This window comes from Dermacentor andersoni, chromosome 7 (genome assembly GCF_023375885.2).
Source record: "Dermacentor andersoni chromosome 7, qqDerAnde1_hic_scaffold, whole genome shotgun sequence".
Taxonomy (NCBI): domain Eukaryota; kingdom Metazoa; phylum Arthropoda; class Arachnida; order Ixodida; family Ixodidae; genus Dermacentor; species Dermacentor andersoni.
Window position 1 is genome coordinate 107,665,117 of NC_092820.1, and position 72,089 is coordinate 107,737,205.

General features: G+C 45.9%; 1 protein-coding gene across 4 annotated transcripts; it reads right to left on the bottom strand.

The window, feature by feature from the left end:
* Nucleotides 1-40,430: 40,430 nt before the first annotated feature.
* Nucleotides 40,431-49,814, bottom strand: LOC126534927 (uncharacterized). Of its 4 annotated transcripts, none has more exons than XR_008613148.2 (6): nt 49,478-49,811; nt 47,074-47,216; nt 46,040-46,108; nt 45,428-45,485; nt 44,905-44,985; nt 40,431-42,572 (listed from the first exon to the last, which is right to left on the bottom strand). XR_008613148.2 is itself a non-coding variant. In XM_055072549.2 (6 exons), exons 2-6 carry the CDS (start codon nt 47,120-47,122, stop codon nt 42,495-42,497), a joined length of 339 nt encoding a protein of 112 aa, XP_054928524.1. In that variant the 5' UTR covers nt 47,123-47,216; nt 49,478-49,803; the 3' UTR covers nt 40,431-42,494. The 4 variants fall into 4 exon arrangements, 2 of the variants coding, with proteins under 2 accessions (XP_054928524.1, XP_072145393.1); XM_055072549.2 differs by having other exon boundaries at nt 47,070-47,216; nt 49,478-49,803; XM_072289292.1 differs by lacking the exon at nt 45,428-45,485 and having other exon boundaries at nt 49,478-49,627.
* Nucleotides 49,815-72,089: the final 22,275 nt, after the last annotated feature.

Sequence of the window (72,089 nt, forward strand, 5' to 3'; positions counted from 1 at the left end):
AAGTCAAAACAAAATACACTATACTGATGAGCGACTTCAATGCCACGGTTGGCAAGAAGCAGGCTGGAGAGAAGTCAATGGGGGAATATGACATAGGCTCTAGGAATAGCAGGGGAGAGTTATTAGTAGAGTTTGCAGAATAGAATGATATGCGGATATGAATACCTTCTTCCGCAAGCGGGATAGCCGAAAGTGGACGTGGAGGAGCCCGAGTGGCGAGACTAGAATAGAAATGAAATAGACTTTATACCCTGCGCTAACCCTGGCATCACACAAGATGTGGACGTGCTCGGCAAGGTGCGCTGCAGTGACCATAGGATGGTAACAACTTGAATTAACCTAGACGTGAGGAGGGAATGAAAGAAACTGGTACATAAGAAGCCGATCAATGAGTTAGCGGTTATATATGAGGTATAATATATGTATATATGTATATATATATATATATATATATGTGTGTGTGTGTGTGTGTGTGTGTGTGTGTGTGTGTGTGTGTGTGTGTGTGTGTGTGTGTGTGTGTGTGTGTGTGTGTGTGTGTGTGTGTGTGTGTGTGTGTGAAAGAATGAGTTGTATGAGGTCACAGCAGTGATGCATGGCTGGCGTCAGCTGGTATTATCACAACCTAGTAGCGTCCCTTTGATGGGCTCGGGGGTGGGTGGCTACACCATCGCCGCCGAAATTTTCAGGGTTTACATGGCAAACGCTTCCCCTCATCGAATATCACCCAAAGAAAGAGGGCTGCCGAAGCAACATTTCTGTTCCATTTAAAACTGAACCAAGACACCTTCCCAAAGTACTTTCCTTCACAGTGAAGGCAACACAAGCGTCAGAAAACTGTCATCTTTCTCATATCAAAATTCCTATCAAACGCACTCGGACCAGGCTACAAAGCATTGAAGATGGCAAGTGAAGACCTCCTCCTCGAACTGACAAAAAAAGACCAAGTTGGAAAGATAGCTCAACTAACAATTATCGGTGACCTTTGTGTGACAATCTCTCCACATCCCTCACTCAAAACAAGCAAAAGAGTAATATCGGAAGAGGATTTCTTGAACCTCAGCGACGAAGACCTCCTTTAGGGATTCCAGTAGCAAAACGTCATCAATGTACAAAGAATAAGACTTCGATGAAATGACCAACAAATCCGCACAAAACAGTTAATACTGTTTTGATGTTCCGCGCCTGTCTTGTGTGTTCCTTCCTTGTCCCTTGTTTTTCAGTGCGGTTACATGATGCATTCCATTAATACTCACATTTGGTTCTAGTGCTGTGCCCAGTTCACTCGCCGCAGGATACCTGAAAATCAAGGTTCGACCATAGATGCAGGCGCTGCTTGAAGTACCAGAGGTTCGGGTATGCATCACAATCACGCAGACTACAAAAAAAAGAGAAAAACGCGCAAAGTGTAGTGCCAAAGACCATCCATCTGACAACTGCAATGCTTCTGTACAATGGGTCAATACAATGGGCCGAAACTCCAACCGCCCCTTGGTGGCTGCAGCTAGTGTTGCTCCATCATCATCGAACAGTGGCCCGGCAGATCGCAATACCGCAGGGGCCGAAGCTGAACCGACCTCCACGGCCCGAGACGGACGCCTGGCTCTCGATCCTCCTGCGTCTCGGCGTAGGCGATGGAGGCCGACCCGAAAACCCCGGCGCCATTGACGGCAAAAGATCCGCGCTCCTTGCAGCACGCCTAGAAGGAGAGAGTTCCTGTAACTGCGCCGAAAAGGGGACAGGTTACCTGAACGGTTCCCGGCCTAATTTATGTTGCCTACAACTTGTAAGCTCACGCACATAAGGCTAATTCGTAATCTAGGTGACATCAAGTACATTATAAATAAGTTATCACCAATCGCATTCTGCCTTCAAGAAACGAACTTAGGCCCGAGAAATACACATTTTCTTAGAGGATTTACGGTGGTATACGAAAGGGTCGCGAGCACTCCAGCCGTCTATTAGCAGGTGTCGCTATTGTTCAAGGCACCATCTCCCCACGGAACGTTCTATTAAATATTCCATACGACGCTGTAGTATTCGCCGTTCGATCATTTATGACTTTCACCATCGGTTCACTGTACATTCCTCCCCATACCCAATTCACTACTCGAGAGCTGGAAACGCTCCTTGACCAGTTGCCGGAGCCCTTTGTTTAAGTTCAAGATTTTATTGCCATTGCACTCTTCGGAGCTGCGATAAGAATGGCCAAAGAGGAAAACGTATCGATGATTTTATTTTAACAAACAACATCTATCTTTTGAACTCAGGTGCGCCAACATATTTTTCACCGAGTTAACGCACATTCAGCTGCCTTCATTTAGCATTTTGCTCACCGGATGTTTTTACAGATATTAAGTGGGAAGTACTGGAGACTTCATATGGCAGTGATCATTTACCTGCTATAATCAACCTGACATCAACGCTACCTATTATATCTCATAAACCGCGCCGTCGGAAAGAGAGAGAGATAATTTATTTGAATGAAGGCAGAGAGGTCGGCCCGAGCTAACGCGCTCTAGCCTGCTACTCTGCACATGAGGAGGGGGATCAGGGACCTAAAGGTGTGACGAGGGATGTTGATGACATAGAAAGAGTGATGCGCAACGGTGAAAGCAAGTTCAACATTCTGATGACAAACATTCAGAAAGCTCATTCATGAAGTCACTATCTCGTTCCGTATCTAGTCAGTAGTCACCAATTCGAGCGAACTTAAAGGCGCTAAGATGAAGCTGGTGAGCGGGCCTCCCCTGCGTGAGCAGCACAAGCGCCAAACAAATGCTTTACAGCATGTAAAGACCTGCGATAAGCGGCTCCAGCACGGCCAGCACATGCACGGCACTTTTAGCGGCCCGATTCTGGACACCACCGAGAATCACGCGCATTGACCCCACCAGGTGCTTCAGCATTTCCTGTACGCTCTCCTTCTCATTATTTCCATCGCCGTGCTTGCCCGTAGTGCCACCGGTTTCGTGGCACTACGGGCAATCCTAGGCTTCGTGGCACAGAGGACCACTAGCGTCCACTGGCATGGCGGTGGGCCTAGAGTGCCGCAGAGGCCATTCCGTGGATGTATCAGCCGGTGGAGGTGAATGTTTGCCGCATGCTGTCATCAATCTTGAGTTAGCAGTATGCGCCGTTACCGTCCACGATGCACGCACAGGCAGAGGTGGTCGTGGCGCCTGTGTCCCGCTATGTAGTTCTCCTGAAATGGCTCTATGGCGCTTCTTTCGCGAGCGTTGGTCACTTTGCCGAACAGATTGAGCAGCCTCTTTTAAGTGAAGATTAGTCTCTTGCCATTTTTCGAAGAATAGGAACTTCTTGTTTCATCTTTGGGCATTCCTTCGAAGTCACTTCGTGATAGCCAGTACAGTTGGGATATTTAAATGAAGACGCATCGCAGTCGGCGGTATCATGCTCTCCACCGCAATGCGAGCAGGTGGCTTTAATTCTACAAACAGCGCTTACGTGTCCTATCTTAGAAATTTTCGGCACTGAACAGGCCTCAGAACGAATGGTCGTACACGGTGTATCACGTAGCCCACTTTGACAGACGCTGGTAATGTTGAAGAAGCAAATAATAACTTCATACATCGGGAGTTCTCCAAGCGGTGAATCTCAAGAATGCGCACCGATGACCTCAAAAGACTTTTGAGGTGCGCATGCTTGATGTCAAGCTCCACGTTGGAAATCACACCAGTCGTTGTCTCCATCCCGTAAATAATGAAGGAGCGGACGGGGATTGCGCTAAACTGTGGAATGGTCTTCAATTTCTCCAGTATTGCGGAATTTTTCACATCTAATGTCAGAATGTTCTTGCGAGCGTTGATCCTGATCTCGTTGATTTGCCCAGGAGCCACACTTTCAAAATATTCGGTTAGAAACTGCCTGCTGAGGGAGTTCATGTTGTGTGACGTCGAGAGCGGCCTGTAAGAAACTGTGAAGGATTCCTGTTCACTCTGATTCGATGAAGCCGTCTTAAGCTGGAACCGCATGGCGCGTTTTCCGTGATCGAAAATCGTGAGGCGCGGCGAACGCCCACGTTGCCGCCGACGCGCGAGCACCCGCACGAAAAAAGGGAGCGGCGCTTTCACGTAGCGTTTTCTGGGTTGCCAGACAACATAACTCCCAACGACATGAATTGTCTCTGTTACCGCATATATAATATGCCCTTAAACTCATAGAACACTGTAATAAAAATATTTTTAGTGTAATTAGACAGCGACATTTTTCTCCGAAGTGTATTTATCAAGCTTAGTTTGAAGCAGCAAGATTATGTGCGAAACTGTGACTATGTACCTTCCGCATGCTGAGAGACCGCTGCTTGTTTACAACTTCACATAGAAAATAGAGTGTCGGCAGCTTACTACCGAGCAGAAGAGGCGATTGCTACTATTAAGGGGAATGCTGAGGGCATCTGTTATACCGTCTAAGCTAAGGGTATCTGCTATAGCTAGCCAAGCCTGGTCACGTTTGATGTTCTTCTGTAACTGCGGTCGCGTGCGTCCCACAGGACGCGACGCTTCTCCGCTTCAGTTATTAGGGCTTCGTTCAAGGTTGCTTTGTCCATTTTAGGTGAACACGATGTGTGAACGAAATCACGGTAGCACGTGCTTCCTTTGACACACGCACCAGTTCAGCCGAGAAAAAAAAATTGCGCCAGAGAGGTTCCGCCGAGATGCACAGAGAGCAGGGCCACCTGGTGGCGAAACCAAAAAACCAACTTCCCACGTGACCGAATGCCACGTGACTTACCTGAACTCTGATTGGCGGACGCGTCGCGCGACGCGTTTTTTTTTTTTTCTACTCCGAGCAGCAGCACGCGGCAGCGCGATATCCTGGCGGGTCATGCTGGACACGCGTCAAAATGACGCGCGCGTCCCACCATCTGCGCCTCAATGGGGCTCTTGCATCACCCAGGGTGAAAGCGCCCTCTGTCCTGAACTGGGTAGTACCAAGCTCGGTCGTCTGCTTCGGAAAGCGCGTTTACAATATGAGCCCGCCACTTTCGGTTTTGTTGTACCACGGCTTGCAGCGAATATCGTACGCAGAAAATTTTTTCGGGAGTGGCACGCTGCGCAAAGGCAATAAATTACGCAACGCCGAATACGTGTATGCCATTCAAGAAATCACCGACGAAGTTTTAGCGCGGTGGCACTCGTAAGTGAAGCGAGTCGCGTACGAAGTTGAACTTCAGGTAAGGGTTGCACTCTGCTAGATTCAGGCGCACAAACGCGAGGAAATGCTTGCTATAAATGAATTCACAGCAGCGATAAGCAGACAGCATGTGTACGGAAATGCTCGAGCGCACGACGGTACGCACCGCGACAGTAGCGGTCTTTCGACATGCCGCGATGTACGAACTGTTCGAGCGCACGATCGCACACGCCGCGACGGCAGCGGTCTTTCGACATGCCGTGAAACGGCAGGCCTCCTGCAATATTTGTTGACTGCATGCCGCTAGACAAGTAGTTATGCCTGCACTGCAGTAGCGGCCATCTGTCCCTTTAGCAAATGATAAATAACTGATGCTATGCATATGAGCTACCAGTAACGTACGTGTAAATCGCGCAGCAGCGCGAGCTCGTGCGCTGCTCGCTTGATGTAGCTTTTAATGACAGCGCTCGAACATCCATGTAATGCAATCAATACTACCTTGCCGCGCTGCCTCAGCATGCTGGCTTGAGATCAAGGATGGGCGCGTTTAGCTCTCTGAACCTGTGCTGCTCGTGTGGAGTAGTGAATTGTCATTGAATGAGCCTGACCATTTGTGCTCATTTGCACATACCTGGTCACTTCATCACTTCGTACTGGTCGAATTGTTAATTGTCGCTGTAGCCGGGTCTCGAATCGTGAATCGCCAGCCATGCCTGCTGGTATGTCGGTCTGCCGTCGGGACTGTAAGTGCAAAACACCGAATTTTAGAAAGCAGAAAATCAAGCAAGCTTCAAGACAGGCGGAACATTCAGCATGGCGCGAAGTTTCGCTTACCCAGCGCGACGAACTGTAGCTATCCAGCTCGCCCGACGCCTCGCATCGTGAGGACTTGAAGGAAAACGGTAGAATCTGATGTTGGGATTCAGGCCTTCTTGTTTATGGCAGCCCACGACGCAGAAGTAACGACGGTGACGCTTTTTCGAGGCTGAGCTAGGTCTCTTCGGATCGGCGTCGCCGATTCCTTCTGCTTCCAGCATTACGTCTCAGGCAGAGTCTGTTTTCGTTAAACTATAGGCTGCGGCGAGATCGCAGCGGGGTCGGCGTGGTCTCTGAGAAGTGACGAGCTTTTTCGCACTCGCATCAGGGCACAAAAAAGCGCGAATCGACGCAAAACTCGGCCTAGAAACGTGCTTCCCCATAGCCAGGGCTCAATATTACCAAAGCCGGTACTACCCAGATAACGTTTCGCGCGCCGCCACCAGGTGCCGCTACTATACCTCAAACTCCAGCGCAAGACGCCCATCGCACCTGAAATCGCGCATTGCGGTTTCGCCTTTAGTTGACATACGGCGCATCTTCTTAATATGCCTGCCCATGACTATGGTGTACTCGCTGCCAGAGTGCATGGCTTCTGGAGTTGAGCTATCCCAGGAATCGGGCTGGTCCGAGCTTCCAAAGGCACGTCGTACAAAAGTGAGTGATGAAGCAGACGACTGACCTTGTTCAAGTGGTCGTGGGAACATCTTCTTGCTCATCTTTCATAAAGGGACTCTCCAGAAAATGGCAAAAACATAGAATATTGCATAACAGCGAGAGGTCCAGAACAGCAGTGAGCTCCGGGTACTTCTTCCTCTTCCTTTCCGCCGTTGGAAACTACAAATGGACGAATGGTCTGCTTTCACAGAAAGTGCCTGGCTGGAGCAGCTTATTCTGACAGACCTAAGCATTCGTGAACTGAATGAAAAACTTAATAATTGTATAATTGCCACAGTTGAAAAGGTAATTCCCTAATTTTGTAGCAGTGTTCGGAAAAATCTGTATACTTGGTGGACATATGAATGCAGCGAAGCAAAAAAGCCGCAAAATAAGGCTTGGGTAACCTTGCGTACATACCCAACAAATAGCAACTTTCTGAATTTCAATCAAGTGAAAGCAAACGGAGGATATATTCAGAGACAAGCCTAAAAATTTTCATGGCAGAAATACATATCTACAAATATTCGCACCGTCACATCCAAAAGCATGTGGGAACAGGTCAGGAAGTTTAGGGGGGACTACTCATCTTACACGATACCCTTAATTACACCTTCAAGCACTGAGGAAATACTAGAACAAGCGAATATGCTGGGGAGCATTTCTGTAAGGTCTCTAGCTCAGCCAACTATTCAAACACGTTCTTAGTATACAAACTGTCGGCAGAAAACGAGAAATTATCAACTGCTTGTACGTCCAAGGAAGAATACAATGCTCCATTCACTTTACAGGAACTTAAGGGTGCTCTGTGTCGGCAAAAAAAAAAAAAAAAAACCTGCACTAGGTCCTTAGCGGATCCATTACTCCATGATTGCATAGCTGTCCCAAGCATCCGTAGATGCTCTCCTAAATTTTTCAATAAAGTATTTGAATCTGGAATCATGCCAGAAGACTGGATAAACACAATAATTGCTTGTGCTTTTTTTTTTAACAGCAGGTAAATCTCCCATATCTCAAGGTAGCTTACAACCCGTTGCCCTGAGAAGCTCTCGGGCTAAATCGTGCTAAAGTATCGTAAATGCAAAATTAACATTCACTCTTGAAATACGGAACTTAATTGATTTTCATCAGTGCGGTTATAAAAAAGGCTCTTCAACGACTGACCACCTCGTCCGAATTAATCATGAAATACCTGACACATTCTCACACAAACAGCCCTCCGTGACAGTGTTGTACGACCTAGAAAAAGCGTATGAAATCACTTGGAGATTTTGAATCTTACCTGACCTCGCTGCCTTGGGAATCTGTGGCAAAATGCTAAACTGTTTCGCTGATTTTATGTCCAGCAAAACATTCCGAATGCGTTTAGGCACTGTACTTTGGCGCAAATTTATCCTGAAAAACGACGTTCCACAAGGTTTCATAGTTCGCACAACATTCTTTATAGTAAAAATGATCTCTTTTAGCAAAGTCTCTCTGTTATGCCCGCAACACATATGCTAGAACAGCATCACACAATGCAACTCACGCTTACAATATACAAATAAACCGAACATGATTAGGCCACTTGTCCTGTGATATGAAGAATATTGTCGCGATGGTGACCACAACGATTTCCTCCGTGGTACGATTTGACACGGTTGTGTGACTGGACAATAACAGATCTAAAGAAAAAAGACACCCACACAAACACATCCTACAAGAATTCCGCGCTCTTCGGTACAAATATAAATATTGGATGTTTTTTACACTGACGGCTGTAAAACAAAAGAACACAGGGGTGCTGCGGCCGTAAAGTAAAAATGGGAAACAAGTATTCGATTACCAAAACATACCTCTGTTCCCAATGCTGAAATTTATGCTATACGGAGTGTAGTTAAAAAGATTATCACTGACAACCACAAAAATGGTCATAGACACTCATTCCTTAAGTGAATTAAAGGCATTACATCTGAAATCTTAGAGTGAACCCCTGATAGGGAGCATTTTAAACATGGTAGCGCATAGCAAATACGCGAAATCAATTCGCTTCTGCTGGGTTCCCAGTCATGTTGGGATACCGGGTTACGAAGTACCTGATAGATGTGCATCGATAGCAGCGTACAAGGGCGTAACAAGCACAACATTTCCATATAAAGGTAGTCTACGCGCAATTAGGAATGCCTCAACGTCAAAATGGCAACAGGAATGGGAACGTTGTGGAGACAACAAGCTACATGTTTCTAAACCCCTACTTGGTGGGTGGAAGTCATGTAACCATCGAGATAGGTTCTCCGAAGTAGTTTTATGTCGACTACGCACTGGGCACACACACCTCACGCTCAATTTTTTAGATTTATGAAAGAAGACGCACCGACATGCGAGAAATGCAAAGAACCACTAACAGTTATGCATATATTACTGACATGCACACATATCGAAGTACACATACGAAACCTCTTGCTCAATTACTATAAACTACATACACCTTTATATCCTGCTTTAATTTTACGAAATCATCGGATAGTATTACCTGACGTGCGCAAATTTCTAGCTGAACCTCACCTTTCACATAAAATATTGATCAACGCAGTCTTTTTCATATTAAATTGGATTTTAAAACCCCTGTTGATTGGCGCAGCATAGGCTTAGCCGCTTTTGCGCCATTAAACCGCATATGTATGTAAAATGTAATGAATATGTAATGAAATGAAATGAAATATGAAATGAAATGAATATGTAAAGAAATGATGCATTCATTATTATACCATAATGTTTTGCTGTCGTCAAACGGGCACTGAATACAGCCACTAATCATTTGTCACTGGTCGTTATGACATTCATACTGATTTCCTTCTGCAGGAATAACCAAAGAGCCGATGGAGGAGGCAGCAGCTATGGAGCACGATGCAGCTTTACCCAGAGTGGCCGTCTGGGCAACCAAAACATGCGCACACCTTTCGCTAATAACTATAATGCCACAAATTATAACTAATTTGCACAGCGAAAGTGCTTGTTCGTTTTGTATAAAAATGAAAATTAATATGTCTTGAAAACATATTTTAAAATTTAAATTTTAAGAACAAGCAATTTCTGTTGCCGCCATTATGAAGAATGTCACCCGTATTAACATGCATGCACATAATATGCCTGGGCCAAACCTTTATTTGTTTATCTTCCTCTAGAAGCAGTACTGAAAAATAAAGCAATAGAGGAGGCCTGAACTGCAGAGCGCTATCAAACTGCAGAACCAGTGCAGTCCGGGCTATAGAAAGGTAAAGACACTTGTTTATAATTTATCTCTCAAAAATAAGAACTAATCTGGAAAGAGAAACAGCGAACTCATTTGCTGGGAAAAGTGCGAACGTCGCCTTTATGTAGAAATGCTTTAAAAGATTTTTTTCTTAAATGATGAAATCTTACAGGCAAACATTTTAAACACTACAAATTATGTGGCATTACGACAGGCGGAGTAAACCTTGAGCGTTTGCACATTCTTGCAGCCGCCTCATCTTCTTTTTCTCCTCAAAATGACCATCACGTGGCTGTTGTGACGTTGTCTCCTGGTTTACGGAGTCAAGCTATAGCAAGTGCGTTCTGAAATGCACTTTGATCAAATTTGTTTAAGTGCACCGTCGAAGGCTTGTTTCAAGTAGCTAATTCACAGCATAGTTTCCTCGTAGTACAACAAATATTTTGCATACTTATGCAATGGTTCAGTGTCTTCATCAAGATGCAGAGTACGCACAGCGCTGACAAGTTATTTTTTTGGTAAAGGCATGCGAAGGCTACCCATACACTACCTCGAATTACGTCGTTTTTCCATTCCTCGCCATGTGGATAGGGACAAAACATGGAAGGGGGGATGTGCAATTATGTCGGTTGGTCGTTAGCGCTGAAAGGGTCATTTGTAACTTCTACAATATGCATGATTTGAGTTAACTTCTGTTTCAATTTCCGATTGTCTTTTTCTACAGAAAGTTAAGTGATGCATGTACATGTGTCTTTGCAGACTGAACCCACTACGCCGGGGCCGAAAAATGTGTGCCAAGTACGGAGGCAACGGAGAATTCTGCGCAGGTGAAAAGAGGATGCGCAGACGTGCAGGAAGGCGCTGTTTAACAAAAGACCGCTCAAAAAATGGCGGAAGCATTTGGATGAGGGCGAAATGCAAAAACACCTGTGTCAGAGTTAGGTGCATGTTAAAGAACCACAGGTGGTCCAAATTTCCCGAGTCCCCCACTAAGGCATGCTTCGTAACAGGTCGTTGTTTTAGCGAGTAAAACACCATAATTTAATTTTAATTTATTAAAAATGAAATTAAAGTTGGCGTTTCCTTTTCAGTATCTGGTAGGCTGAGTGAATAACACGCAAAAGCCAGCGCTCCACGTAGCAATAACCGTGCGATGAGGCTGAGCGTTCACGTCAGGCAGCGTTCGAGCAGCCGGCAAAGCGAAGATGAGGATAGGAGCTTCCATGAAAAAGCAAGGCGCAACCGGCAGGGAAAAGGAGGGCTCGAGCGCTACGTCACCGCTACTTTTTTGTGATTGTTACATATTGCTTACGTCCAAAACCATAAGGGAAATTGGCGCTGAGAGTAGGCCTCATATATTTGTGTGATGCGGCTTGAGACAGCCACTAGGCGCTTGTACAGAGCTTCTGCCTCCTGGTTGCACGCTCACCCTGTGTGTGTGTGTCTGTGTCTGTGCACGTGTGCCCGTGCACGTGTGTACGTGCGTGATTACGTGCGTGCCTTAAGCGTTCGAGTGTCACCTCTTCAGACACCACAGCAACGCAAGCAAGCAGCCTACGGATGGTTATTTTTATTGTGCCCTATGCCGTCTAATATGGTACATGAGACTACGCGCACTAGGGGCCGTATAACGTAAAACTATTCCAATATGTTTCTATTCCAATCTCCTGAAGTCAAATTTGCGTAACCACCGACGCAAGCACCGGGCGGTCACCCTCAGGGTTGTCTGAACAGACCAATCAAACGCTCTCCTCGTTCATAGGAGGTCAATTTTGTTTGCTTGAAAAACGAATAACATTGCCTACACTGAGCGGCTTGTCGTATCTAATTGGCTGACAAGAGGCGAGGAGAACGCTCAAGTGGAGAAGTATTCACTAGGGCAGAGCCAGTGCACTGAAAATCGATAACCGGATGAAGAGGGTGGTGCCGGCGTCTGCGATTGGTCGTCTTTCCCTTACTTAGCTTGTGGTGGCTGGTCGAAAATCACGGCGGCATGCAACGGAAGCTTAAGAATGACGCTAAAACGGACCCTCAGCAAGGAAGAGTTGGCAGAATGAGGTGGTAAACGTGCCGAAAGGGCTCGAAAACGTTACACGGCCACGCAAGAACTTTTATTATACACAAATACACCCATGCTCTCCGGCAGGTGCGAGTAGCCAGCGTCTCAGCGATCGGCGGCAGCGATCTTTTATTCCTTTCGGAACGGGGCAGCCTGCGGCTATTCCGAAGAAAATTCAGTTTTGTTCGGCATATTAATGCATCTTTATCGCGTACACGTCACTTTGACGCGGTGAGTTTGTGCGGTTTTGTGACGTCTCGTTACAGGCAGGTGAATTGGGTGCAGCCCGAAAACTTTTTACCAATAGCCGAGGGCTAATGGCGAAAAGGGGTCAAATCAGAAATAACTGTTTTTCTTTTTTTTGTCAAATCATGCATAATCAGTGTGTACACATCATATCAGATAGGGAGGTATCGCAGTTTTCGTGACGTCGCGTGACAGACAGGTGAAGTGGGCGTGGTCGAAAAAAGTTTTTGACCAATCGTGGAGGGCTGATAGCAGAATTGGAATAGAAAAGTTTGGAATAGTTTTACGTTATAGCGCCCTAGGTTAGTCACATATTGAGGATCGCATAGCCAAGAGAACGAATGTCTGCTGCCCACTCATAGGCAGTGAAAAAATAGGTAATTCTTCCGCTGTCTTTAGAGCACATGTCTGCCGATATCCGAAGGCAACGACAGATAGATCGCTCTGCCCACAGTTGTCACATGTGCCAATTGCTCATGTGGAAGCTCAGGTCGAGGCTACCATGAAACATTGTTAGGGCGAGCATCTAAAGTGTTCTCCTTGATATCCGTGACATGAAGAAAGCACTGACGACACTGATACCAATGATAGTCATTGCAGAGGACGCTTCGCTTTTTCTCCTTGGGCGAGATTCTAAATAACATGCACCAGCAGGTGCAGTACCGTAAATACTGAAAGAGGTGAGGAGAAATTACAGCTTAAGTCAACCCATTGTATTGCAGGCGGTTCCAAAGGTTTTCTCACCATTATGTATAATTTTCCAAGCCATTATATGTTTCCATAGCGATACCGTTCTACGCAGGCATGGAGATATGATCAGTGTCGCGGGAAGCTACATACTTCGCGTCGTATGCGCGGAGACACCCAAATAGCAAAATGCTTTGGATATTTAGACAACTCTAGCGGAGCTTCTTGTTATTCTTTTTAATTCGCCTGAGGCAGTTAGCACAGTTCTAGCCCTTCAGCTGTTGCAAAGTACTTTCACGAGAAATTCAATTGTGTATCCGACTCATTAAACAAATTCGCGAACTAAATTTTAGCTAATAATTTCATGGCAACCATTGCAATTTGCAGGTTCTAGCCGGTGAGACGTCAAGGCATGCCCACTTTAACAAACTTGACACGATCTTTCAGATATGCGCCATCAATCTTGGCGTAAGAATGCACTCTCGGTCCACTTACGTCTTTAACAAAACACTGTTTTATGCAATGAAGCTCAAAAGTAACTAGACAGCAATGTTTTGCTTTCCAACGTTTGGAAATTATAATTTCGAAACTGATGTGATCCAGTGAAATTGTTTCAACTGGATGCGCACTGTCCTGCTACAATAAACTAATTGCAATATGCTTCCTTGGGTAAATAGCTGAACCCTAATTATTACTTATCTTAACTATTCAATTATGTTCTTGCGTTTTTTGTACCAACAATGACCACTCTATAAGCCTTCGAGCACAAGGATTAGAATTGACCTATTTACCACAGGTGATTATTAAAACTAGGTTAATGTCGTCGCAGAAACAACAGGCATAGTGCATTGCAAACAATTGAACCTAGTGTTTCTTAATTTGCTTTAAACATAATGTTATCATGTCTGCTGCATGTGTAATAATTATGAGGTAACCATCTAGCAAATACAAACTAATACCTGCTCAACAGAGCCAAAAATACTGTACGCTCGTACAAATTCGCATCCTCAACACGACCGCCTCCAACCAGCAATCAGGAAACATTTAGTGATTATGAAGCATAGTTTGTGTGTAGTGGGTGAAACCAGATAACCGGAAATTTAGGCCTACACACAAGGCCTGGTCGTTTCGCGCCCGCTTCAAGCTCCTGAAGCCGAGGAAACACCTTCTGGGAGCCCAGGCATGAAACGACGTGTCGTACATCAGCCATTGTATTTAATTGTACAATGCGATACATAAGAAAAATATCACGAACAGGCCCGAGCAATGCATCGCGCACTGAATGCATTACTTCTTGTAGTGCATTCTTTCCTACATCGACTGAAAGTCAAGTATCGCAGAACCCTACGAAGCACATTCGTATACATTTAGTAGTGCCAAATATTAGCTTAAAGATTTCTGCCTTTAGCTAGAGGAACAGCAAATCTATCAGTGCCACTCGTGAACAAAAAGCACACTAGCATGATCTACAGCAGGACACACGGCACACGTAGGAAAGTTACAGCAGATGACACACAATACAAACTTCATTTCACTTCGATACATCTAGGACCACTTGATAGGAGCATCATATAAGAGGTGGGAACATAAGAGGAATAACATCCGGGGACACGTATGCAATGAAGCCAGCACTCATCAGCAATGTTCATCGCCAGTGAAATAATCGCTCTTAATACACACGTTGCACTGCGACTCCGCTACGTGCAGTCTTTACCCACCGTTTGGTGTTTAATGCGAATATACACAGGTTCCACAAAATAGACCTAGTGAAAATACGATTAGCTACAGACAGTAGGAACAAGCGTGCCCCGCCTGTATTTGGCTCCAATAGAGCGGTTGGTGCTTCCAAAATGACATGCTATAGTCTTTGCTGTGCGTTGTTTCTGATGGCTTGGTAGCTTCCTCCTGCGTCATTCCTACACTTCCACTGGTCAAACTGAGCTAGAAGTCAACTACAACACACGTGAGTTTGTGCTTAAATTATTGAGTGTTTGTTCATCCTCATTGCGAGTCCTGTACTCATGTGTCCGTGCGCAACATACAGACTATGGAAAACAGCAATACGCTTCTCTCGCATATTATGGCCATGAGGTTAAACACAGCGAATATAAAGTAAATTCAGAATGCTAAAGGGATACCGCAAGAAAAATTATATGAAAGGGTGGGTCCAACAGAACCGTCTTGTTAAATATTCAACCTAAACTCATACGTCTATGCGCTAAAAGTGCGCTGTCAAGTTGCCTTCGCTTGGTGTGATGGTTTCTGTAGCTATGTGTTTAAAAGGCGAAAGGTTCAATGGTGCGGGGTCATGAGAAGAGAACTGCTGAACGAGCTATGTGTTTCCTAGGCGAGCCTAAAACAGGCTGTTCATTTAGGATTGCAACTTCAAGAGCCAGTGGACACGTTCTGACTTCACAGAAGGAGCAATGTGACATGGCATGTGGTAACAGGTGAGGCAAAATTAAAAAAATCAGGCGCAGTAGTGAATGATAACAAAACCTTCACGTATATTACGTTATAAAGAGACATTTCTACCCGATTACATTGTTGACGCCAGTTTCTGGGGGCAAAATCCTTCTTCCGCGAACGCGGTGGCGTAGACGCAACAAATGTCTTTGTTAAACCAGCTATTGGTGCCCAAAACCACGTTGGATGAGAAGTAACCTGACCCAGCCGCCTAAAGACGGTACCTAAAAGGGGATAAAACGAAATAATACATCGGGTGTCATGTAGCGTGCTTTGAGTGGTACCTGCTTATAGCACAGGCACAGTTCCAGGAACAAGGTATGGAGGGCTATTGCAGCAATTTGAAGAAACCCTACCTAAGAACAGCTTATTAAATGTAATACATAATTTTTGAGTATACCTTCGCCTAGCTTTAGCTAAGTAGCTGTCGTTTCCGACGCTGAGTGATCCTCCATACTACTAAATCACGCCTCTCGTTTTCACCCACTCGGCACCCAGCATTTAAACCCTTCCCTCCCACCTAAGCGGTTAAACAGTTGAAACCACGTAAAACCCCTGCCCTTATGATATTATACCCGATTTAGGATTACACAGACAACAGCCAAGTACTATTTCAAGCTAACAAATGAAGACGAGAATATTGCAGTGACAGGGACTTTCAAGGATCAAATGACAAATCACAATCAGTGGTACTCGATGATTGTCCTGGCTGACGTTTTTTCTTGTGTTCCACGCGTCCAGCAAAAATCATGACATTTTTTTGCGCTTGCGCTTATTTCCGGCTCTCGCGCTGACAAACGTCGCCCTTGTGGTTTTTAATATCACGCACTACCAATCCCCAACCCCGTCCATCTCAGAAGGATATATCCGGACATCTACTCAGATGATAACTGCAAATTATGCAGCAGGGCTCACGCATCTCTTAGACACAGTCTCTGGGAATGTGAAATTATATGCAAAGAAAATGCAGTTTCCCCAGATGTAGCTGCGGCGCGATGGACGGCCGCGTTGCGCAGCTCAAACCTCGAAAATCAACTATGGGCCATCCAGCAAGCCCGTGAGGCGGCGAGGAGACAGGATCTCCGGACCTCCTCGGGGGCGGCCTAGGCCCAGGCCACGAATTTGCCGGATTGTTAATAAAGTTGTCACCACCACCACCACCACTACCGATCCAGACTGTAAGTTATCTAGCATTTTGTTTCAGCGCCTCGTAAGTGCACACGAGCCGCCGATTATCAATTCTACGCAAAAAATCACAAAAGTGCTTGACAAAAGAAACAAGTAAAACCAGAAGAATTCTGATAATTCGAATATTTGGGAAATATCATTTCTCTTCTCGTCATTACTGCGAACATTCCCAGCCATATCTTCCGTACAGGGAATCCGTTTGTTGTACGGAGGAGAAGCAGTTTCGAATAACCTTCGCAGTAGTTGGTCGTAGGCTTGAGAGAGGTTATAACTCTTTCGAACTGGAGTTGTCGCAAGTGTGAGTTTGAGTGCATCACGCGACTCCACAAAATTTTCACTCACGTAGTTCTCGCAACGCTTTTGTCCGCACAGCAAACACAAGAAGCCTGGCCTGCTTGCACACTCAAGGCATTCATTGGTGTAGTCAAAGAGGTGAGGAGTGTTTGTCTTACTCCGATAAAAAGCCTGTCTCAGTTTCTTCTCTAACGAGTTGTGCGCGTAAGCGCTTTTACCATCTACGACAGAGTGGAAGCAGCCATCCCTGAGAATGCACGGTTGAATTTCTTTTCTATCCAGTGCCATTTCAAGCTCTTCAATGGTGTCTACGTGGTCTGGGGGCTGTGTTACAGTAAGTCGAGACGTGAGCTCGCTGCGAAAGTAGGCAGATAAGGGCAGAATTCCAAGAAGCCACGCGGTCAGCGTTATAAAAAGCCCTCTCTTAGTGAAATGTATGCTCCTTCGTCCGTAATCTGTGTCCACGGATGCAGAGTTAGCCAGAAAAGTAGCGACCAAGAAGATTCCAGAGTCCATAAGGGCATCCAGGCGTAAATGGCCGTATCGGAAGTAGTCGAAAACACTCAAAGCTATCCACACGATCAACGTACTGACAAGGAGGAGTAGAAGCCCCACGTGGGATCCTCTAATGAGCGCGAAAAATGACATCTTGACCGGGGTATTATCTCTGTGGACGTAGAATGTTTGATGCGTGTATCGTAAGGGTTGGGGATAAAAGAAGAGACTGAAAACTGTTTCCTCCAGTCTTACAAGCGATACAAAAATGTCAGCGCTTCCATTAATAGTAGCGGCAACCGCCGCTGTCACACTCGAATACAATTTATATGTGAGCGTTGCATTAATAGCGACAAGCGCGACAAATACATCTTTAAATGGGTGGACCTTACAGCTAACGGTTCCTGAACCTCGGTTTGCTATAGTGGCCATGCATGCCAGGAAAATTTGACTCCCGGAAAATGCCGACGTAAGCGTTGTCTTATGACCGTTGTCAAATTTACCGTACGTTCGAGAAACTATGGTTGCCCCAGTCAATGAGACACATACTTGATCATTCTGTATTCCATTCATAATAGAAATGGTCTTCTTGCAAGCCTGAGCCGTTTGGTTTATTGATTGCACATCTTTCTTTGACGTGTTTTGAAAAGGCAAGATTATCCAGTCCGACAAATAAGCAAACATAGGATCTTTCTTTAAAGTTTCCAAGCACCACGCTTTTTTTTCTGACTCAGCTAAAACAAAAACTGTAGTCTTTACATTGTTCTCGGTGTTTGTCAAGACTTTCTTAAAAAATCCACTATTGGGATAAGACCAGAGCGTCCACCTTTTAGGAAGGGCGGACAAAAGCGGGTGTTTGTACTTTTCTCTGTCCACGCAGGCAAAAAACATCACCTCAACTCGATTATCTATCCAATATGCGAGAAAATCAGGATCAGGATCAGAATATTCTAGATGATATGGCTGCTCACTCCATGCTGTACAGTGGCAAAATGCTAGGAAGGCCAAAATGGATGTTGCAGAAAATTTCATTGTTAAGTGATTGCAACATTAAAAGCTCATTCCACTGTATTCGTTATGCGTGAAGGATAGTGCATGAAGCAACTTTCATGAGGCAATAATTTCAGGTATCCGTACAGAGCTTGTTCGTATACTCCATGTCAGGTAAAGAATAGTGCTTATGTTGTTACAAGACCTGAATGTCGGCCTTCACTAGGTAGACAGATATGTTCCAGGCTTGCGAGATATACCGAAAGAAAATATACCTTTTCTTATTCAAGCACACAAAAATATTTTTACTTCTAGATGTGCGACGAGAATTTTGTTATCAAAAATATTACTCACGTTGCTTTGCCTCTTTAACATTTCGTGCACTGGAAATCAAGTTTAGGCCGAAACCTGCCAGAACACTAATTCAAGAGATAATACAGGTTCTTTAAAACTGCACTGGCGTCAATTTCCTCATTCGAAATTGAATGCCATAGTTATGCACAACTGATCTACGATTCCGCCTGTAACAATGTGGTTCTGCGGATGTGCAGAAATACTGATGTTCGGCTGTCCTTATAAATTACTCGTTCGTTGATTTCTTGGACGTTCCTGTTGAAAGCACGTGAACACGTGGAGTGGTAGGCAGAAGTTGTGACAACCACCGGACATCTGAGCACAGCTCAGATGCATTTTTGGCTGCACCACAAATCATGTATTGTGTGGCTACTGAATTCCTAGGGACAGCCCTCACTGTTACAAAGCCTCTGCAAATATAAATCAATGGTCCCTGTCCTAGTCAACACAACAGGTGGGTACATGTATGGCATGCTGGACAAATAATTCTAAATAAATCCCTCTTGAGCGCATGGCCGTTAACGAGACCTTTAGCATTTTGAAATGTAAGTTTAGCTCTGAACTGGTTAAATTGGTGATATAGCCATGGTCTTGAGGTAGCATTTTCTTGAATCTACTGTGTGTAAAATACACTCGCGATTGTTGACAGTTGAATTGTTACAATTGCAATCAGCAGAGAGACCTAATCTCGGCCTACATAGCTATACATACTAAAGGGCTCAGAGCACATATTTAACATTCCACCATCTTGCTTGAGTACCATCTTGTTTGCTTGAAAGTGATGAGCTCTCGGGCTACATTTTCAAGAACCATTGTTACTCACTAGCCTCCACTTTCAAAGAAGTTTTCACCTGCTGCAACATCAATCACCATCTCCCTTTCGAGGTGAGAGATAGCTCTATTAGAACTGTCTATGTCATGTGGGCCTTCTTTGTAACCCCCGGTATTTAGAGGCATACTTGATCAAGTGCCTTTACAAATTCACTGTCCTTCGTTATTAAATGTGACCACTGTAACTGCAAAAAGACCATTGAACACCTCCCCTGTCAGTCTTTGATGTCCAATGTCAGCCCTTTTAGAGTGTACCCACCCAACTGGATAGTTGACCTTTCACAGAGGCTAGGATCCTGGGTGCTTGGCCATATTAATGAAGAAAGCTATGCATACATGCTCTTATGACTTTCTAAAATAAACGAATCTGAAAAGATACTTATAGACACCATCTGTCTTGTGCAAGTGAACTGTCTCGATCTGCCTCCTTTTTTTTCTTTTAACCCCTCATACCCTCACCCCCATGCAGGGTAGCCAACTGGATGAACGTCTGGTTAACCTACCCGGCCTTCCTTGTTCCTTTCTTTCTCTCTCAGATGTAAACTCCATGCAGGAAAACTAAATACCACACGAAATCTAGTCAGCCATACCTGTTGAAACTAAGATGCGACATGCTTAAACAATTTCAGACGTGTAAATGCGCCTAAAATACAAGTACAAAAGAAAGGAAAACACACACGTAGCACATGCACTACTGATTCTTGTCCTTTCTTTTGTCCTTGTATTTTATATACTTTTACAAGCCTGCAATGCTGAACCAACTCGCCCAACTACCTATATTGCTTAAACCAATTCAATTAATATTTTGGTTAATGTATACTCAAGAATTCGTGCGATGATTAGGCAGATTCTTCTCTTGCAGAACTTCATCCAACCAAACACCAGAGAAAAGAGTGATGCTGATACAGACACACAAGTTTTGTTGGCAGTGGAATATGTCAGCTGGATAAATTACTGCAAGTGTTGCCTAGCAACATGCATTGAAGCTGGTGAGCAAGTTGAAGTGCATGATCTGCCAATTTTCTGCCAATAATTTGCGTTGTCAGACATCTGTGACGAAGGTGAAGAAAGGACTGCTGCCATCTGGACCAGGTTCTTGCTAAGTTCGTAGCAACTGCTATTACACTGGAGGACAAAATAAAGCAACCACTGCGCCACCTGAAGCAGTATTCTCGCTTGTTGCTTAATCCAGCAAGGACAGAAAAAGAGTGGAGAATGCTGCCTTCCTAGCATAATTACAAGCAATGCAAAAGCAACCTTGGAAATCGAATCAACTGCATCATTCTGGGCAGAAATGGGAGAAGTAAGAAGATAGGATGACATGCAAGAGTACAGAAATATCTGTACATTGGCCCAAAACATATTAACTTTATATTATTGCTGCAACTGAAGGAAGCTATGCTAAAAAAAAGAGCAGCAGCTGGGCTTGGAGTTGAAAAACTGCATGCCATAAAAAATCAGCTTTTGCCATGACTGGCAGGAGGTATGTCAACATGTACAAGCATCAATGACCAGCAAATTGAAGTCCACCAAAAAGGAAGTGGACTAAACGAGACATTTGCTTGTGCTTTGGCAAAGTGTTATCACCTGGCATTTCTACTTTCATGGCCTCATCGATAAAATAAAGTCGCATAAGTAATACAATATTGCTTTTGCTGTAATGGACTTTTTATTGTGTATTTGCTTATGTTAGTGTACGATCTTTTGATGTAGTTTTATAGGTGCAACAAAGCACTAAATTTTTTGTTATAGTTTGTATTGAAAGATTTCAATAATGGGGTTGTTACTCTTACATTTTTTTATGCCAACCCAAAAGCCCAAGTTGATATTAGCTTGTGCGACTACCTAGATGTGTGGATGTGTTGTGTTTGTGATGCCATCATGCTCTTTGCGTTGTCGTCATTCCAGCTTTGTCATGCAACTTTCACGCTACCTACGTTGGAACCAGATGGCTCACATGAAAAGGTCCAGGTGTCTCAGCAGTAGCACACCCACCCGTTGTTGGTCGCCTCCGTTTGAGATTGAAAAGCAAGTTTCACACGAATGTTCATTTCGGAATGACCGATAGCAACACCTCACATTGGCGTAGCCAACTACCTGTAAAATACTTCACATAACATCAATTCCCACATTGCATGGGATTTACACAAGCTTATCTCATAGTTTTCATGTAGAGCCTTTTGGACCTTAATGTGGGGCATAATAAAATGGCTTTTAAAGTTTAACTCCTCTGAAATATGTATAATTTGACACCTTGCATGCTAAGCTGCAGCTTCTTAAGTCCCAAACTGGCATCAAGAAAGCCAGGATCGTAAAATGATACTGGGCTGGACAAATCAGTTTCCAAAGATTTATGTTGCGTTCTTGACCTCCTTTCGAGAGTTCCTGTGACAAGTTTGTGTGAAAAGACATTCTCAAAGCTAACATATGTAGAGACCAGGCTGAGAAGCTCTATGTCAAGAATGGCTTAGCTGGCTGATGGTGCCTTTGGTGGAGCAATGAATTGCAATTTTTTTATGATGTTATGATGATAAATAACACTATAGCATGCATGCTTACGCTGTAGCTTTCTTTCCTGCCATGCAACACCAAGAAAGCAAATGAGTAATTGCAAAGTAATCTGCATATTGTATCCCAGGTGTATTGTGTGTGCTACATTACCAGAGAATCCTGTGACCTTTAATTCACCTTTCCAGCACAACGTCTTTATCAAGCCATACCTTTACGTTGGGTTGATATATGTAGGGATGCCCTTTCACCTTCATGTCAGCTTAGCTCTGTCAACAGCAGATGCACTAAAGCTAAACACTCTTGCTACCTACTTCACATATTGCAACTGAAATGAAGGAAACACAGGTCTTAACAGTAAACTTTTAAACAGTGCATTTAAATACTTGTGCAATCTTCTTTTTGGAAAGACCATGTGGCGCCTAGAGATGTAGCTTGACAAGTAAGAAACTGATGTGCTTTTATCTAAAAATAGAATTGATTGATGTTTTGCGGGACGAGGTGCCTGGTGTCTCAATGAGCACACTTTATGGCTGAGCATATTTTTGCCATTGCGTCAGCTTTGAAAACTTGTCAGAATCTTTAATCTTGGTGCATTAGACAACACCTTGACACAAAATGAGTGTAACCCTTAATGTCATTGAATGAAAGGTGCTGAAAATAATTTGATGAATACAGCAGAATGAAATGCAGGGAACTTAGATGGGAAATAGGTAAGCAATTTGCCAACCACGTTATGAATGCAAGCAGCTGACACTTAATAGAATAAGAAGGCCCTGGAGCAAGTCTCTGGCTTGCAGTGCAAGACCTGTGCACACTTATGATGATATTGCAGTATTCATGGCAGGGACGGGACCATTCAACCTTGCACACTGTAACAGTCTGTGTATCTCTTTGAAATCTTCTTGTACCAACATGTACAAACTGCATGTTGCAAACAGTAAAATCATTGATATTGTCCTACAGACAGTTTCCATGTTTATTGGATTCTCATTTTAACAGCTGACTTTAAACTTCCATACTGAGAGCTGGACGAGTTAGTGCGTTTTTGGAAGAGTAGAAACAGTGCACAAAGTATGAAGGACAGTGAAAACGCAACAGGAGCACTGACTTGCAACTGAATTTTTTATTCAGGTATACATACAAGAACAATATGCACACACCATGCAATGTGAAAAAAAGCAAGCAAATGAAGTGCAAGCTATTAATCATAATTGACCTTGCTAGAAAACACAAGCATGAGTGACGTCGTGAGTTGACTGCGACATGGTACTAAATCCATGCAAGAAGCCATGTTAGAACTTACATGGGCATTACGCGATTCAATGAATTCAACAGTATGCTTATAAACTATGTATTCTAACATTTTACTTGAATAAGGGGCTAAGGAGATCAATCTATATATAGCTACAAATGCCTTAGTCACCAGATTTGAAAAGCGGGAGGACTTTCGTTTGTTTCAAAGATGAAAGAACTATACCTGTTGTGGGAGAATGCTGAGAAATAAAAGCGATACTGAGGAGTCCGTTGGGAATAATATAATGTACCAACATGCATTAGGAATTACGTCAGGATCTCAAAATTTATAACATTTGCAGACATACTTTTATATTTTAACAACATTATTAAGGCATACAAATTTAAAAAAGAAATGCCACTACGTTAGTATTTGCCATAGCAAATGATTCCCTAGGGGTGCATGTACAATGGCCCCCAATTGAATATTGTACCACTAATGCTCTACCACATGTGTTTGACCCCTGTTGATTGCAAGTCGCACAAGAGAAACTTGGCCTTCTTTGTAGAGCAAAGACAGTTGGGAAAAAATGAAGCACACAAAGGTAGAGAGGTTTTGGTATAGCCTGTACAGTGAAAGATCCACTCAAGATCCAGGTGCTGTACCGTATCTTCAGAAGATAAAGCATTTATCTAAACACGTGCACAGGGTGTAAATGATCGCACTCCGATGCATGTGACACATAATGACAATCACCACGAAAGCATATCGCATTACTATTACTTCCACAGGTAATTTTCATGGCTGCTATGGAAAGGCTGTCTCACTGCACCACAATCTATAGCAACTAATACACTGGGCATTTCAAATGGTTCACGAAAGCGGGTTGGGCCCTGGCCAGTCTGAAGCAGCGGCACTCCACACACTGTTCAACGCCCAGCCTCGTGTGAGTTACTTGACACTCGTCACGGACACTTGCTGACATTGCCTTCAGGCGGGAACAGGCCTTTCTGTTAGATTCGCGTTTCACGTCCAGGCTTTCGTTACTAGGCTTCTGCTTGCGTAAGTAGGCGCGAAATGTTTGAATGCACTTTGCTCATCGACAAAAGGCGCCCTTACTTTGCAAAGCGATTTGGAAATGTGTATGCACCCTACATCGACGTCAATGCCGACGCACACCACTTCTGCGTTTTCGAGCTCGTGAGCAGTGTGTCGACGTGAAAGCAAGGCCAAACAGGCATCCGGCTTTGCCAGAAGGCGTACACACAACTTAAAGAATCGCTACATATGACACACCCTCCAATATGCATTATCCGTGTCGGCACCATATGCAGTCGGCGCTGTGTTACCACGACTCTTCGAAACCGACAGTCCAAATGAGGCGACATGTCGTGCTGTTTCGTGGATGCAGCACAGTTCGTTCGAAGCTTCTGTAGCTTCGTAACGGCAACGTTATTCGTACTCGCCGATATTACACAGTGATCCAGTACTACAGTACACACCACACGGTCACAAGGAAACACAATGGTCCTCCCACTGCGTGCACGCGTGTGTAGGCGCCCACAGTCATTTTCGATTTTAAAACGCAGCATAAAATAAATGCTTTATTTATTTAGGCGTAGTGTATTTACCAAAAAAACGATAACGTTAGCATTTCATGTATTTTTTATTAAGCTTTCTTTTTGTGACGTCATCATGCGTGGCAGCAGCGGACTCCACTTGGGGTCGTCTGCTGCCACGTGCGTGCACCCAGCGCCGGCCATACAGGTTTGCTGTAAAATTCTCCGCACCAACCACGCTGAGGCGCTAGTGACCCTGCTCGCGCATTCGTCGTTGTCTTTTTCCAGAGTCAACTCCGTTGTGCAAAAAACTATCACCATCGGCTATGGCTTGGATGCCGTCGTCTTTCGCAGCTGCTTCCATTGGCGCTAATAATTCCAGCGTAGAATTTCACTGCTGTCGTCGTAATGGGGATGCCTCTTTGACGGGGGTACAAGCCATTGCTTCTGTGGGCATGAGCTTAAGGGCGTTTCTGTGGTCGGACCGCGAACGCTTCCCCTAGGCATATACAGCTTTGCCGTAAAAAATGCGGCGTCTAGTTCAGTGGTACAAGTGTATCATCATCAGCAATGGCTGATACCTCCATAAGCAAGCAAAAATGCTGAGCCTCAAACCCTCTTAACGCACAGGCTCTAAGCGCTCAGCAAAGTGAACCGAACGGTGCTTAGATTAATTGAAATCACCCATACAATACAGAGAACAGCATACGTTTCAAAAAGAACAAGCTCAAAACAAGCATCCGAAGCGGGAATAAAGCATTGCATTCCCACCTAGGAAGTACACTAAGGCCGAGGATGTTTGTCAGGCAAGAAACGTGGTGGGAAGCAGCTGGAGCACGGCGTTTCACCGCGAGTGCTGCTTTCTCCTTCTGCGAGAATCCAATGAATGAATAAATGTGTGATGTTTAGTGGCGGGCCAAAGAGCGCCATGTCAGAATCCAATGTAAAGTAGAAGAGGAACATCGTTGGTGCGAGTTTGAGCCCGATGTACGAGCGCGCGAAGCCGCAGCTAAGCGTCGAAAACGAGCCGAAGAAGCCGAATTGGAAAAGCATCAGCGCGATTATGCGAGACGGCAACGTATACAGGAGTACGAAGCTTGTAGACAACGGCTTGCCGCACGTTTACGTCAGACTGTGCCTCATTATGTCTTGCAAGAAGTCTTGTACCTCCGTTGGTATAACCTAATGCATTATCCAAGTTCGCAGCAGGCATTCGCCTTCGCGTGTTACAGGAGTGTAACAGGCTGCCGAACATTTTTCATTTCAGCCGCATCAAAATGCGGCCGCCGCGGCCGGGATTTGCATCCGAGACCTTGTGCTTAACAGCGTAACACCATAGCCACTAAGCTACCACGGCAACCCCTCGAAGTGCAAAATGATGCAGTGCATCATAAACTGTAGTCCGAAAACCCGCATAAGGCGCTCATTAGTCCAGCTTCCAAAAAGATGTATTTTAATATTAGCGCCTGGAGACATTTCGTATTAGCAATAAGATTGTTCCTCGCAATCGGATATTCCTCTTCAGCAGGCCACAAAATGAGTTATTCAAAAAATTTGAATCGTAGTAATCTAAAGGCTGACTAGAATGAAAAAAACTGAAAGATAATACACAACCGTAGTAAAAAGCAAGTATTGGTGCTCTTTAAGACTAATCACAAACTTCGAGTCTGACAAGTACACAATTTTACTGAATGCAGCATGATTGAGCCAAGCATTGAAGTCTAAATTGTCATAATGGCACATATAATTGCTTTAGAAATATACAATTTAGAAAGAGCTTATCAAAATATTGTTATTATTTCTAGCTACAAAAGTGGCATTTACATTTCGCTCATTGTATGAAGGATTAATCATCCTGCAAGAGAAGCATATTTTGGGACCAAGCAAGGTGCTTTCAATAGTCGGCCGTTAAACTTCAGCAGGTACAAATCTATACAACACCACAGAGTTCTCTGAACTACACCAGTCGATTTTCTACAGTTTTTCACGCAGTACACAGATTTGGACATTGACAGATGTATGCAACGCTTTGCAAAATATTAAATTGTATTTATTTCTCCAATACTAAATGTTCGCCGAAAATTGCGATACTCCCTAATGCGAAATTTGAGCACATCTCTACACGCGTTTTCATTTCGCAATGTGTTTGATGGCGCGGAGAATCTGTCTCGCCGGGCACGTTCCAAACGGAGCAAAATGTGGCGCGACATTGCACCAATGTGGTCCAAAGTCATGCGAAGGCAAACCGAGAAGTATGTTGGTTCGCCTCGTGCTGCCTTCCCACGCTCCCTGTGTGAGAGGACATGTGAGCCCACTCTGCTCCATGGTCAGGCTAAACGAGGAGAGCGTGCCTTCCCTGCCACAGACAAGATGCACCTGCCCTTAATATCACACGCGGCACACGGGCTGCATGTTGGAGGTCATCTTCTGCGGTTGCCAGAGCGTAGATCAAGAAACAGGGAGGTAATATGACAGAGGCCTTAATGTGCACTGTCTTGTGCCCCCCTAATGTTGAGGCCGCGCAACTTAGGTTTTGGTGACGCGCAATAGTTGAAATGAAAACGCGTGTTGCACCATGAAGCGTTTGCTTTTGAACAAACATGGGCGCTACCAGCTGCATGAGATCCTTGTCACGCCACCGTTGTGACAGCGATTGGTCGTGTTCAGATGAAATTTGTTCACGTTTGTCCCTGGACACGGTAAGCCACGCCAGTTTACTTAGCTGATGTTCACTGTTTTTTTATACGCCGTAGAGAACCACGAAACCTCATTGTTTGCTGTCGCCATAAATGTCTAGTGTTTCGAGCACAACTGCTACTTTTTCAAACAGCCGTTAATCTTTGCAAAATTTCTATCCAGCCCGTAAGATATTGGCAAGTTGAATTCTGGAGGGTACCAAGTGCTATTCATGGAATCAGAATGTTAAAGTGAAGCTTTCCTTCGCTCTTCCCCAGGGTGTGGCGATGGTCGTTGGTTTCTGCCCCTATTAATATGAGAATATACGAGTATATAAAAAACTTGGAATTCAGTGAGTATTAGCTCGCTGCTGGCTTACCCAGCAAGCAACTTGGGCCACTGACTATGTTCCCGAGTGGATAACCTCGACACTGGCATTATGATCTCGTAGGTCGGCATGCTCAGTAACAAGCATCGCATCCCTCCTCGCCTCCCTTACTTTCTCCTCACTCATTTCAGAGGCGTAAGGTTTAGCGTAAGTGAATGACGACGGTTGTGCGTCAACGTATGCATGAAAAGGAGTGGATGCCGCTGAAATTTGGTGGACGTGAGTACACAGAAGGGGGGTGCCTTTTTTTGAGTGTACGTAGGAAGGATCGCGGGTGACTGTGACTAAGTTTGAGTGAATGCGTGCGTGAGTGGGCGATGGTGAGTACAGTAGATGTGAGTTTTAGCATTTATGGGTGCTTGTAAGAGTAGACGAGGCAACCTTGTGCTCCATCCTTTGTCATGAGCGACAATTGCTGCCCGTTTAAACTTTCTTGCCTCACATATTTGGCAGATTCTAACGTCGAAAGTGTCTGCAGCAGCGACAGCGCGCGCCTTTACGTTGGAGCGTGCGCACACGAGTCATCAGATTTTCGCGATCCCGCACACGGCCCTGTCAATCCGCAAGCCCGGCACACATCACTGCTTTGTTGTTTTGTGCGACAACAGCCTCGATAGGACAAAACAACGGGATACGCCCATGAAATTCTGCACATTTCCGTAAACTTCGTAGATAAAACTGGCAGCTAACTAAACGCAGACTGCGCTTTTCTTTTTCGTCGCATACCTTCTACTCATTCGTGTCATGTGGTAAGTCGATTGGGCTTTACTCAGACAGCAATAAATGTTTATATGCTTTGTCCATACGGGCACGTTTAGTCAAAGCTGGCCTCTCGCAAGATGAGTGCGTAAAGCAATCGAGACACTAACCACGAAAGAATAGTATTGATGTATTTCTATCTTTATCAACATTGCCATTCAAGATAGCAAGCACAAATCGAGTGAAGGGCTGCCTCAAAGATGACTTATTACGCTATAGATCGAGGTATTGATAATTAATCAGCAAATTATTTAATTTAAAATAATTATTTCGACTGTCGCCAGAGTTAATTAACGGGTAGCGTGGATCTCATAATTTCAGTAGTCATAGCAAGCAATAATAAAACGTTGACAATCAGTAGCCTACGCTAAAGAGGATGAGTGCGAAAGCCGGCGTGCTCACGAAAATTACATTGCTTGATATTGTCATTTAAATGCGTCGTTACTCTCCCTTAACTGCTTTTCCCACGAAACATCGTGCGTTCGAGTGCCTTCATCAACTCTACCTTAATTAGCTGTTATTTAATGACCTTCCCCCCTAACACCAAAGGTTGAGGGGTTGGACTCCCGCCAAAGGTCTTGGGTTCGAATGCCTTAATTTCATCTTAATCAAGTCCGTCTGAATTGCTTTCGCCTTAACACCAAAGGTAGACGATTCGACAATCGACCTTCACGATACCAATTAGAATCCGACTTGGAGATATGGCCAGTTCCCCATTACTCCAAGTTGGGTCGTGGGTTCTAGTGCCTTGATTCGCCGTTAAGGGGCCCTCAACAGGCCCCATAGGAAATTTTGGTTATACGCTGAAAGTTGTTACATGTCCTCCAAGGAGCGTTCTGCCGCAAACTTTTTTTCCAAATCGGCTCAATAATAGCCGAGATAGAAATATTTATATGCCGCCTACTCATGATTTGTGGAGGCGAGCTGCACTGCATAGCGAGACACTCTCTCCACTCGCCCCGTCTAGCCTCCGCAAGCCAGATTCCTTCCCTGCGTTCTCCCATCCGGAACTCGTGGATCGCGTGACACATACGTCACGGTCCCCACCTTCATTTATTTTTCTCCACGCTTTCTTCTTTTTTTTTTTTTGGCCGCGCTGCCCATTTTTGCTGACGGCGTTGCGCGCGAGGTGTTCTGAGTGTCTGATTTCGCGTAGCGCAAAATTTTGGGCGCTGTGCACAAGGACACATGCCTAGCGGTGTAATTCAGGGCTACAGGAATACTCAGCCGGAACAAGTGCGTGATCACGCGCTGGAACACGGTAGAAAATGGCCAAGTTTCGCTACCGGCGCACTTCACTGCACGACTGTGGGAACAAGCAGACGAAGCGGAAGTACATCTATCTCTCTTGCTTCGGTGCGAAGTAAAACAAAAAACACGCATACATTCCCTCTGTGTGTTTTATTATTTCTTAAAGGTCAATTTGTCAATTCAGCAGCAGATCACACTTATAACCTATGTTGCCTTGAATAATTCTCGAAGTCACGTGTCACCGCGAGCGACGTCACACTGCAGACACCTATACGTATGGTCAGAGACACCAGTACGTCACAGTCCGGCTTGAAGCGCGGTCGCCGAGAGGGAAAGAGAAAACGGCGTTCGGACTGAAATTTCAGGCCTTTCCGCGGCGTGTAGAGATGTAATTCTTTGCAAACACGATCGTTAGCGCGCATTGTATGCTCTTTGTCAGCTCAAAATGGCCAAACCTGGTGAGGGGCCATTTAACACCAAATATAGTGGGTTGGACTTTCGATAATGATCCGAGATCGCGAAGATCGCTTGGGTGCATTGCTCCAGCAAAAGATGGACCCAAGCCGTCCGAGATCGCCTGGCTTCGCCTCCAGACCGGCAACTCTCCATGTCCCCTCATGTGATCGATCCATGCTGCTGCCTATGCGGCGATGTTGCCTCGCTGAAGTTGTATGGAGATGGCACTACGCGTTCTACTCATCGCATTGGGGAAATTTGCGCAGCAGTCATACTGTAACAGGGCTGGGTGTTTGGAAGCTATGCATCAGACGCCTTCCAATGTAGTTCAGCGAGTACCAGCGGTGGATGTGAAGCATGCATTAATCGAAACGTTAAACACCACCTCCGTTATTTGATAAATGCGTCGCAGAAACATCATTCTGTTAAAATGCGCGAGATCAGTGTCGAAATCACAGCGAATGGTTTCTGGTGAAGGTGATTGGTCAGCGAAGCGGTAGCTGCCTTATGTGCCTTAGCGCCTTATGCAGAGCAACTTGTCAAACTCAGATCCCGTGATATTCGGCTATTACGCACATTGTTATTCAATGTGATACATGACACAAACACACGTTTCAATGCAGTTTACAAGATATTCATTTTAGTTATTACTCAGAAATTACTCCGATAACAGCAGTGTGGTCGCCAGGATACACAGTGATGCTTTCCGCTCTTATTCGAAAAATGTTTTTTGGCATAAATAAATCGATGCGTGACCCAAGCACGGATGTGCGCCGGCTGGTCATCAGTGATGTGGTGTGACGGATTTTCTATTTTTGCGTTTTGTGCCGAAAGAAAGCTGTACTAGCTGTACGTTCCATGTAGCCGCAGTAATCGGCCTACGCGAGTTTTCTGTCGACGTAAGGGATATGAAAAAATCCCGGGATCCTGGCCACAGACAGCTTCGCTGTGAAGGCATTTTACAGCGAAGCTGTATCAGCCTATGCGAAGCGCTCGCGGTCCGAGCACAGAAACTCTCCTACGCGGGTATGAGTTATTGCTTAAAGGGGATGAGCCTTTCCATTCGTTGCATTCATCTTACGTGACGGTCGGACAAATTTCTCGTTAATTAGGCGTATAAATGCTTTTGCATTGAAGACATATACTGTTATCTACCTATTATTGTAAGGAAGCGAGACAGAGGGGGGCGGAGTTAGGAAAAGATCATGAGGACATAATTAAATACTTCTTCAGCGAAGCTGTATATCATATGCCCGGGCGAAACGCTCGCGGTCTGACCATAGAAACCATGCGGGGGAAGGCGGGGCACGTCATACGCAACGCCAATAGTGACGTCGTTTCCCTCTCTCCGCAAAGCTGTTGCGCGCCATTGGCTACGGCGATAGTGACGTCTTTCTCTCTCGTAGCAGAGCGCGCGGCAGGCTCTCCGACTTTTCAATTCGACGGGGCGCATCGTTCGCTCTCCCGAGGACCGAATGGCCAACGAGCAACAGCGCCGAGAGTAGGAGTGGGAGAGATCTCGTGGGTGTCGTACCAACGCCTCGGCAGAAGATCGGGCCGGCGATGCTGAGCGTAAGCGTCAATGTCAGGTCGATTTGGCTGCTCATGCGGCCGAGCTCGCTCGCAAAGTGGAGCTAAAGTGGCAACGTTGCGATGCCGCGGTCGAGCGAGGTCGCCAGCAGCGAAGTCGGGCCGAGGATCCGCGTTTGAAAACTGTGTCCTCGTCTTCAAATGAAACGTGCGGCCCCGGTGTGTCACTTGCTAACTACAGTACAAACGGAGTCATAAACACTGATTAACGCATTACCAAACACAGATGCCTAACAACAGACACTTTTAGCCTGTCCGCTATTCCGGTAAACGGGAGCACTTTGGGCGGATTGCTGGATTTTCGGAGGCGTAAACGTGAGCGGCCAGAGCGGTGCAGCCGCCTGGTAGCATAGTAACTGCAGTAACCCACAATATCCTGCTTCGCTACTGGTGCAAATTTTTGGCAGTGGTCTAATTGTGAACACGATTACGCCGCTGTCGAAAATTTACACCAGCAGCTAAGCAGAACATAGTAACTAGCTTTGTGTTTGTGTGGTTGAGCTTTGCGCCACCAGCTGGCGCCACTAATCTGGCCGCTTACGTTTACGCCCCCGTTAAACCGTCAAACCGCCCGCGCTTGCCCGAATACCGGACACGGTAAACGTCTTTAATATTTGAAAAGACTTTGATGAACCCACTGGATTAATCAAAGGAACCGCTCATGAGTGAGTGAGTGAATAAACTTCTATTTGGTCCAGCAAAACGCGATAACCCGGCTAATCCCACGACGGCACTGACAGATCTAGACTGCCGGCCCGATTGTGGGTGCTCTGGACGGCCAGAATTTGGTTCTCAAAGACGGGCCTTCGCAGGAGCGCGTCACACTCTTACTTGGTGAACTTCGGGACCGCTCATTGCACCCCTCCATTATGGTGATTATTCAAAGGTCAATGAGTGGCACTTTAAATAAACACTCTGATAAATCCAAGCCCAAAGTATGCGTAACCACCATAAGAAACACAAAGACGTAACCAATGGGCGAGAAAGTGTAATCGGAATTAACCGAGCGACAAACACCGGGGCCGCACTTTTCAGCTTCGCTCGTTTACCTACAGTATGGAGCGCATGGGCGGTGTTTCATTCATGGCGGGATGAATATTCGAAATTTGAAGAACAAATAGAATGTCACACAACAACTTTTCGTACTCGTAATAGAAAATTAACTATTCGGTATTTTCAAATACCAAAAGTAGCCAAGTATTTTGCAACAACCGGCTGTTAAAGCTCATTTACTGTTCTCCGTTTGCTACACTCTAAAAGCTAAGGGAGTGCCGGGCACTCTCTTTGAGGGAGTAGCTGCTTGTCCCATATTTCACTCTCTTTTCGAGAGTAGATCGACCCTCTTTGAGAGAGAGTAGGTCAACTCCTCCTGACAACTCCTCCTGACTGTGTTGTTCCGCGATCTTGAGCGCGCGCGCGCGCGGTGGAGCCACTCCGAGTGAAAAAGTAGAGCGCTCGCTACGCGTTCCTTTGAACTGCGGCGGCCTGTTCTCTTAGAAGCAAAACGATGTGTTCTTTGCTCAGCGTGCATGAATGATACATTGCCATGTTCGGGGCCAGCCACCTACAGTTGAAGCAGAAGATTACGCTACGTTTTGTTTTCTATTGCCGCAAGAGTCTCTCTTTTCTATTGTCGCAAGAGTCTTTTCACTCTCTCTCTCTGAAGGGGAGAGTGAAAAGCACATTTCACTCTCTCCTTGGTGACAGAGTGAACAATGCATTTCACTCTCCTCGACATTTTGCGAGAGTAAAACGACGCTTTGAAGAGTGAACCGGCAGCTTCACTCCTGCGATACCCTTCCTAGTTTTTAGAGTGTAAACAAAGCATAGCAAGTTACCAGAAGTGAAAGAACCACAAATCTTTTTGAAGCTACACAAAAAAGGGTTTATAGAGGCCTGGTACTGGTATCGTGCGGAAGTTTAGACAAAGGTTTTAATTTTCTTTTGCACCCACGAAACACAACCCCTCTCAAAAACTTCAGAAAACGACTACAAACGGCTACAGAGGTCTTGGCCTACGGGAAGACTGAAAATAGATGTTCTTCGAAACATAGCCCATGTACCTGAACTATACTAGTGTTTATTTATTTGCCAAACCAACCAACTACTAGTGTCCCCAGAGTATTTTTTGGTAAACAAATTCAGAACGTGTAATTCAAGATCTTTTATAGATCTTTAGTCGCAATGTGCATGAAACGCCGAAGAGCAAGTTAGAAGCATGGTGATCATCGGTGTTGTGGAACAAAAGACGCCAGAGACAAAAAAAACCTCGTGAGAAGCAGCACCGAGCATTGACAGCCACATGGGTATGCTTACGTGATTAGAATGCATACAAAGCCTCCTTAGTCCACCCCAATACACCTTAATCCACTTTAATCCAACCTGATTCAGTTTAATTCACCTTCATTCACCTTATTTCACCTCGATTCACTTAGCCCCACCTTAAGTCACCTTACTCAACTTCACAACTCTACCTTAATCAATCCTAATACACCTTGCCCTGATTTGTACCAACTTTAATTCACCTTCGTTGACTTCACGTGAAAAAATTCACATTAGTAACCTTACTCTAACTTCAATTCACTTTTATCCACTCTAGTTCACCTTAACTCACATTGATTACCCATAATTGTTACTAATTAACGTTGTTACGCCATTTACTATGTTCTGTATTACTAGTACGGTCACAAAAAAAGGTGATGACGTTACCACCTCCCGAGTGCATGCGCCGTCATGTGCCCAGCGACTCAGGCACTAGGCCGGACTAATACGCAGCCAGATGGCTGCGACGAGACGTGTGCAATAACGAAAGATGGAGTCATGTGCCGGCAGGGAAACGTGCTTGTCTCGGATCCTTGAGGACCAGCTTTGATTGCCACCCAGACCGAAAATAGGCAAATTTTCGTCTCAAAGGCATTAATTTACTTTGTTTACAGGAACCTAGCTCAGAAATATGACGTCAATCCCAGCATTTTCTTTTCCTATGTGTTCTCACTCTTAGCGCCGTCGGCCATTTTTGTTGCCATCGATTGATCACGTCGGATTTTGTGCCTCATAAAGAATAATGCTTTCACATAAATAAGTGGGCCACACCGGAAATTATTTCTATACACAATTAAGTTATCTTTTTCAATCCAGCGCGTGCAGACGACACCTGCAACCATTCATCCATGCTCGCGCATAGCAGGCACTAACAGCAGCTTTGAAACGCCGGCGTCACACTGCGCCAGTGCGTTACGCTTAGGTTTGGTGGTTGTCATTGTGCCCTTTTTCATGGCACGACGCCGCATGCGCCCTGCCTTAGCAGATTACTCGCGTGTCACCTTCGAAGCGCCCGGTGCGTGGCCCTATTCGCGGGGAAAAGGCCCCCTAAAATAGAAAATCTGCCTCCATTCCACTCCGTGAAAATGGATGTTCAGCGAAGCTGCAGCCGGCGCTAGGCAAGCACCACTAGCACAGGTGAACGTACGTGACGCGGCCCCGCACGTGTGCGAAAGTGGGGCATGCATGCTCATACTTCTAGGCGCTTCGCCAAGCGAAACTGCATTATGGAACTTAAACTTCGTAAAGTGCGACTTACAGCCTGCTGGCATAACAGCATCAGATTGTAATTTATTATACGAGATACCATAATTCTGTTATGTGAAAACTTAAAGACAAAGCCTTCCAGCTTCCGTTATTTTTATCATGATCACCGCGCATGCGTACACGGGCGATCCCGACCAAATAGAGCCTAACAGCTTCGCTGAAAACCACACTGACGCGGACTCCCTCAAACATTCGCGCCGTGCACCGCGTTGCCACTCCACTGGTAGCTCTGCGCACTCCACTTCAAAACAGAAAGTGGCCAGGCTTCGTCCGGTCAGCACGGTGAACCACGTTGTTTTCTTCTTTAATTCGTGGCTAGCAAATTTATGAGAAAGCCGCAGCGTTACACTCGCGCGGTACTGCTAAATGTCACGCGGATCAAGAAGTCATCTTGCGGCGTGCGCCCTCACTTGCAAGTGCCGGCAGTGGATGCCCGACTTCACGTACGCGTTTAAGCAGCGGTAAAACGGGCTCGACACGAGACGTATACAAGCGGGTAAAGCCAACAATTGGCCATCTATTCAGCGCAATGTGTAACAGAGACCATTTCGTCACCCCAGGCCGACAACGACGCAACCGATGAGCGCGAGTCGTTGCAGGATGGGCTGTCTTGTCGATGGCACTGCGACAAAATCAGCGCATCGACTACCGTTCGGCCGAATCCCGCGCGATCGTTCACCGAACTGAGAACGCTATAGCAGCATCGCCTTCGCTAGTAAATATATAATTTACCGTGCTAAAATGACACCGAACATGCCTCCGAAGCTGAGTTGCACACGCTTCAGCCCTCTCAAGCCGTGCACGAGAAGGTTGAGGCAATGTCTATCCTGTTCAGCGAAGGTTAGGCCATGCGCAGTCGAGGTTGTTCCTCACTAGCGGTGGACCTGAACTGAAAAATAAGCAGTTAGGATCAACGAAACGACTTTTCTGGCTCAGGTGTCAACTATTTGAACCCAACTACTCTTCACATTGTGCGGCGCGCACACAATAAGCAGCAAGCGGCGACACAGCGATGTGATATAATCAGTGCCTCACCATTCCCGAAAGCTGCCAGTTCCATTCGCTACGTATACGTTTGGGTCTGTGTGTGTTATGGCGACACATTTCTTGATTCCAGAGATTCAGTGTTTACGTCTGCGCCACACGCGAAACAAGAGGTGGTGCATTCTGTACAGCAGCATAAACAACTACCTCGCTCATTTACAGACGACGTCAACGATGGCATCCGCGTTTTTCCAAGAAGGCAACGCGGTCTACGAAGGAGCACTTTCGCGTGCATAGTTTTTTCCAATAATACCTTGCGAAACACGCAAACTGTAACTATGATGAAGTTAAAGAATAAAATTAATCTGTAACAACGGACCGTAATATATTTTTTATGATTCTGTCGCTGTTGTTAAGAGGCTTGACCGCGCATATTGACTCCTCCCAGCATGCAACAATGTGACTGATATGTGCGTATATGTGTGTTTCGCTACGGTTTGACATTAATTTATATCAGTGATGCGCCTTTTTCGTAGCACTTGAAGCTAACTGTAACATAGCAGCGGCAGCGTAGCTGCCGTCATGTAAGAAGGGAGACGTTGACGACCCACACTCTAAAAACTAAGGGAGTGCCGGGCACTCTCTTTGAGGGAGTAGCTGCTTGTCCCATATTTCACTCTCTTTTCGAGAGTAGATCGACCCTCTTTGAGAGAGAGTAGGTCAACTCCTCCTGACAGAGTTTTGTTACTCCACCGCAAGGGATTGCTAGTACTCTTCCGCAGAGTGATAATACTCTTCCCACAGGGAGTGCTAGTACTCTTCCGCAGAATGCTAATACTCTCCCCGCAGGGTTAATAGTACACCGCCAGACCGAGTACTTCTACTCCCCCAAACAGAGTGCTTGTACTCCTTCAGAACAGAGTGCTAGTACTCTTCCCAATACCCTCTTAGCCAAGTCCTGATCACGCATGCAGGCAGGAAATCAGATCAAATTAGGGCCGCTGATATACTGTTCCCTAGGCGGCTCCTCAGAGACACTGGCCCGATTCCAAGCGGCCTTCAGAATAGGCGTGAGCAAAGTTATGCAGGATTTTTAAGTCATTTTTTCCTGGCTATTTGCTGCCTACCGTGAGGCGTGACTGCTCTGAAGCGGCCGATGCGTATGCGTCACGAACGCCACTAAGGAGAAAAAAAAAGCGATTTAACACTTAATCTGCAAATATCTTCGCAAATTTCACAATCAGGAGTCACACAATCTAATTAGAATACAGTTTTCAAGGGAATCACATACTTATCAAGAATCACAATGCTCTATACATCATGTGAATTCGAACCCGCGTACACTCGCATTTGTACAATTCGAAACACACATCATAACCATTACACCACAGCGCCGCCACGCCCAGTCGTGTTCTTTTAGAGCTTATATATGTACCAAACGTATTTGATGAATAGGCTGTGGTGGGTGGGGTTTCTCTGCAGTGTGCTGTGCTGTTGTGTACTGGAATACGTGTGCGTTTGCATCATTTCCATTCCTTGCTACGACTAACGAAGGAAGACAACGTAGACGACAACGTGAGAACTATTCACGGCTTGTCGTCACCGCAGGAAAATAACAAATGTGCCGTTCAGCTCATGATCGAGTGCTTCTCCAGCACATGTTCTCCAAAATACGCGGATACAAAGTATTGCGCCAACCATCCACGTATGTGAATTTAATTCGCGCGTATACTGGTGAGCAACTGCGACGCCAGTACCAGGCATTTCGACGTGCCTCACGCTGCCGTGTAGGCGTTCTTTTCAAGTGCATTAGTTTAGAGTTTGGTTCAGTCCGCTGTGAGCTGTTGTCCTGCATTAGCAGCGGATCGTTAGCGTTTTGAAGCGCATGCATTCCAGCATTTGGAGACTGCTTATGCCGATAGCCGCGTCAAATGCATTGGCACGCATGTTTAAATGACTAATGTGTCCACTTGTTACGCGTGCACTGCTCGTATCCTGTGGCAGTGCTCGTTCTAAAAGCTTCGAAGACCATCTACACTCATGCGTGTGTTCAATTTATATATGCACAGGATGCACTTGCCGGCTAATTGGTTGAGCATTTTAGAAGAAACAGCGCAACACAAGGACGACGCAAAAACATGCCACACCACGAAGCGCTGGTGTGGTTGATGCTTTTTTTCGTCCTTGTGTTTGCGCTGTTTCTTCTTCCACGATACACGCACACCACAGGTACGCGAAAGTTTAGGAGCATAAGTGGTTAACTCTGTTTTCCCCGTTTTCTCTCAGTGTCAATGGCACAGTGCGTTGCCCGGAATTGTGCACGCTTACCCCCATATGCAGAAATGCATCATAACTTGAAGCCCATGCTTGACTTGATCTAAACGACGCAAGTCGTGAACGCACCAAAAGAAAGGCAGTGAGCGTCTTGGGGGACGTTCGCACCAGGCGTCGTTTATATCAAGTCAAGCATGAGCTTTGTATTAAGATACATTTCTGAATACGGGGGCTAGACATCTGCTTCTTCCAGAAAATGTCGAAAAAACGCCCGCCAAAACCAGGCACATTCGTATACTTAACTAGGCAATACGAAGCTCCATAGAAAAAAAGAAGAGTGGTATTAAAAGCTTTCAGTATTTTTCTTTACTCCAAAATAGTTGCGCTCTCGTGGCTTCACTGTACAGAGATAGTGCAGCGTTAGCTAGAAAGCATGAATTTCCTAACTCCATGCCAAAATAAGCTTGTAAAATTATTTAGGTGCTAGAATCCAGGGTTTGTAGCGATCCTTGAAAATCTTTTATTTCTAAAATGCCATTTTCAAGGCATTGAAAACCCTTGAATTTTTAGAAGTACTGGAAAGTCCTTAAACTTGTACACTTGGCTAGACTTAGCAGACATTGCCAAGCGCTTTTTTTCCCTTCTGTGACACTCTTTCGCATGTCACAGAAAATTGTCTCTGGAGGTAATAGAAGGAAAGCGACATCCTTAAAGTTGAAATTACAAAGGAGCTGCAGATACCAGTTTTATGCACATGGAACCGGCGACAAATGTGCTTGGAGGAGCAGAAGCAGGAAGCTCAACAGTTGAGGCATTCGAAGAGAAGCCGTGAAGAGTAAATTGAGAGCGACAGACACAATAAAAAGAAATTAGAAATGACTATTGCTTATTTGATGCTGAAAAAGGCTGAGGCAACAGATGACATCACATACACTGTCAAACCAAGCAGTATTCAAAAACTGCAAATGTTGCAGGTCCAAGTAGTTAATTGTGCTATTGCAGAAAAACTTTGAGCGCTTTCTTGAAATGCTTCCTTGTGTGCGTTTAGTGGTGCGCGGTGAAAGGCAAATTAGCAGTCTTTCAAATGCTTGAAATCACTGAAATGCGATTTGTTTTGTTTTCTTTTGTTTGCATTAAAGTTAACGGTGTTCTTGAACAAGTTATTGCCTGTCCAAACTACTACACACATTGCACGAGGTCCTTGAAGTTACTGTGTCGGGGCCTCGAAAGTCCTTGAAAACCATTTAATTTTTTTCTTCAATATTGCTACGAACCCAGTAGAACAACTGTCATGGAGTAAAAACCTTGGCTGAACAGGGGCTTATACGCAGAGCACAGGAAGACTAGAAATGCAGTAGTAGGCATGGAGGGCCCTGAAAAAAATGTGCCACATCCGCTCGTCTGCCTTATGTTTCTGCACTGACTGTCGCATTTTTAATAGAAGTGCACTTTCTGTTCTACTCCAATAAACGCAACATTACGAACTCCAGTGCGGGGCAGTCCTTCAGCCAGTGCAGAACTTTTTCTGTGCATCCGAGTCAGCTCTGTCATTTTTCCAGCATTGTAGTAGAAGACTTGTTAAACTGGTTTAGCAGAATATGAGCAGTATACTCTTAAATTAGCTGTTTATTTGTATGCACAAGTGCAGGTCCTCAGTTTGGTTGCATGACAAATTGCCATACCTCAATAGATACAAGAAACAATTTTATTACAGTTTAATAAAATCCAAACAGTAATAATCACAACAATATAATGACATACATTTCTTTTGGTACGTATACAGCCCATGTCTTGGCAGTGTATAAATTCAACTATACACCGCAAGTACTGTGTCCTGACCACTATAATTCACATGTGTAAAACCATCACAGCAATTCAACAAATATCACAGTAATTAGTGACATACACTTTGTAACTGCTTTACATGAGCATAATGTATACAAATGGTCCCTGTGTACCTACACATGACTAGTGCCACCCGAGTACTATTACTCACAGGTGTAAAACCAACAAAGCAGTTCTTTAAAAAATATCACAGCGCTTAGTGACGTACATGCTGTAACTCCCTTGTAGAAACTTAATACAAACACGTGAGGACACAGAAAGCTAGCAGTGGGCATACATGGGAATACCACCGCCTCAATACTAATTCACAAGTGTAAAACCAACCAAGCAGTTCTTTAAAGAATATCACAATGCTTAGTGACATACATTTTCTAACTAGCTTATATAAGCTTTATACAAACATGAGAACATACACAAAGCTAGCGGTGCACCCGCATAGAAGTGCGGCCATCTGAACACGATTATTTGCAAGTGTAAGCTCAACAGAACAGTTCGTTATAGTGCCGCACATTTTGTAACTGCCTTATATAAGCTTAGTGCAAGCACAAGAATGCAGAAAAATATAAATTAAAAACTTGCTCTATGCATACACAAACAGATCAACACAAATGGTAAACACCGCTTTGAAGACAAATGTGACTGTGACAAAGCGCAGTGCTGTGCCGGTTGAAATTGCCACCCACAAAAGTATTGAGCAATGCTTAAACCACAGGCAATAAAGTGCTGAAAGACTGCGTCTCTAACGTAACTATTTTATTTCAAATTTCTTGAATATAGGGCTCGCTTGCAGATAAGGCATCTGAACCAACTGACCTGATTTTACACCTGCTACATGCATACAATGCACTCAGATATAACTGATAATAATAATTATAAAAGGCATTTAAAAACTTGATAGTATGATGAAGATGCATGACTAGAAAAGTTCTGTCCCCCTCGTACTTGTTAAAAAGGTGTAAGTACGACACATGTTCTTTTTTTCCTCAATTTTTACATTAATGGACAGCCGGGAACCTCGAACCGACACAAAAAAAAAGATACTGCTATGTTAATGGTGTTATGAATAATTTTTTGTGAAAGCTTTCTTACAGACAACTTGCAGTCTCGTTTCTGGAGGTTGAGCTGTATCTTGCAAAATAACTTGAAAAGTGGTCACATGGGAGCATGACACTATATCATAATGTTAGTTTCAGTTGACTCTCTTGCCCTACAAGTCGCTGCTCACTGTGGCCAGTGATGCAACAGCAGTGTCTGTGTGATTTTCATCACACTTCTGTCCTATGCCATTCTTACCAGAGTTGGCGGCACATAGATACCCAAATTTCGATAGTGTTGCTTTCTCAGGTGGTTGCTTTTGATTTGCTCAATATCAGTTGGCACTTCAGCTGCATCAAACTTCTTTTTTACCTCTTCAACAACAACATCAACAACAATCTTATGACACCTGTGTTGTCCTAGTTGCCTACAAAGACCAGTTAATCTAACAACAACACTGACAGTCTCTACTATCTTCTAATGGAGAAGATGTGTGTCCCACCATGTGTTCAACATTGTTGTGGCTATGTGGGCTGGCTGGGGAGGCAACAACTGTAAGATGTTTTCATATGTTAAAGTGATGCTTGTACTGTGTTATAACACTTAACTTAGTCTTGCACTTGCTGCACAATAACACTGGCTCACAGTTGTGGTGAAAAGCTTTTGTATGTTGAGCAAATGAGTTGTATCCACTACAAAAAAAGTCAGTGATAGCACACATGTTGCTCTACCAGGCCTGGTGTGGTTCCTTCTGACACTGCTGCTGACGCGCTGCTGCTTGCCTCGTACACTGTTGCAGCTGCAGTAGACGTGGCAGTCTCTGTATCTATTGCTGCCGTGTCATCTGTCATGGTAACTTCCAAGTGGTACCGGGCTCACTTCTGCAACAGAGATGTTGTTTGCCCCTTGAGGGCTCTCATGATCAGGGCCAATAATTTCGTAGGCATTGTCTCCTGCATCGAAGAACCAATAAGAACAGCATGAATTAATAAACATAGCTCTAAAAAGTACGGACATCAAGACTTAACCACAAACTTTGCACATAAGTGACCGGGCTTAATGAATAATACTTGCAGGAGGAGTTACACAATTGTTTGTGTATATTACAGTAAAGCCTCATCAGAAGATATTCAAGAGGCACGGGAAACATGTCTCTCGAAACCAAAAATTTTGAGACACTGAGGAGCCAGACTAGATCACTTTATTATGCATCATCACTAAAGTATGTTTTGATATATCTGAAGGAATAAATGCTCAGGGTGGCTTAAAGGGCTCCTAAACCACTTCTCGACATTTTTTGAACATTTCAAGTAAACACGCGTATCGAAATCAGAATGCCGTCACGATCGACGAAGCCAAATGCCAGAGTGCGTAGCACTGCCGGAGCACCACAATATGAAGAAAATGACCCCGTGCGCCTCTCTGGACCTATCCTGCACCCCCCAGTTTGTCCTGACATCACCAGGCTGTCTCTGATGATGTCACCAGTTTCCGGTGCTGTCGATTGGTCGAACGAAAGTGTACGACTGCCGGCAAGGCCTGCAAGCAAATACACACACTCCTTCTTCCTCGTCGCGTTGCGCGCGATGCCATTGTGGGCAGCCAATGGGGGCAAAGAAGAGAAACACCAACAGAAGGGTCTCCCTATGAGGCTCTTCAACGCGAGTCACCATACAGTTCCGTTGTATTAGCACCACCCCTCGCAGGACGACGGGCCAGCACGGCAGCAACAGAGCTCGTTGGTGTTGGCCTGTCCCGTAACATTTGGAGGTGTACTAGGCAAGGAAAAGACGATACTGTCCATATGGCGTGTACCAGATGAAAGAGTAAAATGAGTGGGGACTACTTTTCGATAATCAAACACACGTAGCTCCACTATTACTGCACCGTTTCGAAAAATTCTTGTGGCTACCTGTTCATTGCCTTATTGTGTAGAACTGCAACACCGCAACTAAATTTCTACCTCGGTGGTTTAGGGGCCCTTTAAAGAAGACATTCACAGCTTTTTAGTGACTGTAGATTGTGTTAGCTTCCTTCCCAACTTCTGGAATTTAAACACTTCACTTTGCAAGCCTTGTTGCTCGCAGTACTTTTGAGGTGCTCTTAGGCGCTCGTCAGCTTCAACTGCCGACACTTTCTGCCCTGCACTGTCCTCGTTGCCCTCCTTTTCTGGTTCATGCTAAAAGAGACATGCGCGATTGACTTGTGTAAGGATTGCGTGATCTTTACGCCCTTCGGAGCACACAAGGTGCACAAAGTGAATGTGTGTGGGTTGTGTCCCTTCGAAGTAGTGAATACTTAAAAAGTCATCCTTAGTAACAAAGGTGTCTCTTGTATACAGTATTGTTAACGTGGCAAACATCGGAAAACCAACCAAACCATTTTCAGGTGTCTCTTACAACCAAGTGCATCTTGTAATGAGATTCTACTGCACTGAATATTTTTCAGCTATGGATCATCTGCATGTACATATAGTCACAACGACATGTGTGGAATGGCGAATCGGGAAACAGTTCGTACTCTTACTTTGTGTCCCTAACATAAGCAGCTGATAACAATATGATAAAAAAGCAGGCAATGAGGCTAGAATGGAACATAATCCTTCAGCTCTAAACAGTTTTTTGGGCCCACATCATTCCCTCATATGACATAAGGAAACAACTTGATTGCAGTAATGGCTGCATGTGATCTGAGTTGATTGAAACAAACTATACGTAAGGTTGTCCTGTATGTAATTTTATCAGAGTGCTTTTTAGATGTCCTGCTGGTGATCCTGGCTGCGCGATGCTTCTCATGCTTTTTGGCACGATTCCTTTTTTTCCACTCCACTTTTTTTTCAGATTTTCTCCCCTTTCCCTTCCCCCTTGTGTAAAATAGCACACTTGAAGTATCAAATCTGTTGAACTAACGTGTGTATCAAACCTGTTAACATGTGTGCTTCTCTGTGGTCTGTGTTGTATTTTTGCGCTGCACAATTCAATTCAAGATGAAAGATGGAACGTCCCTGCCTTTAGTTTAATTGTGTGTGTGTGTGTGTGTGTGTGTGTGTGTGTATATGTCTCTCTCATGTTTTGAAATATATGTACATTCAGGAGTGCCTGCATGCCCTTCTCTCCTGCTCCTGTGACGAAAAGGAAAGGAGAGCCTGTTTATGTACCATAGTAAAAAATTCAAAGGTTTTCGCTGTGCCCATTACATCCCTTATCATATGGATCTGTCACAATACAGAGTAGCAGTGGTCCATAATACTAGCCCATCCCAACATAATTATAAATTAACACATACCGACATGCTGCGAAACAGCTGTTGCAAAGCCGCTGGTGAAGGCAATTTCCGCAGCACTGCAGTGGTACAGCCGAGTTCCACCTGTATAGTGACAAATCCATATGCGTGTTAGCAACTCAGTAGTTGCTGATGGTTTCATAAGCTTTACACTACACAATAAAGTAATCTAGACAACTTTGTTGGAACAAATGCACATAATTAGGACACCACTTAAACACTAACACGATTAATCGCCCCCAATCTCTCACTCACTAAGGTATAATATTACTGAAACATCGGTGGAGAGCTCAGATTAACACAGCCCATAAAGGACAGGCGTTCTTTGAGGAAAACAGCTATAACAGCGGTTAGTTTTCTTGATCATTTTATGTGGTAGCTTTGATTTAAATGTCATGCAGTACTATAAAATACGAAGTGCCGCATTTCTAGCGGCAGAAGGCGTCGTCAGGCTCGTGGTACAACAGATTTTTGCACTGTTTGTCAGTGAGCCGACACATACAAAGAAAACCGAATTCACAGATACATATACAGTGTCAAGTGCACTTCTCCTTCTGAAAACGCAGCCACCAGTTCCAATGGTGCTGAAAGGAAAGGTTATATAAAGTGTGAGACTGCATGGAACTGCCACTTATGACCGTAAATGTATGGTCTGCTGATTGCAGAGGTAGTCACATGCTATTTCTAGTCTCTTTTAGAAGCATTACTAAAGAACAAATTAAAATCTATTCATAAGTCACGAATTTCATGCATCCACAGTTTGGCTAAATAACCTGTGAGAAAAAGACATGTTTACCTGGAATAGCAACCTTTTTTCCTGCTGCAAAACTTTCCTTCGAATTATTGAAATAACTTTACAGCGTCATAATGCGTTTCTCGCAACTACTTGCCGGCAGTGGCGAGTTAGTGTTTATATCCGACTCATTGGGCGACAATACTGCCAAACACAAATGCTTCACGAACACGAGAACACGTCCCTCGCAGAGAATAGCAACCATATATGCCTCTGTGAGACATGATCGCACCTTTGTGGTCAAAATGTACATTAGAACGACATCACCATCTCATTAAAAAAAAAGCCTCCGTACAAGGCAGCTGCCAACTGCATAATGTGAAATTGCAACTGATGTCCACTTACTGGTGGCCTGTGTTTGAGTCACTTTTGGCAGTTGACTGGGTGCTGAGAAATGCACGTCCTGGGTTGTCCCTGCAAAACATACAGGGTTATGTCAGATGTTGAAAATATATATATGCCGGCATTTCATCAGTCGCAAAACAAACGAGTAAACTAATAAACAACTGTAATGTAAACAGAGTACACATCATAAGATAGGCTGTCAACTGTTAATGCATTACCCAAAAAACCTAATGCATAGGGAAGACTATATGTATACACACGAAGCTGACACACAATTTAATTCGCTCTAGGTTTTTCCGTGCAGTATATTCAAATTATTATGTCTCGTGGTTAGAGCAAAATTAGTGTAAATTACGAACTAAATTATCTACCCTGGAAACTTTTCTTCAATATGCACCTGTGCGCGCTTCGAACGAGTAGCGTTGTAAAATTTACGTTCATGGCATTTAACATAGTTGCTGAACACGGATTTCCTTTGCCCTGTATCGTGTACAGTGAGCTACATATATCTGCCCCCCCCCCCCTTTTTTGTACTAGCCATACTGCGTGCCTCTGCACCTATACGCACGTCAATAAACATCACGATACAGAAATAAAAAAGCGCCAATCACCCATGCCTGCATGTTGTAGTGGGCCTAACCTAACCAAGCATGGGCTGTTGCTTTCTATAGTAAACACAGGCACCGTGCTCATTGCAAGTATGTGTCATGTCGCTAAGCAAATATGCAATTTCATTGTACCACTATTTTTTTATCACATGGATATATGTGTTGAGAGGCAAGACAAAAAGCAGTCACTTCTCAGAACTAATCAGCTTTCTTAAAACACATTTTTAACTTTTCAATGACACTTGCTGCTATGTGTTTGTCTCCAGTGAGCATACTTGATTTGACTTTCCAATCAGAGACATTACATAAATATACCATGTTAAGATGACTGCCTGGAGCACGTGAGAATTTTCATCTTCGTGTAGCATACTGTATCTTGATTTTGTTGACATTTGGTCAAATGGTACACCCAATATACCCACATACTAGTTTTCTTGTCCAAATAACATGCCAATGTATTTTGATTTTTTGGCATTGGCTCCTCTACACTACGTGAAGTCGCGCTGCACTGGCTCTTTCACATCCTCGTGTCCTTGCAGCTGCCTTCTTGCGTTATATAAAGCGGGTGCCTGAAAAATATCGTATGCAAAAGTCAACACAAGGACATGGTGCAAAACAACATCAAGACAGTCAAGGCAATGGCAATAAAAAAGTCTTAGCTCTTAGTCTTCCTAGTGAAATGCATGCAAAACATCCAAATGACTGAAACAGTCAACTGCTAAACTAACTTCAATTTTTAGATTTAAGCAAAAAAACAGGCCACAGTTCATCCTTGTTTTTCATGAATGTTAGAATACTCCTGCTAATGAATAGAATATTGGTCATTTTCAGACGTCATAGGTCGGTCATGAGTCTGGTGTATCGCAAACACCACTTGTGACACATCCTAAGCACGTGCCCAGTGTGCCCCCCCCCCCCCCCACCCCCCCCGCACCATGCCTGGTTGTGCCACTGCTGAAGCCATAATTTGAGGATTATAGCTGCAAACATGATGCTCAGTAGGGATGAAAATATTGTCCTTCAGCTCAATGGATATATGGATGTGCCTATAAAAAAGGGCAACAAGGCTTGTTATGGCAAGCTTACCCACATTTCAATACTAACAAGTTCACTGCGGCCTGCATCTAAGCTTACTAAAAGGCATGAACTTATTTTCATGCATGAGGTGCGCAGTGGAGTTCATTTTTGACAGACCCGACTACTGCTGCAGTTTGAAATCTAGCATTTTAGATTCTTGTAGGCATGTAAAAGTTGCAGTTAAACCGCAGTTATTAGTTTATTACACCAACCTATTGTTCTGTGTACGACAGAATGGTAACACGGAATTAAAGCAACATTTTATTTAGATATTTTATTTCTCTACTAAAAATATTCAAGCGATAAACACATCATAATCTGCCATGCTATAGCAAAATGCACACATTACGCTTGTAACACCCAGAGGAAGGCTGATTTAGCTGTTCATATGACATAACTCTGACACGCCAACTCATATTAGCAAATGCACAGGCATGTCCAAAACAATAAGCGTATGCAAAGCGCCCCTGCAATTGTAATTCCACACAGCAGCCGTTATATTCGATGCCGATGCGTAACTAGCTGCTCGACAATTCACCGAGTTCGTAGACATAAGCATCCTTTCAGTTTCGCACCGTGCACGAAAACCGCAACAGGAGACAAAACCAGACCTATAATCACACCATTTCAACATGAGCAAAAACAGTTCAGTCTTAGGGATAAACACTGTGAGAGCCATTTAGTGCGCGACGGCGACGAGCGACAAAACGGGCCGTCACTTGAACAGATGGCTCGGTTCTGGAAATCTAGAAATCGTCGCCCAGAAGTGCTATGAGCGACTAGCCAATAGCGCGAAGCCGGAACTGGATGTACTTACATACATCGCTCAAATACTACCGATTGTCGCACGGAACGAGCAAATGATTCAATTTTTATACGTGCAAGGATAAGAACGTACTGCAAGACCTCCGGAAATATTTTATGCTACTTTTTATAGTAAAATACATCAACGTAAATTACTAAAGCACGCGTCACGCGTGACTGCAGCCCTCATGCCGGCAACACCGGGGAGGCGTCGCTCAAAATCGTCGCTCGCACGGAGTACGACTTGTAGGCGACGAGCGAACGCGACAGCCATCTCCGTCGCGTCGCTTGTAGCTGTCGCGCGCAAGATCGCTTATATGGGGTTTATACTTTTTTCATCATAAAACATGGATTCCTCATGCGTTTTCAGTAAGTTCAAGATAACGCGCCCAACTGACCTCTTGCAGCATGCAGCTGAATGCCTGCGGCAAAGTTTCTAACTAGCACTGGTGCTGCACGTAACTTCAGTGGTCGCAGATTCCCCCTGCGCGAGACACCGTCAAGCGCGCGGTTTATTTATAAAAAAAAAAAGCATGCTGCCAGCAAAATGACGGCTTCTGTTATGTGATTCCTTAGTTCAACAGCGTTCCGTACATAGTAGACTGCCGAACTGAATAAATTCAAACACGCAAAACGCACGCTAATCACGCTCCGCATAGGCTCGGAATCACGGGCTGGTGAACTAACCATTTTAAGCGTCCTCTCGCCTGGCGTCTTATTGAACATACCATAGTTCTGGCAGCGTTTGCGATTTTTAAAGCTCTTACGGACAACGGCAAAGTGATAAAATCACATGCAGTTATCGCGACGACTGGCTTTTTCGATTGACATCAAGAGACAGCGCGTACGCCTAGTCCTTTGTCAATCGCGTCGGCTAAGCGCAGCGACAACTTCCTGGCGATAGCATGACATATACGGAGAATGTGCACCTAAGTTAGAATTCACTTACCGTGGAGGATTTGTTGTTATATCCAAGGCATGACGAACGACTGTCGTGTTTTCGTGGCGACGCGAGATGGCTGCCACACGATCTCCCTCGGCTGGCCTTTGCTCGCTGGATGGATCTACTTTCTCCGGTGCTGTGTTGTTCCGCGATCTTGAGCGCGCGCGCGCGCGCGGTGGAGCCACTCCGAGTGAAAAAGTAGAGCGCTCGCTACGCGTTCCTTTGAACTGCGGCGGCCTGTTCTCTTAGAAGCAAAACGATGTGTTCTTTGCTCAGCGTGCACGAATGATACATTGCCATGTTCGGGGCCAGCCACCTACAGTTGAAGCAGAAGATTACGCTACGTTTTGTTTTATATTGCCGCAAGAGTCTCTCTTTTCTATTGTCGCAAGAGTCTTTTCACTCTCTCTCTCTGAAGGGGAGAGTGAAAAGCACATTTCACTCTCTCCTTGGTGACAGAGTGAACAATGCATTTCACTCTCCTCGACATTTTGCGAGAGTAAAACGACGCTTTGAAGAGTGAACTGGCAGCTTCACTCCTGCGATACCCTTCCTAGTTTTTAGAGTGCAGTGGTTAGCCGAGAACAACGCACAAATGTTTAATGCACGCATATATAAAGCAAAAGGGGAAAGGGAAAAGGAGGAGTGAACATAGAAAAAGAACTTGGCGCCTGCGCATTGACAGCGCGCACATGACGCGGCGGTTTGACACCACATTTTACAACACTAACAAAAATGTTGGACTGTAGATGTCAGCGTGAACAAATGCACCGCTTTGGCAAGGCCAACGTAGAATATTTCTGGAATATGCGAAATGTCTAAAAATCTCTAAAGGGGGGGGGAAGGAAACAGAAAATGGGTAGAAACGACAGGTTTGCGAAACGAGTGAATAATAGCCTTGCTACGCTTTACTCGCAGCTGCCATAGAAGCGGAGGGTGGAGGTGATAGGGGAAAAGGTGACGTAAGAAGGCAAGGAAACGCTACTGCTATGGACACAACAGCGATTACGGGCGAACGATGTAAATTTAAGTTCAAGGCACGGAACGGCACGTTACATCTATTTCAGAAAAATAAGCACCATGAAAATTTGTCAAGCGGACAACTTATGCAAGACGTGCTGAAGCAGAGCCTGATTAAAGCGCGCACTAGAGTGCAGGTGACTGTACGCAAAAGGTCACATATGAAATCACCACTTCTGATCATTATGCGGTAGTTTTGCGGCTCTGGCTGTACTGTAGATCGCGGGTTTGATCCCGAACACGGCAGCCGAGTTTCTGTGGGTTCGAAATGAAAAACGCTCGTGCTATTGGATTTAGGGACACGGTAAAGACGACCGTGGTGACAAAATTAATCCGGAGACCGCCACTACGGCGTTCCCCATAATCGGATAGTGGTTTTGGCACGTACAGTCCCAGAATTCTAATAAAATTTCATAATTCTGTCATGATGCGATGTGCCATGTGAGGCAATGAATATGATCAACCCTCTAAGAGGCTATGAAGCATGACGCACAACAACTCCTCAAGCAAACACCTCCCCCTCTGTGCTCTGTCTACTATGCAAATAGCAGCGGTACAGGCAAGGCAACGTTTATCAACTCACCACTCTCCTGTGAAACGTAACAATTAAGAAGTTTAACATTCGCCGTGAACGTCAGCGCTGATTATCGTCAATCAAAGGGATAGCACATAAAGCTTCGCCTACATCTATTTCTACAGTTGGTTGGATTCGCGTACTTTTCTTCTCACGCTTTAGCCGTACCCTCCTCCGCTTTTCCTTCATGGTTCCGCTGCACCCTTTCGCTGTGCTTTCCTCATCACACTCTTTTCGCTATCGCCGCCTTTCACCTTCCGCGTTCGCTTTCATCTTTCAGTGTGCTCGTTCGTTCGGTTACGAGGGATAACGCCAACGCTTGCCGCAGGAACGGGCGCCTAACAGCTGGGCTAAAAGCGCGGTGCAAATGCCGAAATCAGCGACGACAAAACCAAGGCAGTGGCTTCGCCAGCCGGAACTCAACATGCTTTTATCAGCCAGACTGTTTGCACATCAGCACACTCATGCATATACAGCCCGTAATCATTGAGTGCCACGATGCTAGCAGGAACAACATGCTACTCCGGAGAATCCATTGATAATTAATCGTGATCCGCGAAGTGGGAAGATGCGTCGCTGTGCTGATAAAAATGAAGCTGACAGACGTCACCCACGACCTTCAAGTCACGCCGAGCAAGATCGAACACATCATGATCGAGATCATTCCCGGACCCGCCGGGGAGCCTCTCATCTTGAACTTTCCGACGTCCCCGTTCCAAAGGCGATACTCATAACATCCATACATCCGTCTACAGCAGCCCAAAGGACCTGAGACAGTGATTCAGGAGCCTCGTTTCCAGGGCAGCGCAGCTCGCCAGAAACTTACCCTTCGTCATTGCAGGCGACATTCACGTTCCGCTTCACACCTGGGGCTACACTATGGCAATGACAAAGGGGAGGAGCTTTGGAGAGAGGCGCTGAACCGGGACCTGATGCTCGTCACCGACCCGTCATTCCCAACTAGATGCGGTACGTCGGCCAGGAGAAAAACAAATCCGGACCTCACCTTCATCAAAGGAGCGGCAGGATCTAAATGGTCCAACTTCAACATAGATCTGGACTGCGGCCACTACATCCTGGCCACGGCTCTGAGGGTAGAGCGGAGAAGAGTGCGCAAGTTCAGGGTCACCGACTGGGACAAGTTTCGAAAGATTAGAAAGGAATATGCGGAAGATGTGGAGGTGAAGGCCGATCTCGAACGGTGGACTGAACAGATTGGAAGAGATATCGAGGCCGCCACCAAGGATATCAGCACAATTCTCCCGGTTGAGAAGATGCATAGCAGGCTCTCCCATCTGCTCGAGGCGAAGCAGTCCCTGCTATCCAGGTGGAAGGGGCAGCGTCTCAACAGGAGGCTCCGAAAGAAGATTGTCGAAATCAACAAGAAAATAGAGGAGCGTTGCAAGGTTCTCTCTAGACAGCAGTGGGACGATGTCTGCAACTCGATGGACAGTCAGAGTGGCAAAGGGGGATCTTGCAACCTCCTCAAGCACTTGCTGGACAAGACGAAAGCTAAGTCAAACCAACGGAGCACGGTTGCACGCATTTTCCCGCAGCCAGGCAGGAATCATCGGATGAGGAAGTCCTAGGGAAGCTGGTGAAAAAGTACATGCCGGTGGTTTCCGGCCCAGCGACTAACCCCCTCATGGATTACGGGGGCTCTGACAACCCGGAGCTGGACGCGGAGTTTGAGTTTGAAGAAGTCAGACGGGCCCTACACGACTTAAACGGCAGATCGATCCCCGATCCGGATAAGATCCCCCAGAAGGCCCTGAGGAACCTGGACTACAAATCGATAGAGTATCTGACCGAGGTCGTCAACCAGACGTGGAGCACCGGCAGAGTTCTGGGAATGTGGAAGAGGGCAACCACCATCCTCATTCCCCAGCCCGGCAAGCCGCCCAGTCTCTACAATCTCAGGCCCACCTTGCTCACTTCGAGTGTGGACAAGGTGGCCGAGCACGCAATACACAAGGACGTCCATCTCCACAACATGATAGGCTTCAGAGCGGGCCTTTCGGCGCAAGACGCCATGAGGCTAGTCAAGGAACAGGTCATCGACTGCAACAAGAGAGACACGAGAGCCCTACTTGGCTTTCTTCATTCCTTTGGCTTGGGAACGATCTCGAGTCTTGGTTTGGAAAAACAATTTCTTGACATCACGAGGTCTTTCCTGGCAGACAGATAAGTCATCCTCTAAATGGGAGACCTCGCTTCGGACTCGGTTAGGCTCTGTTCTAGAGGGACACCACAGGGGTCAGTCATATCCCCGACCCTCTTTAGTCTCGCCATGATCGGTCTCTCGAGAAAACTCCGAGGTCGACGGCATTAACGACACGATGTATGCAGACGACGTCACCATATGGTAACTGGTGGAAGTGACGGACGCGCACAGGCTGCACTTCAAGAAGCCATCCAGGTCACAGAAGACTACCTGAGATCGACCAGCCTCCGATGCTTGCCGCGGAAAGCATAAATACTGCTGTAGAGGCCCAAGCGCAGAGGCCCCAAACCGAAAAGTTGGAGGCCTGTAGAGGACATCGGCATCACTCTAAGGACAAGTGAGGGATGTCTCATCCCCATGGTGGACTCTCTCGGGGTATTGTGTATGACGATCGAATCGAACGGTTCTAATAACCAGACGGTACTGAAGCTCACCAAGAAAACGGACAATGCCATCAGGTTGATAAGAAGGGTTACCAACCGGCAGCAAAGACTGAGCGAGGACAACATCGTCCGGTTGGTTCATGCTTGCATGATTTGTCACTTTACCTATTTCGCAGCCATGCACAATTGGCAGATGTCGGAACAGGACAAGCTGAACGCGTTAATAAGAAAGGCACTCAAGAGAACCCTCGGGCTTCCCATGTAAACGAGCTCAGAGTGACTGTTCTAACTCGGAATGCACAACACGCTAGAAGAGATAGCGGAGTCACGAGAGAGGGCGCAGTTTATCAGACTGTCACGACCAGTGCCAGGAGAAACCTCCTGAGAGAGCTTCGAGTTCTCCCAACGGAGATCGAGGCCAGTTTCTGCAGCATAGCTCGAGAACAGAAAGAGCGCGTTACCGTTGCCCCCATTCTTCAGAATATCCACCCCGAGTACAACATCGGCAGACGAAGGGCTAGGGCTAAAGCCATCCAGGAAGAAGCTGGCTCACGCGCCAGGAATTGCTGTTTGGTCGATGCCGCCCGGTACCCTGATTGAAAGGCGTCGTCTACAGTCAGCGTCGACGAAGAAGCGAAAATAATAAATTCCTTGACGGTCCGGCCGACGGCGGCCGAGATTGCGGAACAAGCTGCGATAGCATTGGTCTTGCTAGACAACGGGAGAACGACGATATACGGCGAATAGAGCGTATGTGCCAACGTCCCGTTGGCACATACGCTCTGACTACGCGCTCTGACTAATATGGATGCAATTTCGCCACAGTCATCATCAAAGATATCGTTGCTCATACAACAACACTGCACACACTTTAGATGTACTTTCGTTAGATGTGCACACCATATTATCACATCTTTCACATATATGCTACATATCTAGGGTGACTTGCAGACCCTGTACACATCGTATGCAGCATCGTTAAGCCCGCATAGCTTATCGTTCGCTCCTTTCCCCATTCTCAGGACATGCATAGTTATTGACATGTGTACTTGTTTCTCTTTTCCAGCCGACTGCTTTTCACCGGCTAACAAATGTTAACCGTTATCGTTCAGTGCAGGAGGCGCCTGCGTGTACAGGAAACTTGTCGAATGTTATCGATGGTCCTATCAGCTCTATGTTGTCACCGAACATTGTGTAATTCGATACACACGCAACGCAACGCAAAAATACAATACGCAACGCGAAAATAGTTTCTGGAATGCACGCAGTCACCAACTGTTGCAATGCAACTTTCGACGACGCATGTATCAAAGCCGATGCGCTTGACCCGCTGATACAATTTCGAAGATCGCCGACTGTGTTCTGCGCTAACGTTTTGCTTTGAGTGTAACTTCATTTCGTGGGCACAGGTTGTTATGTTCGTTCCCGAGTTGTTCCTCGTCAAAGTCTAAGGCTCTTTTGCCCTATCACTAACCCTCTTCTAGTCCGTGCTATATAAACATTTCAGTTGATATGGGTCAGGTGGGGGCACACACGCAGGACATTAGGTTATTGTACTGCTTTTAACACTACACCGGCATAATAAATACGCATGATGTCGAATGATGGCAACCACTTTCTAGCGACACTTTGAAACAGTACTGTGTACTTGTCTTGCACTGACGTGCCACTATTTCCAAATTATTTATAAACCAACTCACACAATAAAATCTTACGCTTCACTGCTAGAAAGTTGCACTGTGCTTTTTTTTAACTGCCAGCGCCTACGACAGCATTACACTGCACCTTAATGACATCTTTCAGAAAAGCAATCTAAATACTTAATTAGGCAATAATGCCTTATCATGCTCTTTGTACTACACACTGTTTCACCGAGAATTAGATCAGAATTATGTCTACGCATGTAGTTTTCTGCTTTGATATGTAGTACTTTATAGATGTACGAGAAAACTACAGCATAAATATGTTCCTACAGGGCACACAGAGTTGTCTATCAGCACAATCTCAAGTGAAAATTACTTTCACATTGAGGCTCTTTTGTGTGTTTATTGCATGAGTATCCCACGTCTAAAGGAACATCAATGTTTAACGACATTAAAACAAAGACAACATCGCACTTGCTACAGCACAGTGGTCACAAGTTGACGCGCGTGGCGAAGGTTGTGACATCGTTATTTATGGCAAGGTTGTACGGGCTCGGATCATTTCCGTATCCCATGATGTACTACGACATGCTCTCTCATGTAATTGAGCTGATGTGGCGCCAAACGCTGAATCGAAGACAAAGCTTATGGAACAAAAACGCCGTCTGGTGAGAGCCATCTTGTATTTACCTCTTTTGATGCGCATTGGCAGCAGCCGCGTAATGTCTTTTGCATAACTGACGCAGTTATCACCTTATCAACGGAATTGGCATGAAAAAGTGCTACCGAATCCAAAACTTCCAAGACAAATGCATATATTTTCTCTATTCAAAAACGCATCTTTAATTACAGTTCATGCTTGACTTGATATAAAGGACGTCTGACTAGGTGAAGGTGGAATCTTTATTCTGATCTCACCTAGTTGCACTTAAGTCGCTGCTCCTAAAATTTTCATTGCTGATCTCGCTGACAACTGGTTCCGGACCGCTTTTCGTCCGAAGCATCGCGACCCATTTAGATCGATGGTGAATGGCTCTAGGACCGAGTGACACGGCGGGGGCTTTTTATTTCTGTCACGTCACCTCACGCCCCGTAGATTTTGTGTTTGCTGATGTCGCCGACCGGAAATTTTGCGGTATGAATGCGGTAAGAAAGTGTGGTAGTGTGGCGCTTTCGATACACTTGGCGCTGACTACGCAGTAATCTGGTACAAGATATTTGCTTATGAGCATGCGTTGCAACCTGGACAGGGCTTCACCACTCGCGGTCAAAGTCACGTGCCTTGCTCTGCTCCCCATTTCTCTTGATTTTACCCGATCATAGATTGTGCACTCTCAATGCTGTTGTTCGAGTGATGAGGGATTGCGTTGAAGGGCCAGGACGCGCGGTGATAAAGAATGATTCCTTCCGCCTTGCGCCTGTTTGTCTCAGCTGCCCCAGTCTTCACGCAGAATGATCAGAACGGGAGAGCTACGCAAAGCACAAGGCTATCGCCGAGTGGCGAAGCCCTCTGCACTCTCTGACACATGCTCCCAATCGACTTTGTCACTCCACATTCCTCCGGCAGGTGGCACCAAGGATCTCAGAAGCGCCAGGTTATCTGGCCTGTACGTTGTACGTCTCTGATGGCTATCTATGTTGCATAAGGAGCGCTTGATATTAAAGTAGGCGGAAGCATCAACCCCTCAGCAGTCGAGTTAAGCGAAAGATTTTTAAATAATTGGGGAAAAAAAACACGGATCAGATTGGTAAGACCGAATCTCTTACAGGAATAGGTAGCGGTTCAAGGTAGATAGCAAAGTTATGAGGAAGAAAAAAGAAATAAGGATATGTATAGGAAATAGCTTGAATGAAAAGCATGTATAACCACATGATTAACTGAAGCACGCTAGGGGACAAGTTGTCGCTGCCGCGTTTCAAGGGGAATGACAATAAATCATCACCAGCAACAAGACATTGCTCCCGCGCTCGTGATAGCCGTGACAGGATATATAGAACACACCCTTCGTGACATCAATCAGTGAATAATTCACACCAAACTGCTTTTAATCGGGAAAGCAGCGTGTAGTGTTCAGATGCGCTGCCATATTCAAAACTGTAGTACTACTTCTGATGACAGTGGAGTTCCATTGAGACATAGGGAAAAATGAGACTGTGTTTCGTGTCAAAGCGTGGGCAATAATAAGAGAAGGGCTCGTGCTTAAGTTAGTACTTGAGTTTCTTGCACCAGGAGGAATTGCCATGTCTTAACCGGTATCTTTCGAAAGAAGCCACGTGTGCCTCTAATAGGCGGGATGGCGCTGCCTTCTCGCCCGCGTGCGAATATGGTTTTAGTCTCTCGCCTTCTTACACTGCTTCAACATTTCAGCTGATAGTCGACGTTTACGTTGTCTTTTTCGTTCCTCTGTACAAGCATTTTGGGGGCCTAACCTTTCGTACCTGAATATTAAATTGCCATGCACGTCCTGACACAAGCATTTTACATCGCGGGGTTCTTGAGTGTGTGATAAATTTGGGCCATAATTCTAATAGCTTACACAGATTAGTACTTAACAGACTACATAAATTTAATGGGTAATTAGCCTCCTTTGAAGCTATCTGACACCTCGTGTTTCAGACTGATTCGAGGGTGATACAGCAGCGTCCTTAATTCGCGATATGATGGGTACTTTGTATGAGGAATATTATGCATACAGAGGGTGTCACCATCATGTGCAACAGCATCATAATAGCGTTCATTGAAAACAATGTTCAAGGAAACTCACAGTCTCTCTTTCGTGTAAGAAAATGTAGCCAACAAGCTTTCTTTATTGAGAAGAACAAATAAAGAGATGGCATGTAAAATGAAAACGTACGGGAATTCACACAACATCACAAAGGTAAACAGGAAAATATAAAATGACATTTTGGGAAGTCCCCAAAGCATAAAATTTCACCCAGGGGAAAAACAGCCTAACATGTCTCAAATACAACAGGCACGCCGAAGATACAGAAAATGTCACACGAGGAAAGTATAAGAAGAAATTTTCGCCAGGCGAAAATCGGAGCACACGTGCAATCCTACTATTTATTTGGAATTAGGAGGACATCCAAACATATCCTGAGTGGTAGCAAGCGTGCGTTACTGTAGAGCAGCTGTTGATCATGGTCTCAGCAGCTTCTTTAAACTCATTGCTGTTAGAATAAGCCTAATTAAGCGTGACGCAAGTCGTCGCTGTTGTTTTAAGGCTACGTGAAGAATTCGATACCTGATGTCTTATTTCTGAAACTGTGAGCACTGCGTTGCTTATATTCGGTAATATACTCTACATTAGCGTTTATTGTTCCAATTTAATACCCACGAATGTGTCAAAGTGTGCCTTAACTATCTTCTCAGGCCAGTTTAAATTACACTGCTCATCGGCTTTTCTTCGTTATTCGTTACTGTACTTGTACCCCGATTCAAGCTTCAGCAGTGCAGAGCGTCAGGTTTAAGTTAAATCCTGGGGTCCTACTTGCCAATACCACCACAGCATTATTAGGCACGCCTCAGGGTGAGCAATCGTGATAATTACAACTGTTTCGGCTTCATTAACGTCCACCCAATGCTCGCCACACCAGTGTTTTTCACCTCCGCCCCGATAGGAGCCCCGCTGCCGTAAATGGCATCGAAGTCGTGAGCTGTAGCTCAGCAGCGCAACGCCATAGCCATTAGCTGTAGCAGTGCTTGCCGAGTATAGAATTATCTAAAGTGCATCCGCTCAGCCCAAACTCTACGTCTTTTTAAAAACCAAGATTCTCCCTATCTCTATACGTGCATCTTGAACGACATTAAGTGGGCAGTTATTCACAAGTCTCCCGCACGGTGTCCCTCGAACAGCGGCGCTTTCCTTGATATGCTGAAAGGGAACAAATTTTATTGTTGTTCTTCACTCTGCAGGTGAAATCTAGGATCAACTTTCTCTCCTTCTCTAATAAGCCGTTCAGCGTCACGGCTTATTACGCTGACGATGCCGCTGCTGAAGCAGCGATTCAAGATTTGAGACCTTCTCTTGATTACATCAAAGACGTCTCGTTTCCGGGGCACGCGCGCGGCGTAAACGTAGAACTAATTTTTACCTCCTCTTTTGTGTTCTTCCTTGTATCAACAAGTGCGCTGACTTTAGAACAATAAACGTCAATCAACCAGGCTAATATCTGCGGCTATCATTTCCTTAAGCATGGTGTTATACTGGGCTAGTTCGTATTCTATGCAGATGTAGCAGGCGCAAGAGTGGACACTGGACAATAGTAAGACGACAAGGACAAGCGCTTGTTCTTGTCGCCATACTATTGTCCCGTGTCCACCCTTGCTCTGGTTACATCACCCATTTTCTTTCGCAGCACCCAGCCCACAGTTAGTGCTTGGGCGTTATGGTTGCCTATCATAAGCTGGAACTCCGAATAAAGAATAAAAATGGAGCGCTATGACCCCGTAATGTCACCTTAAAACATACTTTGACGGTTGTGTCAACGAAATGGTGCGCTAAATACAGCCGGAGTGTTAATTCACTTCCTGCGGTTTACGGCCCTGAGGGTAGGCTTTGATGGTGGTGCGTGCGGCCTCGGACTTTCGTGCGCCAATATCAGTTTCTGCAGTCAACTTTCTCCCTCCTACCTCTTCAACTCAACTTTTCCCCTGCAGGGTAGCAGACCGGACATTTTCTTGTAACTTTCCATACTTTCCCAAAGTTTATCGCTCTCACTCTACTCAGAGCTGCTAGATTTACAGATTATGCAGGCGTATATAAACAATTAAAGAGCAGATTTACCATGAAAAGAAAAATTACAAGCAGCGAGTCTCGTTGGTTTTACTAATTGTCGCGCTCCATATCCGCCGCGCGTCCGGCAAAACTAGAGAAAAACGTTTGTGTTTGAGTTGACCTCAGACGCGCGTTTGCACAGACGTCGCCGTATCGGTTTTCGAAAGCGCAGTCTGCACATCCAACTTTGGTCAGCTTTTCTACACTTCTTTTCGGCGCACCGACAACGCACACCTGCCGCCTAATGTCAACTCCAGGCAAAATATGATGAACGAACTCAACAAGAGGAACAAGTAAAACCAGAAGAAGTCCGATAATTCAAATATTTGTGTAAGCCCCTTCTCGAGGTCATTGTAATCACTCCGTGTATTAGCAGGAAACACAGCATCGCAAGATAGTGGTGTGTAGAAAGGAGGCGAAGCGGTTTCGAAGAGTCTTTGCAGAAGTTGGTCGTAGGCTTGTGCGAGATGAAAGCTTTTTCGAACCGGTGTGGTGGCAAGTGTGAGTTTCAGCGAATCACGCGACTCCACGAGATTTCGCCTTGTTCTAGATACGCAACTACTTTTTCCACATATCAAGCACACGAAACCTGGCCTGCTAGCGCAGTCCAGGCATTCGTTAACGTAGTCGAAGAGGTGACGCGATTTCCCCGTGTTCTGCTGGAAGGCGTCTTTTAGTTTCGCCTCCAACGAGTGCTGTCCGTTCAAAATTTCACCTTCGACGACTGAATGAAGGCAGCCATCCCTGACAATGCACGGCTGAATTTCTTTTCGATCCAGTGCCGATTCTAGCTCTGGTATAGTGTCCACGTGATCTGGCGGTTGCCTTATAGTCAATCGAGACGTCAGTTCACTGCGAAAGTACGCCGATAAAGGTAGAATTCCCAGAATCCAGGCTGTCAGCGTTATGACACGCCCAATCCTGGAGAAACACACGCTCCTTCTGGAATAGCCTGTGTCCACCGGCGATGAGTTAGCCAGGAACGTCGCGACCAAAAACATACCAGAGTCCATAAGTGCATCTGTGTGGAAACGGCCATGATCCAAGATGTCAAATGTGCCCAAGGTCATCCAGACGATTATTGTAGTGACTAAAAGGAATATGAAGCCCACGTGAGAACCGCGAACGAGCTCAAAAAAAGAAGTCATGACCGGTTTGTTATATCTGTGGACGTAGAATGTCTCTCGCGTGTACTCTATAGGATGGGGAAAAAGGAAGAAACGAAAAGTTTTTTCTTCTTCTCTTACAAGCGCTACAAAAATGTCTGCGCTCCTGTTAACGAGAGCCTGAGCCCCTGCAAGAAAGGTCCCGTATGATTTATATGTGAGTGTCGCATTAAGAGCGATAAGCGCCATAAATACTTCTTTGTATGGATGGATGACGCAGCTTTGGGTTTTTGTGACTCTGTCTCCCACTGTGCGCGTACATGCAAGGAAAATTTGTTGCCCACGTATTGCCGAAGTAAAGGCCACTCTTTGACCGGTGTCATATTGACCGTACTTCCGAGCAACTGCAGCCGAGCCAGTTACTGAGATACATATTTGGTCTCCTTTATTTGGTCTGAAAGCTGTAGTGGTCTTCCTGCAAGCATTCGTCGTATGGTTCATTGACGATGAATTATTTTTACTTGACGTGATTTTCTGACCAGGCAGGATTATCCAGTCAGTGAGATAGGCAAGCAGGGAATTGTTCCTCAGTGTTCCCAAGCACCGCTCTTGTTCGTGTGGTTCAGCTAGCAGAAAAACGACAGACTTCACGTTGTTTGCAGTGTTTTCTAACAATAGCGTGGAAATTCCCTTCTTTGGATAGGACCAGAGGGTCCGTGATTTGGGAAGAGCAGCCAAGAGCGCCTGGTGCGCGATTGTCTGGTGTCTTGCGCAAGCGCAAAACACCACATCGTCTTGAGGTTTTAACCAGTATTCGAGAAAATGAAGGTTGGATTCGGAATGTTCTTGAATATCGCGCTGCGGTTGCGATGCTGTACAGCACGAATATGTAAGTAAATTGAATACAACTGCAATACTGTGCATTTTTATATCAGGCATGTCTTCCCTAGGTGTGAGAAAGATTGGGATAAATATCTGTTTTGGGATAATAACAACTTCCTGCTACGTCGTGAACCAGTTCCTAAAGCTTCTGTTTAAACATAGAAGTAAATTTCTGCGCTACTATATTCGTACGCTCCTTCGTGCACTGCGCCCTGGTATTAAGATTACTAATAGCTGCTTATCTGCTCGTGGCACGTAAATCTACAAAAGTGAACATTATTTGCCACTATTGCAGCACATTCAACAACCATCAACTTGCGCTTTCACGGATGATGTAGCGGCTGAAATCATGCAAGCAATGTATAGGCACATCTGCATTTGTTGTACCATCAATCGTCTAAGTAACTTGAACTATGGGATAAATCTACTCAAAGACAAATTACAGACCCTCCAACACAATAGACACATCAATCAACGTGTCCGACAAAATAATCCACATACGCCTTTCACATATACGCCCCCGCTTTGTACAACGTTGCACAAGGCAAATATAGATGTTGCTTCGTTATGCTGCGCTCATAAATGACGTGTTTCTAGGGTTCTTGAACGATACTTCGTCTTAAGCACGTAGGTACTGCGGGTTTACTGACACTTCCTGGCACGAATTGTGACTTTTCATGGCAGCTTCGGAGGTGATGACTCTCCCAGTAATAAGCTACGCCCTTTAAAATACATGGAGGAATCAAACACCGCCGTCGCAAGTCTAAGCTCACTGTTCCTTCTCGTGCGAACAATGATGAAGCCGTCCAAGGGCGACGAATTCTTCCTCTCCCGTGTTTCACCTTCCGGTCCTGTTGGGCAGTGCGTGTAGAAAGGTCGATTTGACGTCGTAGCCTCGCACACCGGCCAAACTCAAGACGCGGCCAGCATTTCCAGCGTTCACGGACGAAGTAACATGTTGTGGGGCTCGCGACACGCATATATGCACGCTTCCCCTAGTGTCTCATAACCAATATTCGGGCTCCTCCTCCCCACCTCCTTTAGACGCACTTCGGGTACTGAGTTATTGTACAAGCTAACACCAATGTATATCAAATCATCAGTGGAAGCGACGGCAAAAGATTCCCTGCGCTGCAAACCACAGTGAATGCGAATGCGTTCAATGCGTTCAAATCCGACCTGATTTTCAGGTGTACGAGTTTGACGATGTTGGGTCAACGTCTCGTACGAAGTTATGAAGCGGTAATCACATATCGAGCCTGTACAGCATTCAAGTTTCCTTGAGTAGCAATGCGGCCATCACGGCGATGGTCGCACGAATGCTGGAGACAAATGTAGTGCGCTTGTACACGACACCATTGCCGATCAAAATATGCACACAGTTCTTGGCTCCCATAAATGAGTGTTCGTTGCCAGTGGTTAAGGTTAGTAGGTACACCTCCCTTGTATTGGAAATCTCATCAGCAAGCTCAGAGCGGGTAACTTGTGGGGCACAACAAAAGGCAGCCAAGCTCGTCGCCTTGACAACGATTTTGTTGACGTGAGAGGGGAGACGTAAACATTTCTTCTAGTGCCTACTCCAGGCACTTGATGCATTCAAACATGGTAGCAATAACGATAATGAACAGATCACTTTTGCCTTCTAATCTGATTGGTCTTTTTTGGCGTTCCATCTTTCCTCATATTTTGAAGCACGTACTGTAGCTTTCGTGCCAAGGTAATCCATCTGAGCAGTTGAGCTTAAAGATGCACTAACAAGCAAAGAGTGTATCACCTTCCTATGACCATCTCCGTGCGAGGGCTTTCATCAACTGAGAATAAGGTAAATGAGGAACACTGAAGTACGAAGTACATATCACTTCTACGCAGTTCCTCATGTATATATATATATATATATATATATATATTGTAGCGAAGAGTAATGCCCGGCGCTTCAGCCACAGCGCCAGTCGTCCGAGAGGCGTGAGCTCGAGGTTGCCTGAACTGCTCTGGTTAATACACGCTGCCTGCTGCTCTCTTGGACCGTATTCGTATTAGATTCTGGTGGAGGTGCTGCGCTTTTCCCCCAACCTGGACTTACGCACCCGAACTCTGCCATCCGTCATGTCAGAAGACCCGAGCTCGACATCCCCACCGGCTACTCCAGTCATCGTATGTGCCGTTGCCCAGCGTCATGCGGGATCCTGATATCTTCAGCGGCACCGATGATAAAGACGTTGAAGATCGGCTGGAATTGTATGAACGCGCCAGCAACACAAACAAAGGGACGATCCCCTCAAGCTCGGCAACGCGATCTTCTATTTATCGGGCGTCGCCAATCTCTGGTTCAAAAACCATGAAGCCGATCTCCAGACGTGGACTAACCTCAAAACTGCCATCGCAGACATTCTCGGCCGCCCTGGCGTGCGCAAACATCGCGCTGAACAACGCCTACAAAGCCGATCCCAGCGAACTGGTGAAACGTTCACCAGCTACATAGAGGACATCGTCGACATCTGCCGGCGTGTCAACCCGACGATGGCGGAGGCGGACAAGTTACGTCACATCATGAAGGGTATCTCCGACGATGCCTTTCATATGCTGCCTGTCCAAAAACCCAGGCACTGTTTCTCAGGTCATTGAGCTTTGCCAAAGTTTCGACGAGCTCTGCAGACAGCGTCTTCTCACGCGGTGCCCCCCTGTGTCCGAAGAAACCCTCGCGAGCATGACCGCGGCTCCTCAGATGGACTCCCTGCTTTGCCAGATAAAAGAGTTCATCCGTGCTGAGGTCGCTCGTCAGCTTTCGCTGCTTTCCGCTGCTGCTTTCGCTCTGTCCTCAGCCACGCCACCACCTTCGCCTTTGCCGGCCAACCTTCGCCACGTCATCCACGAGCAAGTGTGCGCAGCTCTCCCTTCTGCCCGCGAGACTCCGCTGGTGCCCACTCCCGTTGCTCTTCCCAAGATGACTGCACCTCTCAGCTATGCCGAGGCTCTCGCACGGCCACCACTTCCGTCCTTTGCGCCATCCCCATCAGTCGTGCCACTGCGTCCAGCTGCTCACTTCGTTCAGCTGTGGTACCCACACAGCAGTGGACAATGGCGCACCCCTGACAACCGGCCAATATGTTTTGCATGTGGTCTACCTGGTCACGTTGCACAATTTTGTCGTCGCCGCGCAACGGCCTGCCGCCGTAGCCTCGACGCCGCACCATACGTTTCCCCATAACCGTCATCCTCCGCGTCTCAGAACCCTGGCAAGATGTCTACCTACTCTGACCACCGCCCTCTTGTTGACAGCCGTTCGCCATCGCCTCGACGCCGCTCGCTTTCGCCGATGCGTCGTCTTCCTTCTACGCCGGATAGGAGAAACTAATCGTCGCAGTTCCAGAGGCAAGAACTGCGTCACCCGCGAACAGACCAAGGCCTCTCTCCCTTCTCCGACGAATGTTATCGATGTATATGTGGACGGCGTCGCTGCACTCGCCCTCGTTGACACTGGTGCCGCAGTTTCAGATATTAGTGCCAAACTTTGCCGTTCGCTCAGAAAAGTTACGACGCCACTGTCCAACGTGTCACTACGCACTGCCAGCGCCATAGAGTTTCATATTAGTATACCTAGAGGCAAATCTGGCGCTGCGATCGTTCAACCATCATGGAAATGATGGGAAGTACAGGCTTCGGATTGGCATTCTATTGACTGGCGAACTAGTCTACAAGTATTTTTTGGCAGTTTTGGTTTCGCTCCAAGCGCAGTTGCTATAACCTGCAGTGGGACAGTGCAACGCAAAGCTATCTGCCTTTCTTATGTTGCTCGGAGTGGCGATAGCGCGCTGGGCCAGCGACTGGGACGATGCTTGTGTCGCGGTGTGGCGTCGAAGCCGTGACGAGAAAGCGGCGGCATCGTAAACGTTGAAAGAACACTTTTTGAGCGTTTGGACCTTGGTTTGTTAAGTGTGTTAGGTTGGCACTGTAGCGTTACGTGCTTTATGAAACTTCAGAATGGGACAAAGAAGGCACTACTTATACAAGACATATACAGTTGTACTTCTAGTGGCTTGACAATCAAATTTTATTGAGGGCTTCATTATGTGCTCGTTTATCTGCTCATTGAAATGCGTGTTTTAGGACTTTGAAAACACAAACGTACTTGTGGTAGGAAAGATAGCTGCTTCCTAGCTGTAGTCTAGTGTCGCACAATGGGTACCCGCAAAGCCACGCTGTAATGTTTCGGAAGCGACACGCCAATATAAAATATGATGAAGCATACTCGTAGGAGGCCACTAGCGTCCTAGCTAGCACTGCAGCAGATGTGCTTAAAAGTACTTGAAGACGTTCAGCAATCGTGACAGCCGACGCAACCTTTCGAAATAGTGAGAGAGTTCGCAAGTGCCTGTCGTCTGCGAGAAAAGTCTCGCGTTTGCAGCGAGCAGACGACACCTGTAGTATTCCGCTCAAGCGCGCAACGCTTTGTCACAATACAACATTTCTATTTCCAGAAATACTTGATGAGTATTTTTATATAAGTACATGCACGGTTGTTTTGCTGTTGCAAAAATGAATAAATAATTATTCTTTGGCGTTAAGTTGGGAACAGAATCGCAGAAGTATGCATACCCTGGTGTGTCCTGGTGACAAACCATAGTAAACCATGCTTCCATCTCAAAGTCATACAAAGTTTATGTAGCGTGTTCTACATTATATAACATACTGCAGAAATAGAATTAGATTTTACGCGATAATATTGGAGTATAGCTTTGTTTACTGCGCCAGAAGCAAACGCCACTAGTCTAAAGACCGAAGTCAATCCTAAGCCTCTACTTGCCATCATTCCCATGCGGGTTGAGGCAACGCTCATGAGAACCCCCCTAGACACTAGCGCCACATTTCCCTCTAGGGTATGTATTTAGAAGCTCTATGGCCAGCGCAGACCGCATCACGCCTGCAGCTCCGTGTACTGCTCGCGTTGTGATCAACGGCCTCCTCTACACCGTCGAATTTTTGGTGCTATGTTCTTGTTCCCATGATCTTATTTTGGGCTGGGACTTCCTTTCCGCTAATAAGTCCGTCATCGACTGCTCTCGTGCTGAAGTGGAATTTCAAACGCTGTGTAATGCCCCACTCCTTGACGATCGTGAACCTGAAGATAAAGTACTTGTTGCCGAAGACATTACAATTCCACCACACTCTTCTGCCCTTGCCACAGTGTCATGCAACATTATTGCTGATGCCAGCGTACTTTATACGCCATCTGTAATTTTCGCTCGTCGCAAATGTTCCTCGCTGCCTTTCGCTCTTTTGAACGTTCATGCCGACGTCAGCAGGCTGCTCGTCACCAACCCATTGTCCTGTGCGCTCGCTTTACTTTACGGGGAGTGCGTTGGCCGTGCCCAGTCTGTCGACCCTGCTGCCATAATTGACATGCCAACTGGTTCCATTGCCACTCATGAGGTTGCCGGAGTGACCTGTAACCCCGCGCAGGAGCCGACTTGGCCCGATTTTTTACATCAATATATTGCCGACATGTTGACTGTTTCTCAACGCGCCCGGCTTCTACGCCTTCCCGACAAGTTCCGTTCGTCTTTCGACTGCCAGCATGTTCCCTTGGGCCGCACGTCAACTGTTTGTCATCGCATCGACACTGGTACCAGTGCACCACTGCGACAAAGACCATATCGTATATCCGCGACAGAGCGCCGTGTTATCGAAGACCAAGTAACTGACATGCTCAAGCGCGGCGTCATTCAGCCTTCGGATAGCCCCTGGGTATCTCCCGTTGTTCTTGTTAAGAAGGATGGATCGATTTGATTCTGTGTTGATTACCGTCGTCTTAACAAAACAACTCGGAAAGATATTTACCCTCTTCCGAGAATTGACGACGCCATTGACTGTCACCAAGGCGCGGAGTTCTTCTCTTCTATCGACCTACGCAGCGGCTAGTGGCATGTCCCCATGGCACCCGAAGACCAACCCAAAACGGCCATTGTAACACCAGATGGCCTATATGAATTTCGTGTCATGCCCTTCGGGCTTTGCAACGCCCCCGCAACATTTGAGCGTATGATGGACAGTATTTTGCGTGGTCTCAAGTGGAAAACGTGCCTGTGCTACTTAGATGATGTGGTTATTTTTTCGCCGGATTTTCCCACCCATCTCTGTAGGCTCGAGGAAGTGTTACAGTACCTAACTGCCGCCGGCCATCAGCTCAACCTGAAGAAATTCCAATTTGGCGCTAGTCAGCTCACCATCCTTGGTCATGTCGTATCTAAACACGGTATTCTTCCTGACGCCGCCAAGCTCCGTGCAGTTGCTGGTTTTCCTAAACCTTCCTTCGTAAGAGAACTTCGCAGATTCCTTGGCCTGTGTTCTTACTTTCGCCGCTTCATGCGGAATTTTGCATCCATCACCCTTCCCTGGAATCAGTTTCTACGGAGCGACTTGAACCACTACGTCAGGTCGTCCGCTTGGGACGATGCCTTCCAAGACTTGCGTCGTCTACTGACCTCGCCGCCTATACTGCGTCACTTCGACCCGACAGCTCCGACCGAAGTACACACCGACGCCAGCGGTGCTGGAGTCGGCGCTGTGCCCGCGCAGCGCAAATCTGGATTCGACAAATACGTCGTCACATACGCAAGCCGCACCCTCACTAAAGCCGAGAAGAATTATTCCGTTACGGAGAAGGAATGTTTGGTCGTAATCTCGGCACTTGGTAAACTTCGACCCTACCTCTAAGGCCACCCTTTCGACGTGATTACAGAAAACCACGCGCTTTATTGGCTGTCCACGTTGAAGGACCCCTCAGGTCGATTAGCTCGTTGGACTTTGCGGTTGCAAGGTTTCAACGTACGCGTTGTCTACAGGTCTGGCCGCCGCCACACCGATGCCGACGCGCTTTCCCGTTCGCCCGCGTCAACCGGAAGCGATGCCTGTCTCTCTGCCAATGACCAAGTACATTCATTCCCAGCAGGTTGCGACATGGCTTCGGAGAAACGCAAGGATGCCTGGATTAGTACTCTTATCCGCTTCCTTTCAAACCCGCCGAATGTTCCTTCACATTCTCGAGCTTTGCGCCGTCAAGCATCTCACTTCCAAATTCGGGATGGACTTCTCTATCGCCGGTATTACGTCTCTGACGTCCGCAAGTGGTTGCTGGTCACACCTCGACATCTTCGCGCTGAAATATGTTCTGCCTTCCATACTGACCCGCAGTGTGCCCATGCGGGTGTCTTCGAGACGTACACCAGGCTTCGCTCCAGGTTTTATTGGCGTGGCGTGTACACCTTTGTGTGCAAGTACATTCGGTCGTGCCCTCAGTGCTAACGCCGCAAGGTTCCTGCTCAGCGTCTTTCTGGTCCACTCCAGCCAATCCCGTGTCCTGCCAGGCCTTTCGATTGCATTGGCATTGACCTGTATGAATCCCTTCCGAGCACGGCTTCCGGGAACCGCTGGATAGTCGTCGCCATCGACCATTTGACTCGATACGCAGAAACAGCCGCTCTCCTAGTTGCTCGCCTGCAGCACCGAGGCCGACTTCTGCAGGAGTTCGGCCTGGGGCTCCCATGTTCACGACAGGAAGACATCCTCTTCCCCAGTCGTAATGAGCTACCAACCTTCCCAAGTGTCATCGAGTACTTCGACTTATCGGGGCTCTCGGCGAGACTCTAGGAAATTTCTTCAAAGACGAATAGCCTAACGGCTATTCACCACCTCCGGCGTCCTGATCCGCCTAAACTTCGCTTTTGCTGGGCCACCTCCTATGGTCTATCACCAGTCCACTCCTCTGATCGAAGCCACTGGGCCGTCCAGGCCGGGCTGCTCCGCTGCTGCCATGGCGAATCTCTACCTTTCTCCCTCCTTCTATCTCCTTCACTCCCATAGCATGCCCCCTGCTCGCGCTGAGCCGTGCTCCCGCAAGGGTTGCAGAAGATAGTGCCAGCATTTCCTCGTTTCCCTACAAGAACCACTTCTCCCTCTGCCACCATTCGTGATATAGCATCCTTCCTCCTAAAAAACTTTCTTCTCCGTCACCGTGCACCTCGCGAACTTTTGAGTGATCGAAGACGTGTCTTCCTCTCCCAAGTCGTAAACGCGCTCCTTGCTGAATGTCGCATCGTTCATCGCACCACCACCGTCTACCATCCTCTAACTAATGGTCTGACGGAAAGATTTAACCGCACACTTGGTGACACGCTCTGCAAATACGTCGCCTCTAATCACACAGATTGGGAACTCATTTTGCCATTCATCACGTTCGCCTACAACACTGCACCACAGGCGACCACAAGCTTCTCCCCATTCTTACTCTTGTATGGCCGCGAACCTTCGACTACCCTCGGCACCATTCTTCCGTACAGACTCGACTCATCCGAATGTACTGCCATCTCTGAAGCTGCCCGCCGCGCAGAAGAATTCCGTCAGCTCACCCGTTCCTTTACAGCCGTCGACCAATGGCAACAAAAGTCTCGACGGGACGATGATCACCGGCACTGTCACTTTCTTCCGGACTCCCTTCTGTGGCTTTGGGTTCCCGCCTTTCCTGCTGGACTCTCATCCAAGCTTGTATCCAAGTAACAAGGACCCTACGGTGTTGTAGCGCAGACATCACCTGTGAACTATATTGTCGAGCCTGTCACGCCACCTACGGACCAACGCTATCGCGGTCGTGAAAACGTCCACGTACAACGGCTGAAGCCGTATTACGACCCCATGATTCTGTGTTCACCATGAGTCGCCAGGATGGCTCCTTTTCCTATGGGGGGCGATTGTAGTGAAGAGGAATGCCCGGCGCTTAAGCCACATCGCCAGTCGTCCGAGAAGCGCGAGATCGAGACGGCCTGAGCTGCCCTGGTTAAGACACGCTGCCTGCTACTCTCTTGGACCGTATTCATATTAGAATATATATATATATATACATATATATATATATATATATATATATATATATATATATATATATATATATATATATATATATATATATATATATATATATATATCGGGTGTTCTTGCGATGACTGCCAAAATACTTTAATTATCGCCTGCGGCCGAGAGCACTATTCCAGAACTGACACTGGAGTGCTCGAAAAAAAAGTGACAATAATTCAGAATATTCACTAATTCCATCTTTTGCCTAATTATACTTGGAACAATATCTGAGCATTACAATGGTTTTAAGAGGATAATTCTAAAATTGTGCGACAGGACTCAATGGCGTGCCACTTTTTAGTTTCATGGCATGAAACGGCTCTTGACGACAAAAGTGAAAGAGTATGTTTTTTACTGCAAATAATACGACGAATTGATGACATCTTCAGAATCTGTTTCAAGTGAATATACTTTGTAATCTCAGTCGCTAAAATTTATAAATTCCTATGTATGCCAGAAATAATTAGAAAAAACTTATTTAGCGATATTTTGCCATTTATCAGAGTAAGCATTTTGATTTCTCGTGCAACCAGCTTCTCCCCGTTCGAGTTACCGAGCTGATGGACTGGAGCTGTGTACTTTACCCAGGGCTAGATCCGGAACGGGCTTCGTGCCATCGCCGCAGCACAATTGGTGCTAAACCGCACGCGTAATCCGAAGTTCTGGGTTCGGCTCACACAGGTGGCAAGCTATCCTTTCATCCAATTTCATTTCCATTTCCTTTAATATTGTCTACATTCCAATTTCAACCATACCAATATTCCCCGATTCTTTCCTAGACTTCATCGTCTGTTGACTTATTGCGGTAACGATTAACAAAAATTGAGCTTCTAGGTTTCCTTTCTTCTCCATATATTCTTGTGACAAATACGGGCGTCACCAGCAGACGAAGAAGACACTGGTTGTTGTTGGTGCTCGCGTTCGCTCCGCTCGGCCGTTGCCTGTTGCATTCATATAAAACGCTGGGCGCATCTAACCCTAAGCGCGCACTATCATTGGTGGAGGTGCTTCTTCCATTTTTCTTACCGCAACTCCGTGGGCAGACTCGACCCTCAGCCTCGGCAATGCCTCCAATGCCACAGCGATGGGCTAACGCACCAC

What these genes read in the sequence shown, in the direction of transcription:
- LOC126534927 (XM_055072549.2), bottom strand. Translation starts at nt 47,122, where the DNA reads ATGCCAAAAAATCAAAATACATTGGCATGTTATTTGGACAAGAAAACT. An exon ending in GACTCAAACACAGGCCACCA is followed by an intron (nt 45,486 to 46,039) that starts GTAAGTGGACAT and finishes CTTTCCTTTCAG; the next exon opens with CACCATTGGAACTGGTGGCT. An exon ending in GTGCACTTGACACTGTATAT is followed by an intron (nt 44,986 to 45,427) that starts GTATCTGTGAAT and finishes GTCACTATACAG; the next exon opens with GTGGAACTCGGCTGTACCAC.